The sequence below is a fragment of the Paroedura picta genome, chromosome 8 (genome assembly GCF_049243985.1).
Source record: "Paroedura picta isolate Pp20150507F chromosome 8, Ppicta_v3.0, whole genome shotgun sequence".
Classification (NCBI taxonomy): domain Eukaryota; kingdom Metazoa; phylum Chordata; class Lepidosauria; order Squamata; family Gekkonidae; genus Paroedura; species Paroedura picta.
The window spans coordinates 27,032,482-27,104,570 of record NC_135376.1 but is presented as its reverse complement, the minus strand read 5'-3'; the positions used below and the strand labels follow the sequence as shown (position 1 = coordinate 27,104,570).

The 72,089-nt window shown below is 40.8% G+C and overlaps 2 protein-coding genes across 5 annotated transcripts; one reads left to right on the top strand and one right to left on the bottom strand.

The window, feature by feature from the left end:
• Window positions 1-9,943: 9,943 nt before the first annotated feature.
• PAQR9 (progestin and adipoQ receptor family member 9) lies at window positions 9,944-16,117 on the bottom strand. Its single transcript, XM_077348763.1, has one exon. The coding sequence runs from the start codon at window positions 15,612-15,614 to the stop codon at window positions 14,493-14,495; it is 1,122 nt and encodes a 373-aa protein (XP_077204878.1). The 5' UTR covers window positions 15,615-16,117; the 3' UTR covers window positions 9,944-14,492.
• Window positions 16,118-27,940: 11,823 nt separating this feature from the next.
• U2SURP (U2 snRNP associated SURP domain containing) lies at window positions 27,941-68,283 on the top strand. 4 transcript variants are annotated; one of them, XM_077348757.1, is made up of 27 exons: window positions 27,941-28,096; window positions 33,629-33,676; window positions 35,383-35,481; window positions 36,283-36,397; window positions 36,942-37,078; window positions 39,196-39,263; window positions 41,042-41,136; window positions 41,220-41,255; window positions 41,348-41,430; window positions 42,356-42,521; window positions 43,706-43,917; window positions 45,409-45,452; window positions 49,429-49,533; window positions 50,110-50,176; window positions 50,270-50,433; window positions 50,782-50,944; window positions 51,367-51,446; window positions 52,432-52,519; window positions 53,612-53,734; window positions 55,067-55,223; window positions 56,030-56,125; window positions 56,408-56,474; window positions 57,833-57,995; window positions 61,444-61,554; window positions 65,280-65,398; window positions 65,806-65,982; window positions 66,453-68,283. In XM_077348757.1, exons 1-27 carry the CDS (start codon window positions 28,052-28,054, stop codon window positions 66,589-66,591), a joined length of 2,967 nt encoding a protein of 988 aa, XP_077204872.1. In that variant the 5' UTR covers window positions 27,941-28,051; the 3' UTR covers window positions 66,592-68,283. The 4 variants fall into 4 exon arrangements, with proteins under 4 accessions (XP_077204872.1, XP_077204874.1, XP_077204873.1 ...); XM_077348759.1 differs by having other exon boundaries at window positions 27,942-28,096; window positions 36,945-37,078; XM_077348758.1 differs by having other exon boundaries at window positions 27,942-28,096; window positions 41,220-41,252.
• Window positions 68,284-72,089: the final 3,806 nt, after the last annotated feature.

The following is a 72,089-nucleotide window of genomic DNA, read 5'->3' as shown; positions in this document are numbered from 1 at the left end:
AGGACACACCCCTTTAAAAATAGACTCTAATATACAATATTGTTGTTTTTGCATAGGATATTGTAAGTCAAGTAGATGCTTAGTGACTACCAGTCCAGACTTCCATTCTCATACCACTCCCAAAGGCCTAAAATGCTTTAATGAACAGAATACTCACTAAAATTGCTTGCAGGCACAGCAATACTTAAACCTTCTGATTCATTTGATTACATTTTAAAGGGTGAGGATGGTGGGATATAGTAAAGGAAAGTAAGCAGTCAGATGTACTGTTTTGAACCACTAATTTCACAGAGAACACAAATAGGCTTCGATGTACTTTGTAACACAATACATCTTTCAGTGAGTCATTGCAACACATCGATACATATTTGAACAAGTCATTCTTGATGCACATAATGGGAAATTCAGTTCTCCAGAGGAAAACACTGCTCTCCTTCACGGTAGAAGCGGGTAAATTAGTTTGGAAATTAGGGTCTGTTTTCTTTCCCTTGGTAAATCACCCCTATGACAAATATGGAAAGGATTCCTGTAAGAGGCATTGATGTGTTGGCAATTTAGAAGTGAATTTGGCATGCGCAGGTATGAATTCTTCCCATGTGTACCAAGTTTGCCAGGACTGCAAGAATAAGCCTCTGAATGATAATACAAGTGCTAGGGTCACAAGAGTGTTATTTAAGACTAGCCGTGAAGCCTGCTGCAGCTTTAAATGCAATGGGCTCTAGCAGTGTGTGTGTGTGTGTGTGTGTGTAGCACTGGAGGTGTGTAGAGTCCTGAAGGGCTGTCGGCCTTGTCAGAGGAATGGAGAGTGTGGGGCGGAGGCAGGTAGGCGCTGGAGGGCATGGGAGGTGACGTGGTGGGAGTGGACAGTACCCTGTAGGCCGCTGTGGTGGCGTGTTGTAGTGCAGGGGCGGAAGCAGCTGAGGTGCATGGCATGTCGCGTCGGCAGCAAGGCCCTGCAGGCAGCCTTAGCTAGCATAGGAGGCTTGGCATTGTCACCACCTCCTGGAGCATGCAAGCTGGGGTCAGAGCCACGCAGTCCTGTGGGGGAGTGGCAGAAGTTGCATCAGGTCCTCGTGGCTGGAGCTGGCTGCATCAGGCCGTCTTTGCTCGGAGTCCCACAGGGCTGGGTGGGCATCTTAGTTGGCAGGAGGCGGAGGCAGAGGTGGAGGCAGTGCTCAGCCTTGACGGCGGGGCATTAGTGCAAGCATGTTCAGCCTGCAGGTCAGCGGCTGGAGCCCTGTGGGTACCAGGCTGTCTGGGTAGTTCTATCCGGGGGCAGGGGTGCAGTTGGTGGCTTGGTTGCAGCATAGCCGGTGGCTGTGTTCCTGCCCCTGCCTGGTGACCGTGGCAGATGTGACCTGGAAGAAGGTGTGTGTGTGGGCAGAATGGCAAGCATCTGTCCAGGAGGTTAGGAGCTGTAGGGGCTGGGCCTGGCTGCCCCGATTGGCCCTATTTCAACTCGAACATTCTGGACATGCTCCACCCCCCGGGCACTTTCACAGATATTAAGAGGAACCATGGATAAAATTATTTATACAAAAATAATGAAATAGGATATTTCCCAATTCTATAAATTGTTATAATATTTCACATTTCAGATGGATTTTTTTTACTTAAAAAAATTGTCTGTATGAATAAACAAGATAATCCCCCTATTGATAGATGTACAATGTCAAACAGTTCTTATTTATTTATTTATTTATTTATTTATTTATTTATTTAGATTTATATACCGCCCGAAGATTTATATATCCCCGAAGGCTCATTATATTCCCCATAGGCATTCCTAACCATGTCCTCACGCTCCCACAAACCTACAAAATCCACATCCGGTTCCATGACTAAGCTAACCCTAACCAGGGAATTTATCATACATATAAAAATAGAGGGATTTATATGTAGATTTTGAGACAGATTTAGGGTTGGGAAAGATGTGTAATGCTTAGGAAAGGCCATGGGATGTTTAAATATTTTTTGACATTATAGTCCTTGAAAAAATAGAGTGAATCATATGAGGGTAAATTCTCCGGTTAGGGTAAGGGGTAGTTTAGTCATGGGTCCGGATGGGGAGTTTGTCAGTTTTGTGGGAGCGTTAGGGATGGGGAAGACGTTGAGACATGGTTAAGAATGGCTATGGGGTGTACAAGAATTCTTTAACCTTATTGTAAATGTAAAAATAGGGGGATTCATATTAGCGTAAATTCTCTGGATAGGGTTAGCTTAGTCATGGGTCCAGATGCGGAGTTTGCAGGTTTTGTGGTAGTGTTAGGGGTGGGAATATGTTGTGACATGGTTAGGAAAGGCTATGGGATCTTTAAGTATTCCTTGACCTTGTTGTACATGTAATAAAAGGGGACTTATATTAGTGTAAATTCTCCAGTTAGGGTTAGCTTAGTCACAGGTCCAGATGGCAATTTTGTAGGTTTTGTGGGAGCATTAGGGACAGGGAAGATGTTGTAATGTGGTTAGAAATGGTTATGGGGTGTATAAGAATTCTTTGACCTTACTGTACATTTAAAAATAGGTGGATTTATATTAGTGTAAATTCTCAGGTTGAAATAAATTACAATGGGTGCTATCACATATACCTGCACTGTGACCTTCGTGGATTCTAGCCCTCCATTCTCCACCCCCACCCCCACCCCCATTCGATCTTGAGATCCAGTGTGAAGTAGTGAAAGAATAGAAGACTCTAATCTCACGAGCTGGGTTTGATTCCTGACTCCACCTCCAGGGTTGTGAGTTTCCAGGTAGGGAAGATGAATGAGATAAAGAAAGGATGAAAGAGAAAGAGAGGGGGAGAAAGGAGGGGAGGGAAAGAAAACATCAGTTCTCCTGGAGTAAATAGCTGCCTTGGAGGGGCACTGGCTCTCTCCCCCCCCCCCATACAACAGTGTCTTCACAGGTCACTTCTCCCACCTTCCCATCAAATCTCAAATCTTCCAAAGGCCAGGCTGGGCAGGCTCTGGAGGAGTGAACTGCCATCTTTTTGCACCCTCCCCATTCCCCAAAGGCTGGGCCAGGCAGGGAAGGCTGCAGGAAGTCTGCCTTCTTCCAACCCCTTCCTCCACATCTCCCAAAGGCCAGGCTGCGTAGGAAAGACCACAGGGGGGACTGCTTCTTTCCCATCCACACCCACATCTCCCACCGGGCTCATCTGTGCAAATTAAGCAATGCCAGCAATGTTTTTGAAGACAGCTCCAGTCTAAAAGGCATCATGTTAGCAAGACAGTTGCTGACTGCAGAAGACTGAATCATCACAGAGTGAGGACTGAGAGGTTGCTGACAGACAATATTAACTTGAGGCTGCAGGCCTGGGTTGTGGACACAACCTGTGACCTGCTCTTTCTGCTGATGCCCTTGGACTGGCTGAAGGAACCCTTGCCTCAATGAACTGAGTTAAGACATTCATTGCTTTCTGTATCTCCCTAGGCATTCTGTTTTTGAAATACTGATTCGCTCTGCCTCCCTGGCACCTTGTCTGTGCTTTCTTCCAGCAGAGAGCTATAACCTGGGATCAACCGTGAGGCAAAGGAAGCAGCAGCTGGCTTCCCTCCCTTACCTGGGGTAGGGGGAGGGAGGAAAGAGGCTGACCTTTCAGAGACCAGCACCTCATCCACCCAACAAGCAGCATGGAGAGGAAGAAGAGGACAGGTAAGCCCCACAATTGTCCCTCATTGGCAGAGTACTCTCTCCCTTTTGGCGGCACATCTCCAGGGAGGGCCAATCAGGTAGGGAGTGAATTGGCTGCATGCAACTTCAACTTTAAAATTTTTAGTGATTGGGGTTTAGTTGTGGTTTTCTTTGGTTCAGTTTTGTCACTTTGTACCATCTTGCTGGGGTCACAATAAAGAGCTCAAATGAAATCCAGTATCCTGGTCTCTGAACTCATGAATCTAACAGCAGCCCCAAAATCGTGTTGGTCTTTAAGGTACTACTGGACTCAGCTGCATAGGTTGGTGTGTTGGGTGCAAACTGGGGACACCTTGATTCAAATTCCCACTCTGCCATAAAACTCAATGAGTGACCTTGGGTCAGTCGCACTTTCTCAACCTGTCTTGCCACAGGAAGGGTGGATCAGTGGCAGTTCTTCAATACAATACTTTGCAGCAAAAATAGAAATCCCCAAACAAAGTCCTTGTACATATTCCTTCCACACTTCCAGTGTTATGTGAAGGTGGAATTTCTGGAGCTATTCTGTACCCGATAAAAAAGTGAAATTCTTACCTTTTGTAAACGCCATATTTTTGGTGTTTTGCACAACGCTGTGAACATCCAGCATTCCAGCAGGAGGAGAGCTGCCAGCAAGCCACTCGCAAAAGACATGTGTGTTACCAAAGTGGCTGAAGTAGCAAGATCTCCAGCTCCAGTGCCCACCCTCGAGCCTGCCTCCCTCTCTCTTCACCTGGAACAGGGCTTTCTTTCTTTCTTTTTTTTTAGTTAAAAGAACTGCCTGGAGCAATGAATAGGTGCACAGTCACCCAGGCAGAGTACAAAATAAACTTTTCTCCACCAGTTTGTCCATAAAGCATGCATCTTCCCCCCAAAAAAATCACAAATTGCCCCCCAATTTTTTTTAAAGCTTCAAGGCTCCGGATGGCAAGAGGGATTGCAGTAAAAGGAGCCCTATGCATCTATGAATAGTAAAAAGAGCCCTATGCATCTATGAATAGTAAAAGGAGCCCTATGCATCTATGAATAGATGCATATGTGTTTAAATGCATAAGTCTCATTTAAAAAATTAGCTTGCATTACGGTCCCCTTAAAAGAGGGGAAAAGGTGATTGGCCGCCTAGCTTGATTAACAGGTGGAAGAGAGGATCATGTATAGCGCGTTCCCCTCTTCCGCCATTTTAAACAGACATGCGAAATGACCGGAAGCGCGAGACGGCAGCAAAGGAGCCAGCTGGTAAGGAATTCCTGGAGGCACAGGTTTTTTAGCATTATGCATAACGCTAAAAAATGGCATGACACTATTTTTTTACTGTGTGGCTGCATCTCTTTCCCTAAGAGATATAAAGACTGTACGTTGTACGATTAAGTAGATGCAACTCCCCAGAGATACATTTCTCTCCCTTTTCATAGCAAACAGAACAAGATGAACAAGGAACAGTTTAAGCCAGTCCCTGGAGATAAAAACATGCTGCTGTAGCTAAGTGTTCTGCTTCGAACTCAGGGAACCCTAGCCTTAAAGAATGAGTGCATGTGTCCATGTTTGACTCTCTCTCTATTTAACATGTTGCAACCTGTGCAGGTCCCACTGGGCAACTCTCATTCATTGTATTAGGGCTTAAAGAAAAGAAATCCCATGTGGACTGTGTTATATACAAGCGTATAGAAAAAATGTCTGCAACTTTTCTTTAAACAAAAACAACCAGGCAACTGCAGGCTCATTACTGGTGTTTTAGAAATAACAGACAGAAATATTTATAGAACACTTTAGTATAAAATTTCTTAATATTCCTTAAAATGCAGACTTTGCTATATAGCTGATCTACTAGATTGATCCTTGACATTTTATCTTCTAAACAATGTCACGTCTCAAGAGGCCTTGGTTGTGATGGAAAATGCTGTCAAGTCACAACTGGGTTTTCAAGGCAAGAGACATTGCAAAGTGATTTGCCGTTACCGACCTCTGCTTCATAACCCTGGTATTCACTGGTGGTCTCCCATTCAAATATTGGCTAGGGTATCTCTGCTCAGCTTCTGAGATCTGACAAGATTGGGCTAGCCTGAGCTATTCACATCAGGGCCAAAAGCCCTTGCAACCTGAAAAGCAATTAGAATCAGCTAGCTTAAATTCACATTATTTGGTTTCCTTCAGTTCTCATGCAGGATACCCTTCAGATATCTGCAGATCTTATTAAAACCACTGTTAAAATACTCCGAAACAAAACCATTTTTTTACCTCCCCCCACAGCCGGACCCTTTGCTTATACCATTCAGAGAAAAAACCCCCACACACTTTAAAAAGACCACATGGGTTGGAAAAGAGGGCATTTCCGCACCCTTCACATGTAGTGAAATGCTTACTTTATGTAGTCGTTATAGTCTGGCCCCTCCATATGACGTTGCCAACATCCAGTGTCAGGAACGAGATTAATTTTTTAAAGTATCAATACTTGTGATTCCATAAGGGGTGGTGTTAAAAAAGCATATGCATAGATGCATAGGTGTTTAAACAGAGAAGTATGTTTTTTAAAAAAATTAGTGGGCATCGTGGGACCTTTAAAACATGGAGAAAGGGGACTGGCTGCCCGGATTGATTGACAGGTGGAAGAGAGTTAGTGTAAAGAACATTGCTCTCTTCCGCCATTTACAGCAGCAATTGTGGGGGGTGAGAAGTGCGATAAGGCAGCAGACAAGAGTGAGACAGCAAAAAGGTGAGGAGGGCCCGGGAGGCATGATAATATTTAGTGCTATGCCATTCAACTGGCGTAACGCTATTTTTAGTGATGTGCGTAAATGCCCAAAGTATTTCCCTGATATACTTGATATACTTTGAAATGAGGTGACAATCATAGGCATCGTGCTAAATCAGTTTCCTTTCAAATTATGAAATCAGAATTAGTTATGTCTCCAAATGCTACTAATTATACTATCACTCTGAAATGGATAAATTGTGATTAAGGCCAGAAGTACAATAAGTCTATTACAAATAATGATGTTTACCCATCACTTTTACATCTGGGGAAAAGGCTCATAGCTTGTTTGCATGTAGGTGCTGATTCTATGTTATACTATTTTACATTGCTTTCCTTTCCTCTTCACTGCACGCCTGTGAGGCCTATGGAGAAGCCAATGACAATTTGCGATTTCAAAAGGATTATTTTTGTAACAGGAACAAAAAGACCCAGAAAAAGGAGCAGAGGCTTATTATCAAGTTACACAACATGATGGACTAAATATCTTGCAGCAGGAGCAGAACCAAAGATCATTAATTGTCTTTATTCTTTATTTTATTTTTATAACATCTCCATCCCATAGGGCTTGATGTTGTTCTAATTGTGCTGATGTTTAATTAGTTAGCAGTTCATTCTGCATAATTTCATAGTTCTTTTACTATTTTATAAAACTTTCCAGTGAGGTATGTAAGCAAACAATCCCCACTTGACAGACGAGAAAGCTGAGATAAGAGAACTAAATACAAGCCTGGTGTAATTCTGTTAAACTCAGAACTATGAAGAGTTAATGATAACTTTTGTTCTTATTTATTTCAAAAAAAGTAAATTAAGCATGTCCTTGAAATTAGCTGGACTTAAATGTGCCTAATATTTGCTGGACTGGATCATAATCACAATGTTTAGTCCTACTACGTGGGCAGTGCCTGAAGAATTCACACAAGTGCCCCTTGCCCAGAATACTTGAATAACCTGTCTGACTTCAGCAACTTCTAAATGCCAAATCACAATTAGAATTCAGTGACTTCTTACTTTAAATCTGAGCTTCACCCATACAGGCAGCATTACAATGGGCATATATTGGAAATTAGTCTCTGTATGTAATAAAATGGGTTGTAAGGCATGTGAGCACTGGGCAGCAATCACATTTTGTTAGCTAGTTTCAACATGAAATTTTCCTCTAGCAGAGATAATGAGATGGACTTTATTTATTCAAATATAGAGAATGGTCAGCACATTTTTTATTGGCATATTAGTCTAGAACCTGAAAACACATTGATCACAAAAGTAGATCAATATAACAGTCTACTTCTACACATTCTTGCATTCACATTTTTTCTATCCCTAGATTTTGTAATATTAGCTTTTCAGCAATTCTGAAAATGTTGATGAAGTTGGCAACCCTAGTCAGGCCTGGCCCCAGCCTGGGCTCAAAGGCCAAATGAGGCCTGACAAAGATCCTGTCCCTCTCCCCAAAGCCTGGAATGCTATGGGTGCCTAAGCAACAGCCACAATGGGAATCTGTTTTTTTTAAACCTACAGGCACTCCTTTTATAATTTTCTGGGTTTTTAAAGTGTCCCAATTTATTGATTTTAGATTTCATGTTTTTCTGCAAACCTGGGGCCATTTTCAGGTTGTAGAAAGTTCCTTGTCTGGTTATAGCACTAGTCTCGGAATTTAAGTGATTAGTGGGATTTAAGATTTGGCCAACTTCATTATTAGTATAAAGACAAGTGGGGCTCCACAAAACTCACAGAAGGGAATACCATATCCCCCCCCCCCTCAATGAACCCAGGATGGACCCCAGGTTCTCTTGCAGTTACTGCTGGGACTCTTCAGCAGCCATTGCCAGACCCAGAACAGCTCCTGGGCTCTCCCCATGGTCTCTGGTAGCTACTGAACAGCCTGGTGCAGCCTCCATACTCTCTGGCACCTGCTGCTAGGTCCAGTCAGCTTCAAGGATCTCTGGCAGCCAATGCTTGGCCCGGCAAGGTACCCAGGCTCTCATGCTTTCCATGGGCTTCACTGCTGCTGCGCCCTCAGTCTGCGTGGCCACTGGATCCAGGCCCACCCCAGAGCCCAGGCTGTGCTGTCACTTCTACTAAAACCAGCACAGTTCCCAGGTTCCTCCAACTCCTAGTGTTAGGTGTGTTCTTGGCACTTGCAAAGATAATGCCATTTTACTTTGGGGGAATTAAACCCTCTCCATACATAAAAAAAAAATTCCACATCTTTCTGCTAACTTGAGATCTCTGAAGTTTTCTTAAAATCCTAGTTAGCATCTCATAACTCAGATTGATGAAGATCCAAATCCCTACCAATCAGCCAGCAGCAACTGCCAGTGTCCTTCACATCTGGGCCCAACATCTGCTTCCACTCAGGTCCACAGCAGTGGTCAGTAGCCACCACTACACCCAGTGTCCTTCTCTACAACTGGGCCTGTAATAGCTGCCAGCAACAGTGACCATCAGCTGCTGCAACCCCGCCATAGCAGAGAAGGATGCTGGTTGCTGCCCCAGACCAGCAGCTAGCATCTTCATCCTCCTCTGTGTCCAGGCCCACAGTGGTTGCCGGCATGGAATGGGTCCCTGTGTTGTTCTGCACATGGGCAGACAATACAATTCAATTTGTTGGGGATTTGTAAAAAAAATTAAACAATGTTTTGATTTCACAGTTTTTTTGCCAAGTTGGGGAATCTTCCAAGTTTGAAGAAAGATCTGTATAGTGTCCACATGTCCCCCATCTGCAGATTTAGATATCCACAGATAGGAGCCATGGATTACTAATAGTATATAGATAAGGTGACATACATAAATGACCAATGCCCTCCTACTCCTCATGTCCTTCATGGAAGTCTTGCCACTGCCAGACACATCATGGAAAGTTTGCAGAATATCTCACGATATTTATATTCAAAGCTCTGTAAGAATTTGTTCCCTAAAAAGTTGCTCAAGGGCAGGGTGGCTATCTGGATCTTCCATATGCCAGTAGATAAACTTAATGTTATCCTGCAGGCTTCAAATCCAGAGGCTGACTCAGACTGAAAAAGAATTCAGCAAGGTTTTGCCACTGGCTGAAATAAAAGCATGATTGAGTCTCTGTATTATAGATGTTTTGCCCTTCCCTAGAAATATCTTTTTGTTTGTATTTATAGATGTGGCCATCAAAATAGCAAACTGTACTGGTGCAATACACGTGTGCCCTTGAATACACTATAAATAAACACTCAAATAGTCACTACAAAAAAATCATGCAGAGAAATGTGACAGTTGTCATTACAGGCGGGTTGCCATTACAGGCAAGTATCAAATGTTTTGTTTTCCCTAAAAATTTCTATTAGATTCTGCTCATCCAGTAATAAACTATAAAGCAGGAAGCAATTTTAACTCATTTCCTACATGGGCTCAAGACTCTTAGCATGCTTCACACTGTAAGGACCATGCATAGCAAGATGCAATGCCTTGATACAACTTGACTGAGCAAATAATCAATAAGGCTGGAGATGAAAGAGCAATACAGGGCAAAAATGGCTATAAGGACTGTTAGCACCAAATCAGCACCAGAAGCTTTTATTTGTAACTGAGATAAAAATAGAAAACATCACATGATCCAAATATCAAATGTACTTTCACAGTTTGCCATGACCTAATGTTGCTTCATTAGATACCTCTTACATTGTAACTGCTAAGCAGAAGAAAATAAAAACCCCAGTCATAAATAATCTTCTTTACAGGTTCTCTTTACATTTAGCTTGGAGTCTTACCCTATTTCCTACCACTGAGAGCAATAATTCCTTCCCTTTTCAGATTTCTCATGCAGTTCTTAATTGATGATAGGATGGTCTAATGGCATCTCCCGAAGAAATCTTTTAAATAAATCATTTATTCTGAAGGCCTGGTGAGTCATCTTGGGTACATCATTAAAACAATTATGTTGATATGTCTGCATTACATCCAAACAACTATATTTTTAGAAAACCTACAATGCTATCCTATGTGGACTTACTCCTATGTATTTCGGTCATTGAAATAAATGAGCTTAAACTGAATAACTCTACATAGCATCACTGTGTGCATACCTAGAATATGGCCACCGCCAAACAGGTGATTTGCCTCGGTTTAATGATGTTTGTTAGCAGGGTTTCCCCCCTCTGCTTACCTACAACATTGTAATGCATCTATACACCTCCCAGGATTACCCCGGCTTTTCTCTGATCTTTGCTGAGAAATTTTGAAAAAGGCAGCAGTCAGTTCTGGGTGGGAAAGTTTGGATTTTCATGCCAATTTCCCCAGATTCAGCAGTTTCTATCCCTCACCTCTGGAGGCCTTTTAAAAAAAATTAGCAACTGAATACTGTTTCTTCGGTTCTCTGAAATCCCAGCTTTCACGTTTCATTTGGAAACAAGCATGCCTTTTCCCTTATATCTCTGCAATAAAACTTGCTGGAGGCTTATTTTAAAAAATGAAACCTGGGAATTCAGAGAACATGAGTCAGTGATAGTTATAATGTTATATCACTATAATGACATTAAACTGCTGATTTTTTAAAAAAATCTAAAAAGCCCTGGCAGATTGAGGGTAGGTGGCTGGCTGCTACCAGAGAACTGGGAAAGGGAAGCTAGGAGGAAACCTGCCATGTGGAAGCCCCACTGGTTTTGCACTGTATCAACAGCTGCAATGTCAGCAAGGAAACCACATGTGCCTGTCTGTGTGGAAGGCAGGTTAGATCTTGCATCTGTTCTACATTTGGAAATCCTTTTACAGTCAAGGAAAGCTTCATCTCAGTTCTTCAAAGTACAACGAATAGTGGCTCACGGTAGCACAACTTTCTAAAATCAGAGCCTCGGTAACACTAGACACCAGCAAACTCGCTATGCCCAGACCTGGCCTAAGGTAATCACTGCATTCTATCCGTATTCGTAAGAAGGAAAAAAGGTAGTTTTTCTCCTGTCCCAAATAACTAAATAAGACCCCTAAGGTGAAAGGCAAAAGTCAATGTGAATATACCAACTTTAATATAATATATCACAGGCAACATTTCACTGGAAATACTCAGGATTTGTTCAGGTATCGATCAACATTATAGTTTCTGTTTCTGACATTATAGTTTCTGTTTCAGAATGGAAGTTGTATTTGATATCCTGAACCTTCAGGCAGCGGTTCCTATGACAACTCCAGTCCCCAACTGCTGCCTGAGCAAACCTGAGGCAGGGCTGCAGGACAAGCCTCTAAATATTCTTGTTGCATTTCAGGGGCATGCCCTGGTTTGCCACTTCTCTTCCATTTGAAAATCTCCTAGGCTGCAAACTTCTGTAAGGGCATTTGGTAATGTTAGCCCTGAAAAACAAAAACTGAAAATGTGGTCGGATTGTATATGATGTGTTTGATATAGGTATAATACTTAATGATTAATGCAAGCCACAATTTGTAAACCCACGTCAAAGCATACTTTCACATCCTAGTTTGCGGCAAATCCTGTAGGTAGAATATTCAGACATAAATTAAACATGGTTAATGAAACAAAACCATGGCTAAACATTATGTCTGCATAGAGCGTCATTGTGCTGGTGTTTAAGTATGTTATTTGGTCCAAGAGAAGGAGACTTATTTTTCCAATTCAAAACTCAAGGAATCCAATTACAGAATTTAAGGAATGACTCCATGTATTTCCAATACAGAAAAAGTACCATGGTTTGCTACCAGAATTTCCAGTGTTTGATTGAATGACAGCATTGAATGACAGCAAATATGGCATCACGGGTACCTGTCCTACCTACTTACTCTCCCGCACACAATAAAGCACCTTTAGAACTCTTATGAATACTGACAGAATGTTTGGTCAAGAATCAATGCAGCTTTTCATCAAAAGGAACTTTAAAAAATGTGATGTCCTAAACTGCTCTATGGTGACTTCACAAAATGCTCCTTTACCTATTGACCTGATATGGAATTGTAAATAATACACCCAAAGAAAACACCTGGACTATACATATCCTGAGATAAAGTGACCCATCCACTACTGCAGAATTAGGAAACAGCAGAAGAAAATGAGAAAATACAAAAGCAGTACTGAATGCCTTCATAAAAGGAATCGACAAATCTGCCCCCACACAACTGATGATGATGTTGCCATCAGTACATTAATAAATCCTGTTCTCTCTGCCAGGGAAACAGAACTGAAATCAGCAGTGACAGGATTGTGTGACTAGAATTCTTTTTTGGAAGAGGAGCTGTGGGTCAAACATTATTCTAATTCAACAAATCTCTTGCTACAGTACAGTTCTGGCTTTTGTCTTTGTACACTTACATCTCAGCTACAAAAGTTCTACACAAGCAAAATTCATAGGTTATATCCTAAGATCAAAGTCCATGTAAATATGAAGACCAAATCTCAGTACTTTTCATAGTCATTCCTTTGTTGACTAATTTGGATCATTCAGGGTCACTGTATTTCTCTGTGAAATAGTGAACTTGTTTATTTACATTCCAGGATAAAAGAGTTGTCAAGACTTGGCCACTGGTGATGGGCAAGTCCCCAAACATGCTCCCCTCACCTTTCCCTATAAGCTTTTCCTGGAAATTGTAGAGGCAGACCCCCTGCTCCCTGCCAAGAAATGCTTAGGAGCATCATTTCCAATTATGAAATGATATAAGACCCTCCCTTCATAGCTTCTCTGTGCTCCAAGTTTCTTCATCTCTCTTAAGGATTTTTTTTAAGGGGGAGGGGTAACTGGTGGCATAGACTCGAGAGAATGGTAGAACACCACTTCTAACAAGCCAGTCCTGAGTTCTGGACCTGGCATATACTTAAGAAAATGTTACTTGGGCAAACCTTTCTTAACCGGGTAGTTCATATTCTAAACTTACTCAGCTCCTAATTTGCCAGACTATTTGCCATGGTGTGCTGGCAACTCCTAGCGTAAAGTGACCAAAGTACCACAGTGTAGTCATTTTTGCTTCTCACAAGACTTCGGGCTTGTAGATTTCCACTCAGTCCCAACTCACCCCCAAAATGTGTAAACATTTCAGGAGGTGAAGTAAAGTCAGTGGCTGCTCTATCAGGGTACCTGAATTTATAAACTAGCTGTAGCTATTGATTTTGGTCCTTCAGCATTACTTTAGAGCAGGGGTAGTCAAACTGCGGCCCTCCAGATGTCCATGGACTACAATTCCAGTCCATGGACATCTGGAGGGCCGCAGTTTGACTAACCCTGCTTTAGAGGATGTTGTGTACTGACTGTAACCTTCTGTGAGTTCAGGAGATGTGTATGAATTGCAAATTATACACATAAGAACCCTTCATAAATAATGAGACCCATGTATATTTTGCAATTAAGTATTAGAGCTAATATCCCAAGAAAGAGGCCTTATAGTTTGGGGTAAGGAAAGTGCATCATTATCTGCTTAAACTTTGTTCTCTTAGTTTGACTGGCAATCCCTGATACAATTCACAGTTGCTATAAACCAAAAACCTTATATAGAAGCATCAAACAAGGTTAATTCGAAAAGAAAAAAAATCAGTTTGTGCTGAAATTCAGTGCACACGACTTCAAAATGCTTTAACAGTGAATGAACATAAAGTACATCTTTTAGTGCATAATATGATAAGACATTGCACATGGGATCGGCTTTAAAATCGGCATCCTTCATCAGTGGAGGTCTAGTATATATTGCTAATTGAAACAACATCTCTTAAAATCTGAAATCAGTAGCTAGCATTTGCATGATCCATGCATATTGTTCCCCTGTAACCCTAACCATTAGTGCATTAGTTGGAAGCAAGTCAACGAGGCTTACTTTCAAATAATGAAAAGCAGGATTACAGTGCAGGAAATTTCAGGCAGTAGTCCTAAATGGCTTCTATTTGTATCCTAAGCAGCAATAATAGAATAAGTCATATATACTATTGTGGTTTGGTTGCCTTTCCTTAAAACCTTAGGGCATTTCGAGGCAAACAGCAGTTTTGTAGAAGTTCAGTGCGCGGGTGAACGGCTTCATTCCTGGTAGCACCTTCCCTGGAAAGGTACTTGTCGGCCTTTACAGCAGCCTGTAAAACTAAAATTCTCAAAGGAAACCGTAATGGAAGGATACCTCAATCTTGCTTGCAGAACTCCGGAACGTTTAAAAACCTCTTGATAACTAAGGCCAGGCACAATACCAAAACCAGCATGTAGCCGACAGTGCCCAAAAAAGTGGGCGAGGCAGGCGGCGGTTCTTGCAGGAAGTGCCGCAGGCCCTCCTCGACGTAGAACATTTGGTCGTAGATGCTGAGGAAGGTGAAGATGTGGAAGAGCTGGTGGCTGTGGCCGATGATGTCGAAGAGGCCCGGCTGGATTCGCTCGGGGATCTTGCTGACGTTGAAAAAGGCGGCCACGAGGAGCCAGAAGTAGCGGCGGTAGAAGTAGACGAAGAGGGTGGGGTTGTGGCCCTTGAGGTCGAAGAGGAGGCTCTCCAGCATGATGGGGCAGGCCATGCTGAGTGGCATGGCGAAGACGAAGGTGCGGATGGCGAAGGGGTAGGCGCACCACTCGGAGCGGCTCTTGCAGCACGCCACGGTGCAGGCCACGGCCAGCAGGAAGGCCACGGGCAGCAGGAGCGCGCTGTACAAGGCGATGGGCGCGCTGCAGTCCACGTGCCAGCCCAGGCGCTGCTGCAGGTAGCGGCTGAGCGCGCGCGGCTCCAGCAGGTTCAGCCCGGGCAGCAGGTAGTAGTAATAAGCCACCGTGCTGCCGAAGCCGTAGTAACTGATGGAGGCGTAGTCCAGGTAGAAGAAGGCGGCGCGCAGGCGCAGCGAGAGGCAACTGAACACATGGGCCGTGCAGCTCATGGCAAAGGTGAGCAGCACGCCCGACGCGTAGCACCACAGCGGGAACAAGGAGGGGTGGTGGAAGGGCAGGTCGCCGGCGCCGCGCAGCAGCAGCAGGCGGCAGAACTTGCTGGCGAAGAGCAGCAAGGGGATGAAGTGCGTCCAGAAGTTGAGCGTCTCATTGGTGGGCTGCAGCACCGACGCCAGGCACTCCTGCGCCGTGCAGTGCAGCCGCCGGTAGCCCGACAGGATGAAGCACTCCACGAAATCGTCGGGCACTTCGTCCCAGCGCAAGAGGGGGCCGGCCCGGCGCGGGGGGAGGCGGTGCGGGCGGTGCGGGCGCGGCGGCGGCGGCGGCGAGGTGGCGTGGAGGGACGACCGGCCCCGGTCTGCGTCGCCAGCGGGCATGATCCTTCCCTATTGCGGCTGCCGTCCCCCAGTCCGGCTTGCGGACCGGCGAGCCGCCTGGGTGGTGCTCGGCAGAAGCGGCGGCGGCGGCGGCGGCGGCAACAGCCACATAAACCCAAGCCGGGATTGTGATGTAAGCTCACAAAGGCAAAGCTGCTTTCCCTGCCGCTGGTGCTGCCGGAGGAGTTGCAGTGGATTTGTGCTTCGCCACCGCCTCCTCGCCTCCTCCTCCTCCTCCTCCTGCATCACTCATTGCAGCAAGGGCAGCTCTACCGGCGGCGGCAGCAGCAGCAGCAGCATCGCGGTAATTCAAACCTTGCCAGCCGCGCCTGGGTCAAGGATTTCTATGGCCCAGCAAGACTCCCCTCGCGGCTTCGGTTTCTTCAATACTCTGCGGAGAAAGTGTCTCCTTTCCCATCTGTGCCGCCGCCGCCGAGACACCTAAGCCGCCGGTTAATGATTGATGCCCCCACCGAGAGCAAAGGCTGCAGTGCCTTTCAACTCTCCGGGAGCACCGCTTAATTCTGAAGCCAGGGACATCCCACCGCCCCCTCCCGCCCCGCCCCTTTCCCATCTGTTCCTTTCTTTAAACACCAGGCGAAGTCCCAGCCAAAGAAATGGAGACCTCCGGGGCTGCCCTCTGTTTGTAACTCTATCCGTCACACTGTTTACCTTGGAGGGCCACTCCGTGTCGCTCGCTTCTAGAAAAGTGACACATAATTGACGTGGGGGGAAGGGGGCAGGGACCCACTGGCCTTAAAGAGAAATGAGCAGCTCCTCCTCCGAGGTTTTCAAAAGGGGAATTCTGATTTGATTTTTTAAATGTATATATAAAAACAACCTTTGAAATGCATCCAATAAATACAGAATATCCAATTGGATCTGTAGTTCTGGCAACAATAAACAAAAGGGACCAATGGGGACAACAGCTTGCAACTGTGGTGCCAAAGCATGGAGACACTGGAACAAACAAACAAGGACCAAGGCAAATCCTTAAAGGCACAACAATTGAAACTTAAGTCCCATATGTCGGAAATCTCTTACAGCCCAGGCTTGCTGATGTGCAGACCACCTGGTATGCACTTCTTGCTGTTGCCCTCATGGCCATACTTCTCTCCCCCCAACATTTTCAAGCTGATAAATATGGTAGGTACAGCCCACAATTTCCAGCAGTTGTGTGCAGTTTCCAGCAGGTGTGCAGAGAGAGGTGGTGCGTGTCCCTGGCCCTTTGACATATATGCAACTGATTCTTTGGAAGGAGAAGTCAACCTAACTATCTGGCTGCTTACAGAGTCAGCTGGCACATTAGAGTTCATACATGGCTGTCTTCCTGGGGCATGATGTGGCTTTCAAACTCCTTGGTATGCTAAGCTAAAGTAAAATATATATTACCAATTATTATAGTTGCAATGGTTTGGTAAACTTTGAGAGAGGGAGTACCTTTTACTACTAGAGGGCAGTCACCAATAATAGTCATATATTTGACTGATATACGAGAGTTGGCAACACGAACGATTTTCCTTTAATCAGACGAAAATAAAAACCTAGGTAAGTCCTTGGAGAAGAAAGGAGGGAATTAAAGAGCAGTGAACCATACGCCAATTTCACTTCAAACAAAGAGATTGTGGGAGTCGGAGGAGAACCGGGTAGACATTAAGAATATAGATAATATGATAAGGTACCATTAATGTAGTATTATTATTTCAGAACTAAATATAGAACTTAATATCAGAAATCTTTTGCCTTTCCAGAGTCAGCATAACTAAGGCTGCATGGTTGAGTAGGACTGCATTCATGAACATGTATAAGAATGAGCTCCATGGGCACAGAGACTAGAGTCCCTTAGTTAGAGATGAAATATTGTCCGGTGCTTACATTTCAACAGTGTTGACAAGCAACTGACATCAAGTTGGATGTCTCACAGTTCACACCCTGGATGTGGTGTTCTGGGCAAGTCTGGATAATAATGATCTGGAGGTGGGAGGATTCTCTCTGATTCCATTGTCATAGCTAGATCACTATCTAGTCCAGTTTCAAGTAAGCAAAGAATTGAATCTACATGGTTTCCTGACAGTTCTGGGGCATTTGTTTCTGTTATGACTGACAGGTCTCTGAAGCTGGGACATTGTGGACATAATTACTCCTAAATGCCCTGTCCAACATGCTCTGGATCATCAAATGTCCTGGGTGTCAGCAGAACTAGCCACTACAATGCTGTTGGAAGACTCAGTGAGCCCATTTTAAGTTTCCTTTGTGGTGGTTATGGCAATGAAGAAAAATACTTGTGGCACTTATGCAGCGTTGATCCCAGCAATGTTGTTCTGATTTGTAGGAGGCTTGTTGAATCTAGGTCTTTTGGAGAAAATGGTGGATATCTCCAAAACTGGCAATGATCCGTTTGCTGAACACTTAAAAAAAGGCACGTCCCACCCAACTTGGATATTCAGAATATTCCCAAGACTTGTTCATCATGTTTCTATGAATTCATTTCAACCAGAGGATGTGGCCAGAATACTCGAAGCATTAAAATCTACTATATGGTAATTGTAGCTTGTGGTTAAATAAATCTGCAAGAGGAAGTCTGTCTTCGTGGACAACAAATATCAATGCATCTTTCACAGCAGTGTGGGTTCTGGCATCTCTTAAAGAGTCAGTTGTTAGACCTCTACTGAAAAAGCCAACAACTCTGGATCCGGCTGACTTAAATCTGCATTTCACAAGTTAGTGTTGTAGAAGGTGGTAGCCATGTAGCTCCAGGCATTTTTGAATGGAACTCCTTTGCAGTTTGCCTAACTGGTGTTGTGCTAGGCTGGTTTTGGTCCATCTTGGAAGGTAAGTTTCAGAAAATGGTGTTGAGAGACTTCTGCTTGGCCACAGGTCTCCTGGCATAAGAGATTCTGCAAGGTTCTGTCTTGTCTCTTAGGTTTTCAGAAGTGCATGAAAGTGCTCAAAGAGATCATCCAGGAACTTAGTAAGAGTTTTTGTAGTCTTAATTTGGGGAAATAAGTTAACAACAAAAGCGTCCTTGGATTGCATCTTTTGTTGGGAATCTGCTGGTTTAAAGAGACTAGCTTATCTGTAGAATTCTGCTTCCTTCTATATATGTAGATAAATATATACCAGTAGTCACTTTCCTTTCTCATCCAAAGGAAAAATCTATGTAACAATGTTCTTAGATGTCTAACCATTCAAGGAAGCCTGGGAAATGTAATTAAACTGCATGCTAATGCATGGAAAAATTGTCAAAACATACAAGCTCTTTTGTACCCCCTGAAGATCTTTAAAATGTATTCTCAGACACCCCTCCCCCCCATTCTTTGTACATATATAGCTCGTCTAGCTTCCAGGGAACTCAGGGCACCTACACATCATTTCTATCCCCTTGTTTTTTATTATCAGAACAAGCTTACAAGAGGCTTGAAAGTGACTGGTCCAAAGTTACACAATGAGGATCATGGCTGATTGTCTCAAAGATCAACACTATGCACTATACCTCATTATCATATGAGAAATGGGAGGCAGCTGATGAGGCTATACTTCAGTCAAGGAGAAAGATAATACTTCTAGTAAACATGAAACTTTCTATTGTTTGTCTAAAATCACTCTAGTAATTGAGTCTCTTCTCTTTTCTGGAGTTACATTTAGTTTTTCTTAAAAGGGTGGTAACGAAGTATGAAAGACAAACCTTACTTAATTTGGATATTATGACACAGTTTACTAATTTGCCACAATTTATTTTGCCTTATATCTCTACATTTCTGAGGGTTGTTCATTTAGTCTGAGCAAGAGTGCTTGCACTTGAAAGCTCACGCCTTGAATAAATCTTTGTTGGTCTTAAAGGTGCCGTTGGACTCAAGTTTTGTTGTGCTACTTCAGACCAGCATGGCTACCCACTTGAATCAAACTTTACTGTACCTATATTTGCCTTTCACAACGGCATCCATCTGTCATCTTTGCTCTAGTTTCATTCAAAGTCTTGCTCTTCTTCAGCCATTAATTGTCACTGCTCAGGCCATCAACACCTGTTTTCAGCCATGCATTTTCCACTGTGCAAAAGAGGACAGTTTACCGGTCCTTTTCCAATTTGATTTAGGAATGCATACTATAGCATCTTGAATGAAGAATTTCATCAGCTGAACAAATTGTAACAAGAACTCATGTTTCAGCACAATTTACAGTTGTTTGAGAGCTGTTAGTATGGAAGGACCCCAAGGGACAATGATGTATGTGTGTGTGTATGTGTGTGTTGCACTTCTAGAGAGGGTATGGAGCATTATTACTGGATTAATTTTATGAGTCTTGCCAAGCTTCCACAACAGGGAACAGTTGAATTGCTCTTGAATTTCCAGCTTGAGTTTGTTTGTGGACATTCCATAGATCATTATCTATCACTTCTAACTTGACAAGGGAAAAAAGATTGGCTCAATTAAGAAGGGATAAACCTTTCTAGGGCAGGCCAAGTCACAGAGCTTAAATGAACTGTGAGAGATAAAAATCTGGTGTCTCAACTCAGCCTTCATATCAGGCAGCCTCCTCTTCCTTGTTTATCTATTTATGCTTCATCCTGTTTTCTTCTTTAATATATACTGTAGTGAATGCACCAAAATGTGACAAATTATGGATAAATCCCCCAAACAGATAAACAGTAAAAGGAATGTGGATTATTATTATTCCCCAAGGAACTTGTTTTCCGGAGGAATGTGGAGAGCTGTTTGAGGATAAAGGGTAGAAATTACAGTGTCAGTTATGGTAGGTTGAAGCCTAGTAGCCTTTCTGCACAAGAGAGGAGGAGCAGTCTTTCCCAATTCTTCCCCCCACATACACATGTCTACATGGGTTCCACAATCTGCTACGTATCGTTTGATGCGATATTTCCTGCATCCAGTATCCGTATATCATTAAGAAAATGAGCTCTGGTCCAGAAAACAGCATAATTTCTGTGTTTTTACTTTGCATGTAAAAGTGACTATCCAGTGCTACTTAACTGTTCAAATCCTAAACAGAGTTATACCCTTTCATTGGCTTCAATTGACTTAGAAACATGTAACTTTTTTGAGTTGCACTGTAAGAGAACAATTTAATATATTTCTGCATTTTCTATGAGTTTTCTTTCTGAGAAAACACTAAGATTACTTAATTATGCCATCATAAATCCTTGGTCATGACCCTACAGCCCTTTTGGGAAGTTTTTATTTAGACTTTTTGTGATAATTACAGTTACTTCGAAAATCTTAATTACTTCCAAATATACATCATATTTGATCCATTATGCATGGGCCAGAATGTCCGACGTGGCAGGTACAGGGCTTCAGGGAAAATCCCCGATTATGCCAGACGTCACGGCCATCCAGGGCCCAGCCTGGCCCAGGGCCACAGAAGGCCCGCGCTATGGAAACACGGGAACTTCCACAGCTTCCTGATACTGCGGGCACCTGCAGGGGCTGGGGTGGGTCGGCACTGTGCATAGTTGCCAGCGCGGGACTTTTGGCCCGCCCAGCCCCGACCTACGGTGTCCCTGTAGGGATACTGCACACTCCTGCTGGCTCCGCGGAGCCACGGAGCCGGCTGGGGCATCCCCCTGCCCCCACCAAAGCGTGTGGAGGGGGCCCGGCCCCCCCACTCCCCCTGGCCCCTACCCACTTCATCCCCTGGTTGCTGCCGCTTACCCCGCTGGCCCTGGTGTAAAGCGTGTGTGCGCACACTACACCGGGGCAGCCCTGCATGCCCCACCCCCATGCGTTCACGGGTAACGGCACGGCGGCAGCGCAGAGTAGCTGCCGCCGTACATAAAGGGTAAATTGAGTTGTCAGATTGGAGGAGAGGGAATATTTGGGAATATTTGCATGATTTGTAGCTTTAAGAACTTAGTCCCCTAATCAGAACATTGCTTATATAAATGCAGATCTGTTTAGAATGAAAATCATCTTAAAATTCTTGGGACTGCTTATATGTTTAAGCCAGTATTAATATGTTCTAGATGAGATGGGTGTGATCCAGAACTGCCTGAGCTGTTGCTCTCTACAGTGCTATCACTGTGCTGGTATTCACCATCTATTGCTGTTGTTGTCAGCCATTCAGATGTCTGACTCTCGGTGATCCCATGGCACAGCTGTCGCCACGATCCCCGATCCCATACCGCGTCTCTCAGTCGTGCAGTGTTCTGGTCCATCTTGATCGTGTCTAACCACTAACCACTGATCGTGTCTAACCACTGTGCCCTTTGTCAGCCTGGTTTCCTTTTTCCACTGACCAGTCCTAGCATAATTGCTTTCTCGGTTGAGTTGGATTGCATGATATGGTCAAAGTAAGTGCGCCCGAATTTTGTGATTTTGCCTACCAATGATATATCAGAGTTTATTACATTCAGAGAAACACAAGGCTTCTTTATACTGAATCAGAGCATTATTGTCTGCTTCAGCTGGTAACAGCTTTCTGAACACAGGTGTTATCTAGTTGTGTTACTTTACATTCTTAACAGGAAAAGGTAGGGACTGAAGTTCTTACATATTAAAAGTGTGGCTGTACCATACAAAGGCTGCACACCTATGTAAGGATTACATTCCATTCTGTATATAGTTAAGATGTTTAAATCTCAGTGAATCAATGGTATTTAAGCACCAAAATAGTGCAACATTCTCCCCCAACTGTGTTTATGTTCAGTGTGAAAAACACTGATTGCGGACTCAGGCAAGGAGTTAACATGTCATGATGGGCAGGCCTGGTTTCTGTCACAATATCCATGACTGTTGTGAAAAACAAACAAACTAGGCTATCACTTTCTTATGTCCTCCTACCGGTAACCACAAGTCTAACCTTCAGCAACATAAGAGATATTAAAGGCCCTCCCCTAAGAACATTTTTATAAAAAGTCATCTAGACAATAATCTCACATTGAACTGTCTGAGGCCCTGCATCGGGTGCCCCTGTCTTTTGAAAGATGGCAGGTGGCAACTAGGGAGAGGGCCTTCTTGGCTGTGGCACCAAAACTCTGGAATATATCTCCAGATCTGTCAAGACAGTCAAGATCAGTTTCCCTTTAAAAAAAATTGCAGCTTTGGAAGCTGGACTGTATGACATTATATCCTGTTGAGGTCTCTCCCCTTCCCAAACCCCACCCTCCTCAGGAACCACCCCCAAATCTCCAGATATTTTCCAACCCAGACCTTTATATAGTATACTGTGAAATTACAGAGTGCTTTCAGGACTTAGATCCAGCCCAGCTTGTTAGATTGTATTAAAACATAAAATGTAATGCAGAAATAGTGGCCGTATTTATTTTTTATTACCTCATGTCTCATTGTGATATCTCCATCAGTCTCAGGACCAAAGACCTGCCACTGCAGCATTATCATACACTCGGTGTGCCCTGGCTTCTGATATACCAAAAAGGCAGCTGCATGAATTGGCAGGAATTCAAGGATATACTGCCATATAAAATCAATTGTTACAGAGGAGTAACCTTTCAAATTACAGCTAGAGCTCCATTACACTTTTCCTTTTCATACAGCATGTGTTAGTAGAACCCCCCTACTAATTTGGCAGAATTTATTCATTATGAGAATGCACAGAAGCTAGGGGGGGAAATCACAGTTGGTAGATAATTAAAAGGATTAATGAAGTTGGGTAAAATGAATGGAATATCGCCAAAGTGGACAGCTGGAAGCTCCATAGGTTGGTCGTGCTCTCACATGGGCATTTATCATCTCTTGATCTCTCTAAACCAAGCATCCTATCTTGGATTCCACCTGCTGTTCAGCCAAATCCTATATTTTCTCTGGGTGTTTGGCCTTGTGCTGCTCTACATGCATCCTCCCTGCCCTGAATTAGCTCGTGCTAGGGTAGCCAATCTCCAAGTGGGGCCTGGAGATCTCTCACTTTTACAACTCAAGGATCAGTTCCCTTGGAAGAAATGGCTGCTGGAAGGTGGAGTTCATGACTTTGTACCACACCGAGGTCCTTCCCATTCCCAAGCCCCATGATCTCCAGGCTCTACTCACCAAATATCCAGGTTTTTCTCCTTTTAATCAATGTACTGCACTATTTTTACCATTCAAAAACTCTATGCCTAAATATGTACATAAGGCCAGTCAAGGCAGAACTGTCATTTTTCTACCTCTCTGTAGATGCAGTCTGGAGACATACTACTTCTTAAAACTTGTAGGTAGGTTTCCAGCCTCTAGGTTTGGCAATATATAGGGTTGGTGAATCTGGAGATCTCAGGATCAGTTCCTGTGGAGAAAATGGCTACTATGGAGGGTGGACTCTATGGCATTATACCCTGCTGAGGCCCCTCTCCTCCCCAAAGCCTACCCTCCTGTATTCTCATGCAGCATCTCTTTTCTTAAGAAGGTTGGTTCTTATATGCCGCTTTTCTCTACCCAAAGGAGGCTCAAAGCGGCTTACAGTCGCCTTCCCTTTCCTCTCCCCACAACAGACACCCTGTGAGGTAGCTGAAGCTGAGAGAGCCCTGATATCACTGCTCGGTCAGAACAGCTTTCTCAGTGTTGTGGTGAGCTCAAGATCACCCAGCTGGCTTTTTTTTTTGGGGGGGGGGAGCGCAGAATCAAACCCGACTTACCAGACGTCCGCACTCCTAACCACTACACCAAGCTGGCTCCCCTTTCCTCTCCTGTCATTTCACTCTGTATGAAGTTATCAATTTGCCAGTTCTGGATCAGTACCATAATGGTAGTCCCATTATTCCTGCCTTAGCAATCTAATATTAGTAGTAAATTCTTAGGGCTGTGATAATGACCTTTCATTCATTATAATCTGTGATCTTGATGTATTGTTCTGTTTTGTTCTATATGAACCGCCATGAGCCTTAGGGGAGGGTGGTGTACAAATTTAATAAACAAATTAAAATAATAATGTCTTTCCTTTATTCAGCATGGCACTTTCAATGCAGTTACTCTATACAAAGCCCACTGAAACCAATGTATTGATCAATATAGGAGCAAACCAGTAGTGGTGACAAAGAAAAATATAGTGAGATTGACATATTTATCTACTATATACTGTATCTCATATTTTTCCATTGGGAACACCATATGTTGCATACACCCTCTAGTGGTGAGGAGAATTACAGCTTCCCTTTAAAAAATATCTTTCAGGAATAGCCCTATCAGTCTGTTGCAGCAAAAATACGCAGGAATTCTCTGGCACAACAAAGTCCATCATGGATTTGTTTGCCTTTTAGTGCCACAAGACCTCCCCGCCCCCCAAGTATCCATCTGGGGTTCATCTGACTTGCTTGTACCCCAGCTGTGATACATTAATTTAAATATACATACATTTAAAACATGACAATGCCCTTCTGCATGCTACATAGGATAAACAGACCAGACAGGCACTGTGCAAAAGAATTAATGGACATAAATCTACATACATCTGACATTATTAAAATAGCAATATTCAGAAAATTGATCACACTTTAATATGCGACAAGATTCCTGTTTATTAGTGTTGTAAAGCCTTGTTTGATTTCCCACTCCCCCATGTGCAGCGAGCTGGGTAATTTTGAGGCTAGTCACAGGCCCGTCCTGTCAGAGCTGTGCCCATTCTTCCCACCTAAGGTCCCTGCTAACAGACTGATATGGGCCTGACAGTATCTATGTCATTATCACTCCTAGCATCATACCCAGCCCTGCTAGGTACACTTTCCTGGAAGTATGCCCCATCTCATGATCTGGGGCATAGTGCTGGGTCCAGGTGCCTCACATGCTGATGGCCTTAGTTGTATGGGCTTGCATTGTTGAAGGTGCATATGAGGGGAAAGGGGGAGGTCTGTTAAGATGTAGTTGCTTCTTTGGTGTACATCTTTGGATATGGGATACCTATAAGGGTTCTGAAAAGGGACATGTTAATCACACAACAAGATTTGCTCTCTCCCTTTGGTATAAATGCTAAGTGACCCCACTGTGCATTTCTTACACCAGGGTGAGTGCTGTGTGCTCTAAGTGTGCATACAACAGAATCAGAGTTCCATGATCCATACCCTGTCATCTGAGCTATGGGGCATGTTGGCTCAGGTTCATGTGGTGCTGGGTTGCCAACTTTGAGCTAGGATATTCCTGGATCATTGTTGATGGAGGCTGGGGGAAGTGGGCTGTGGGGAGGGGTTGAAGCAGATTATAATGCCACAGAATCCAACTCTCAAAGAGCCATTTCCCCCAGGGTAACAGATCTCTATGGTCTGGAGATGATCTGCAATTCCAGGACATCGCCAAGCCCCACTTGGAAGTTGAGGGTGTGATTTGGTTTGGGGTGGGGGTTTGGCTGGAGAGTCATGTTATTTGCTGTGGTTGTGGTTGTCATGCTGTGCCATACTGGGGCTTGTGGGCTGTCACGTGAATGCTTATAGGATATGCTGCACATTTTGCTGGCATAACTTCATGCTGGTTCTTGGGGAGTACTCCCTAGCTTGGGGTAGTTTGGGTAGCTGACTAACTCCTGCTACATTCCCAGACCCACTCACTCACTTACAGGTGCAGAGGTTGCACCAGTGGTGCTCTAGTGGAGCTCTGTAACATTGCCTGGTCAGCACCTGGCCACAGTGCAACAACAGTGTACAGGAGTGGAAGGGCCATGGCTCAGTGGCAGTGCATCTGCTTTGCATGCAGCAGGTCCCAGGTTCTATCGCCAGCATCTCCAGTGCAGGGATCAGTAGTAGGTGATGTGAAAGACCTCTGCTTGAGACCCTGGAGAGTTACTGACTTTGATGGACCAATGGTCTGATTCAATAGAAGGCAACTTCACGCATGTTCATGGATACATCAGCATGTCTCAGAGATTCACGGGTGAAGCACCTTGTCAGCTGAGTCCCCTGAGCACTTTTGCCTGCCCCTCAGGACTGTGCTGTAAAAATCTCTTTACCTTTTACCTAGTCTATCATTACATTAGGATATATCTATAGAATATGTGAGATCATAATACCCCTCATATGTTTTTGGTTCATCTGGACCTGAGTGTTTTTAGCATATATGAGGGACCGCCTTTTGCTGTATATTCCCCGCAGGGCTTTACGCTCTGCTAACCTATTGGTCATTCCCGGCCCCAAGGAAGCCCGCCTGGCCTCGACCAGGGCCAGGGCCTTCTTAGTCCTGGCCTCAACCTGGTGGAATGAGCTCCCGGAAGAGCTGAGGGCCCTGTGGGAATTACCAGCATTCTGCAGGGCCTGTAAGACAGAGCTCTTCCGCCAGGCATATAGTTGAGGCCGGGCGGTAAGAAGATCAGCCCCTCTTCACAAACTGGCGGTCGAGAGTGTCACCCCCCCCCCTCCTGAAGTTGAGGATGCGGAGAGTAAATGAGTAAGATTAAGCCATCATTGTTGGCACTACTGTAAATTTATTGGAACTTATTGTTATTTTATGGTTTTTAGGGGATGGGTTATGTAAGCCGCCTCGAGCCTTCGAGGGGAGGTGGGGTATAAATACAACAACAACAATAAGATGTCATTTTTTCCCTTTAGATTAGAAGTTATTTTTTCTACTCCACTTTTCACTGCCAGGAGTCTCAAAGCAGCTTACAATCACCTTCTGTTCCTCTCTCCACAACAGATACCCTGTGAGGTAGATGAGGCTGAGAGAGCTCTGACAGAACAGCTCTGTAAAAACAGCTCTAACTGAACTGTGATTTGCCCAAGGTCACTCAGCTGGCTGCATGTGGAGGAGCGGGTAATCAAACCTGGCTTTTCAGATTAGAAGCCACTGTTATTAACCCCTACACCAAGCTGATGTTACATAATAGAAAAGGAAATGCATGCACTGTGTCTATGGCTAGGAAGTGCTTAACATTTTTTTAAAAATATGCATTTTAGGCAGGGATGAAGAAATGGCAACTTTTCAGATACTGCATGGCGATTCAGATTATGACGAACCTTCTGTGTGTGCTTTGTGAGTTTTATGAAGATTGTTATAAATAACTATCAATGCAGGAAAGGTTTCGAGGATTATAGTAGGATAGCCTCTTTGTGGGTTAGGGCCTATTTCCTCAGGTGCATGAATTCAATGTATATATACAGACAGGTATACCTACACACAAACCACCTCTGATCCACCATGTGAGCGACAGGGTTAAAAGGCCATAAAGTGCGAAAGACGAACAGTTCGATCCCCACAGAAGCTTTCCGAGCCCTAGAGCTTCCTTCCTTTGATCTTCTACGTGCATCCTCGGCTGACGCAGCCAGCCCCTCCGACCCAGCAGCCCTTCTGACAGCCGCCGAAGGAGAGAGGCGCTTCCGCCGCGTCCATCAAACTCTGCAGCCAACCTAGTGCGGGAGGCGGGGCTAAGCTTCTCGAACCAACCGTTTCTATCTTCCGGGAGGAAATCGACTTGTTGCGCCTTGCCCCTCCTTCCGCCCTCGATTCGTCTCTTCAATCGGGGGACTCGGCGCTCGATTCTCTGGCGCCGAAAGTTGAGCGGGGGAGAGAGTCAAGATGGCGGACAAGACGCCTGGCGGTTCGCAGAAGGCCAGTGGGAAGGTGAGCTGGCCTCGGGGGCCGCCTCAGCCGCGTCGCTTCTCCGGGGAAACTGGGAGGCGGGAAAAACAGCTGCGGGCCCTGAGCTGGCGCGGGAGCTGGGGTGGAGGCACGCGCGGCGTCGTGGGGCGGCGATGCGCAGGCGAGCGAGAATGCTAGCTTGCAGGCTGCTTCGCGGCCTAGCCCCTCTCCGCTTTCGCCCTGTCCCCAGGTGGGCATGGAGTGAAGCGGATCCCTGGGGAAGGTGGGAGGGCTCTGCTTGAATTTAGGAGATCGAAGCTTCCAAACTGCGATCCCGCTTTTCTGCTGAAGCGTCGGGATGTTTGTTTTCCCCTTCCCCCCGCGCGGTCAGTCTTCCCTTAACAAGCGTCTGAGGATGGGGCTGCTTGGGGGGAAGGATGAAGGAGCGTAGGTAGCAAGATGCTTTCTTCTGTTACGTCCGCGACATCGTTCTCCCTTTTGCCGCTCCTTGTCTCAGCCTTTTTATTCATTATTGTAATAGTTAGCACCTCTCGACTTCTCTTTGGCCTGTTTGTCGGCGCTGTTCCGTTTGTGCTTCCTGGTGTAACGGATGCAAGCTTATTATTTTCTGCAAGCCAAAAGAGCGTGTGACGTTTTCCATAATATAATATAATAGTAATACATATATTAAAAAGGCCTCTTCTTGTGTGTCCGTTCTGTGGGAGGTTATGATGGCCCCTGGCCTTGCATTGCCACAAAGTTTTCGTGTATGTGTATTCATAATGTATTATTAATGGGAAATATTTTCCTATTAAGTAAGTATCCTATTAAGTATTATAAATAAGACTACTTATGATAAAATAGTTCCAGAGCTGGAAGGCTGAAAGTAGTCTTAAAACTGCTTAATTGTGTACTTATTTGTGTGTACAGAGATATAAGGGTTAGATGGCATGTGCACTCAGTGCTTGTGCTGTGATCTTGATTATGAAAACATAAGACCACAATGTATGTTTTTATAGAGTCCATGGGGGTATTTTTTGAATAGGCTATGCAGTGTTACCAATTGATTTGGGAGAAGTTTTGGATCCTTAGCTCTGTGCTCTGGTCTTTGTCTGTTTCCTTTCCTATCTAAACATGTTTAATGCCTAGGTATTTGTAGTCAGCATATGCATGTATTTTGACTAGAATTTTCAAATGACCTAGATTATTGTACTTCTGACTCACATATTCAATCTTGGAGGTCAGTGACCTTTTGAAGCATGTAAAAGCCAGCATGGTGTATCTATTAAAATGTAAGACCCAAAGAACACTTACCTAGAAGGATTTTCGTAGATCTACTTAGGATAGTGCTGCTAGGTTTGAATCCAACTCTACTATGAAAGCTTGCTGGATGACCATTGGTCAGTCATTCTGTAAGCCTGATCTACTGCACAAAGTTGTTCGGATAAAATGAAGGGGGTGGGAATGAAAACAGTTTTGGTATCCATTGGGTAGAAAATAGGGCTTAAATATATTAAAATGACTCTAAGCACAAGTTGATTGACAAGGTACTATCTTATCATGTGACCATAAGAACTTAAGACTGTTATATTTTCATCTTAAAAGCTTATTGTAAAAAAAACTCACTTTGCATGTTAAGGTTGGCATGAAAATTCAAGACATGTAACACTGAACTTCTTTAACAGCATTAAATACATACATAATTTATAGTTTAGTACATCAGAGGGCCCCTCTGTAGTCCCCAGAGGCACCATGGCACATGCCAGGACGTTACTGATTCCTGCCAGCCTATTCAGCAAGTGAGCAGGGCCATTGTAAGGCAGGACTTGTTATTTGCTGCCTTCATTCAAGTGAATTGATGGCTGCAGTGCAGCCCCTGACGGATCAGGAGGACCGGTAAGCACCTGTGCTTTCCTTAATCAGTGGTGTGTTCCATTCCCCTACTCTTGGCTTTCCTCCTCTTTCAGGTTTTCTGTTTTTCCGTTGTGTGGTAATTATCGAATTAATTCATGCACATTCAGTTTAATGAGGGAAACTTCTTAACAGGAGTGTACCAATTTCCAACAGTCCTGGTTAAAAGCACTTGCTTCAGCAATGCCTCCAGGCTCAAAACTTTGACATATTTCTGAAATGTAGAAGTATAAATGGCTCCGTTTTCTATAAAAATTGCAAATGTACTCAGTACTAAAGAGAACAAGAGCAGTAAACCGCACACCATGCTACCTTAGCACACATGTCTTCGTTTTTGTGAACTGAAGATAAAAATTGAAAATAGATAGCAAACATCTTATAATAAAGACAGTTAATGTGTTTGGATAGAAATAAGTCTTTAGAGTTTCCATAGGGCATATTTGAATATTTAATTAAATTTTGTAACATTAATACATTAGGATAGATTCAGGTGCATAGCCATGTTAGTCTGAAGCAGCAGAACAAAGTTTGAGTCCAGTGGCACCTTTAAGATGAACAAAGTTTTATTCCAGGTATATAGATATATGATGAAGCGTGTATGCACACGAAAACGTGTACCTTGAATAAATCTTTCTTGGTCTTTTATGTGCCACTGGACTCAAACGTTATTCTATTAAAGCATTAAGTTAATAGCATATTATATACATTATATTATGGAACGAACTGCAGCCACCTCTAAACAATATGCTTGTATGTATGTTGTATTGTCAATAAGAGCAGTCAGGTAACGGCTTGAATGAGTGTTGACAGTGGTGTAGCAGAGTGCTTTTCTTGTTATCCAAGGCGACATCTCTGTCCAGGCAACTGAGGTACAGGCAGCCTTTCTGGGGCCAGAAATGTAACCCTGGATCCCTTGGTGGTCTCCCATCCCAGTGCTGACAGGGCCAACCCTGCTTATATCCTGAAGAAGGTGGGCTGGATGGGATCATATTCCTTCTGAGCCTCTGTCCTTCCCATACTTCACCCAAGATCTCCAGACATTTTTTAACCCAGAGTTGGCAGCCCTTCTCTAAAAGTCTGCGTCTTTGGAAGGCTGGAAAAACCTTCTCCTGCTTGTTCCTGGCCATGGGGTTTTCCATTGCTTGCTTTTCTCTCTCCTTTCTTTCGGCCCTGTCTTTCTCTCCAATGAGAACCCAAAGTGGCCTTTACAAATGACTTTTGTGAAGAACTTATGTATTTTTCCCCAGACTAAAATATGGCTGCTGCGCAACAACCCAAAAAGAAGTGTAGGCATTATAGCATGTTTTGAATTTTGCAATAAACAATACCAAGAAAGAGGTGTGTGTTCACATGGGGGAGGGGGCACTAGGGATGTGGCCTGGGAGCCAAGGGAGTGGCAGTCCAAAAGAGTTTGGGAACCGCTGATCTAGTGTCATAGCATTAATATTGATTTGAATCTGCCCTGAGTAAATTTTTGTTGGCCTTAACGGTGCCATTGAACTCAAATTTATTCTGCCTTGAGAAAGTTATGGTTAGTTTGGTAGGCTGGTTTTAAGTGTTTGTTCTATGGGAGAGTACATTGTTCAGGTAAGTTGCATAAACCTAGTTTTCTGTTGCATTTATTTTGGGTTGCTGAAATACTGGAGAAAATAAAGGGGAATTAGTAAATATGTTGAATTTTGGTTTCACTTGAAAGCATGGCCCAGTGATGACAAATAATTGTATTTGGCAGTTGTCATAAGGACAAATGTAAGGTAAAGGTATCCCCTGTGTAAGCACCAAGTCATGTCTGACCCTTGGGGTGATGCTCTCTAGCGTTTTCTTGGGAGACTCAATACATAGTAGTTTGCCATTTCCTTCCCCAGTTATTACCGTTTTATCCCCCAGCAAGCTGGGTACTCATTTTACTGACCTTGGAAGGATGGAAGGCTGAGTCAACCTTGAGCCAGCTGCTGGGATCAAACTCCCAGCCTCATGGTCAGAACTTCAGACAGCATGCCGCTGCCTTACCACCCTGTGCCACAAGAGGCTCTAAGGACAAATGTAGGCATGCTTATTTTCATAAGAGTCTGATGAATCAGATGTCTTTTGTAACATATATTAATTGCAACCAATAATACAAAATATTTATTTAGAAAATGTTTATGTTACCCTCGTTAATGTGCCTGGCAAATTATAAAAACAAGATAATGACACTTGTCACACACAGACCAATAAAACTGTTTAAAATAAGAGTAGTTAGATTTATAGGTTGCGTCTTTATATTTATGGGAATCCTTCTGCCTTTTGTACCTTCTCTCTTCACCACTGGAGAAAGTTCAGCAAGGACGGAAATGAATGAAGACATGAAAATGTAACAAGTTGTACAGGGAGCTTGCTTTGCATTGGTGGGCTTGTTATCGATGGAAATTGGAGCCATGGAAATTATGAAGCATATAACTTCCAGACTAAGTTGACAGTTTCCACCAATTTCCTCCTTATTGCTATAGATCCAACACATATCATTCCTTGGGGTCTGCTAACCCCTAAGGAGCAACATTTTGTGTAGATCAGTGGATGGCAGTGTAGAGGGTAGAGATGCAGGCATCTTCTAAACTGCCAAATTATGTCTGGCTCCAGCCCTATGACATCCCCTCACCAAAGTCTGCCTTCCCTCTTTGGTACTAATTGGAGACGGAATTATTTATTTTTTTAAAGGAAACTTCCATGTTGCTCTGCGGGCCTGCAACAATAATAAAACATTTTTCTTGATTTCTTTTTGGGATTCATAAACATGTCTTGTGTGTTCACAATACAAAATAAGAATACAGAACATGGACACCATGATAATGGGGAGAGGTGTCATTCATGACATGCCCCTCCCCTTCCCCATTCATGCTCTACTACCAGAAAACAAAAACATGAATGGGTTGCTGACTGCTGCCAATATATTATTGTGCACTTTGAAAAGATTATGACAGTACATTTTATTTCCATTGATACATGGGCATGTCGGTTTGTGTTCCCATTACAACTTGGACTGCACCATTAAAAAAAAAAAAGTTTCGCAATCCGGAAAAGAAGAGGGGAGGGCGGGCAAAATGCTAGTGAGGCTGTTGCACGTTTCTTCTTTCAGACAGGCTTTCCCCAGTTTTCGCCTTGTTGTAAGAGGAAGCAGATTCCACTACTTTCCCTCATCGTGAAGGCAAAGAGGACAAACTTGCGCTAACTCCTGCACAGCCGCGGGTTGCTGCCAACATCATGAGGACAGGGGCAGGGGTAAATTCCTTGTATGTAAATGGCCTGGAATAAGGCTTAGTCATTATCCTACACCCTTTAGCAGCAGGCTTAGGCCCCCTACACTGTCATCTTAAACAGAATTATACCCTTCTGACTCTGTTAACTTTTGCAAATCTGCAGTTGTTTCTAGATCCTTCAGTTGTATAAGGAAGATTGAGGATGTTCAAATTAAACAATCTAAATAACTGAAGCAATGACTTGTTAGAGCTAATTCTGTGCCACAATTGGTTTTGGTCTTCTAAGGTGCTACTTTTCTACTGCTACAGACAGACTGACATGTCTACCCATGTAGATCAAGCTAGATAACTGCATATAAAGTGGCTTGTGTTCTGAAAACCATATGTCTCCTGTTATATATGATTTTTGTATTTTTTTCTACTTTAGACCAGGATGCCAGAAACAACACGTGCCCCTGGGTCTCCAGAGAATCATGTAAGTCTTAAGATGCATGTGGAAATAAGTTTTGGTTTTGTGGTTGGATCCCATTGATGGGTGTATGTGGACTAGGAAACGCGTTAAGAGATCTATATTGATTTTTAAAATTTGCTTGCTCTTTTTTGCATGTGCATATTGGCTAGACCCTATGGAGTCCACCCAAAGAAGTAGAAACCCTGATCGTTATGTTTGACATATTGTCTGATTTCTGCTTCTTTATAGCCTTATGTCCATGGCATAAATTGTGAATGGTTAAACAAGCCTATGTTAACTTGCTCAGCTGATTATTTCTTTTTCTTTATTTGAAATATAAATAACTACTCATTCTGTAAAATAGGCTTTCAGGATTAAGTTTTTATTCTGAGCAAGTGGCTGTTTAGTAACCCTTGTTCAAGGAATGGAGCTGGAAAATTTCCACTTGAATAGTTGTTTTAGCTTAATTAAATATGAAGTTGTACTGTTTCATCTATTTACTTAATTGCCTTGGTTTTCTACAAGCAAAACTACAGTATTTGCTGGCATATAAGACTACTTTCCCCCCCTGAAAAACATGCCTCCAAGTGCGGGGGTCGTCCTATACACCGGGTGCACTTCAGTTGGGATAGACATAGCTGCCCATAGTGGCCCCTAGTACTGTAATGTAATGTAAAAAACTATATTTTGAGTGGAAATGTTGGGGGGTCATCTTATACGCCCAGTCGTCTTATACGCCGGCAAATACGGTATATTTATATAATATATGCATAATAAAAGGGATAGGAAGTTGAAAACTACTATGCCCCATGCTACTTGGTCAGCCCATCTTAATTTTTGCAGAGCAGTGGGGAAAAGGACATGTTGAAATTAAATAGGAAAACATTCTGTAGTAAACAAAAGGAAGCGTGTTATTTGTACAGAAATAGTTGCTTCCAGTCATAGTAGCATTACCAGTTTATTAGGGTATTGAGTTAAGCTTTAATACTAAAGTAGTTCCACAGTATAGTGCCATATATATTATAGCATTTTATTTATGAACAAAATTGGATACTTGTAATCAGTAGCATCTGTGAAACTATTTTGTGTATTTGTATGGTATGCAGGGTTTTATTATTGTCTACTTCTTACATAGATTCTAAGACAATTGCATAGTTTTACATAGAATCATATTGCCCTAAATCAGTCATTCCAAGGAAGAGAACTATTTCCCACCATTTTTAATACCTCTTCTGGGCTTTCACATTTCTACCAGCAAGGCAATTTTGAGTTGGAATTTATTTAGGCCGTTTATACATGGCAGACAGTTACTTCCTTTTATTTTTATTTTATATGTATTTTAGTTCTTAAACTTCTAATAATGTATCAGCGAATAGCCAATACAACATTGAGTTAATAAAGAATACAGATATATAAACTAGTATGGCAGTGATTGGCATGTTTATATAATACTGTTATTTTTGTACTCAATTTATACTTTTTATATGCCTCAGTTTATATTCCCTTACCAGTTCTCTTGGGGAAAACTGTCCTATGTGACTTGGCTTGATCAGAACACTAAGATATAAATTCCTTTTAATGTATATATAGCTATCATTTCAAGTTGCTTATGTATTGGAAATAAAACTAAGTTCTACACATAATACCTCCCATATATACATGACAAATGTTTCAGATAGAACTGTGTTTTTGTGAACCTGTTCTTTTGGTACTTTCCCCCTCTCTTTTAGCCGCTTCTAGAAAGCAAACTTAAAGCTTTCAGTATTGGCAAAATGAGTGCTGCCAAGAGAACCTTAAGCAAGAAGGAGCAGGAAGAACTGAAAAAGAAGGTAACACTATAGCAAACTAATTTATTTAAGTGGCTGGAGGTGTTCTGCTTACCGGGCTTCTTTGCCAAAACATTGCCATTAAATTGGAGGTTCTGACTTGAATAATAGCCCTTCCTTATGCAGTCTCTATAGTATATCGTTTGCTACTGTATGCCCACCTTTAGATAGAAGTCTGTTGAGATATTTGAGTGCTTAGGCAGAATTGTTCTTCTCTATGTCCGCTGGATGTTAATGTCCTATCAGTTCCAACAGGGAAGATGTGTGTCTGTTTATTGATGGCAATAATTAACCATGGCTCTTTCCTAATTATTTTATTAGGCTAGAAGAGCAAGCCATAAATTTTTCAGAAGAGTAGAGTCTGTATACAATAGGGTTATAATTTGATTCTGAACACATAATATAGTATGCATGCCTCCTTCTAGTACCCTGAAAATGCATGGTGTGTGATGTGCTAGGTGCACAATATAATTTGTCTCTTCCTAAAAAAAAAAACAAATGTTAAATACAAACTAGAGGTTGCAGCGGTACACCATTTCAACCCTGTTAAACACAAACTGGAAGCCACCGTTGTGCACCCTTTCAAACCCGGGCAATGTCCTATATTTCTGATTGTGCTATTCTAGTCTGCATTTCACATTTCTCCTTTACCCTTTGAGTCTGGAACTTTTAGTACAAAAAGGGAAATCACATGCTTTTAGTTGAGTATAGTCTAGGCTAGCACAAATATTAGAAAATGAAGCCATGTGTGGACCTGTAGTTCATTAATACTAATAACTAACTTAATATTTGATGTATATACAGGAAGATGAAAAGGCAGCTGCAGAAATTTATGAAGAATTTCTTGCTGCCTTTGAAGGAAGTGATGGGAATAAAGTAAAGACATTTGTCAGAGGTGGTATTGTTAATGCATCTAAAGGTAAGGCTGATTATTATGCAGTTGATTAAAGGGTTTTTTATTTTAAAGTTTTAAAAAAGGAAATCCTACTTTGGCTCCATTTAAAAATTGTACTTTTATACAGATGCAGTAATAGCCTTTGTTAAAATGGAAGAAATCATATTTTCTGTTTCAAGAATAGTCTTAATGTTGTGCTTTACTTTAGAATGGTACATTACCTGACATCTGACCTGTGCGTTCATATTAAAGAATGTTTGACAAACATTCTGTATCTGTAGTAGCCACATCAAGGTAATTGCCAGTATCCAAAAGAATCACATAAATAATTATGTGTGCCAAAAAAGGTTTTGGGTTTGTGATGCTTGAACAGTAGACCCTTCTGCATGTTTTCCAACTGAAACATTTTCAGTTTCTTTCAAACTGAAAAGACATTGAAGACAATTCCTTTCATTGCATTAGGTTATCCCTATTTAAGGGATATATTGGCTTGCTTGAAGTAGTTCTTTTGGATCCTGGCAAGTTTGTTCATTTAGACATTTTCAGTAACTACTGGCCTGTGTTTCAGAAGAACATGAAACTGATGAAAAACGAGGAAAAATCTACAAGCCTTCATCACGATTTGCAGATCAAAAACCCCAGCAAAGTCAGTCATCCTCTAATGAGAGACCTCCCTCCCTTCTAGTGATAGAAACCAAAAAGCCAGTAAGTTTAAATGTTGTGAATAAATTTGCTGAGAACGTTTGACTGGTGATTGTAAATGCTTTGAAACACCCGAGCAATCATGGATAAGTATTCTTTACTTTTGTTATGAAATATTGTCGTAGTTACAGGGACACTTAAAATGACAGCTTTTTGCTATCCGGCAACACACCGAAGTCTTGTTCCTGTATGTATTTGTTGTCAATTCAAAAGTCTTTTCCTCCTTCTTACCTCACAGCTAATGCTAAGTTTACTTGATTCTGGTGGACAGAATACTATGTTAAATAGCTATAATTGAATTACATTGTATTAAAGGTAAAGGTATCCCCTGTGCAAGCACCGAGTCATGTCTGACCCTTGGGGTGACGCCCTCTAGCGTTTTCATGGCAGACTCAATACGGGGTGGTTTGCCAGTGCCTTCCCCAGTCATTACCATTTACCCCCCAGCAGGCTGGGTACTCATTTTACCGACCTCGGAAGGATGGAAGGCTGAGTCAACCTTGAGCCGGCTGCTGGGATTGAACTCCCAGCCTTATGGGCAAAGCTTTCAGACGGCTGCCTTACCACTCTGCGCCACAAGAGGCTCTTTTACATTGTATTACATTGTGTTAAATTGGTGTAATTGAATGTTTAACTCATGGACTTGGAAAACTGAACACTTTGCTCTGATCAAACATAGTACCTGTTACGAAGAGTAACAGGTGTTGAGTAACAGTTGCTCTTTCTCTACCTTTGTATTGTGTGTCTTCTTCAAGAATGTAACACTTGAAGTAGAAGTGCCTGCATATACCAGTACACCAAATTACAGTATTTGCTGGCGTATAAGACTACTTTCCCCCCCTGAAAAACATGCCTCCAAGTGGGGGGGGTCGTCCTATACACTGGGTGCACTTCAGTTGGGATAGACATAGCTGCCCATAGTGGCCCATATTACTGTAATGTAACAAACTATATTTTGAGTGGAAATGTTGGGGGGTTGTCTTATACGGCCAGTCATCTTATACGCCGCCAAATACAGTATATTAATTTTGGAATCTTGTCCCTGGATTGAAAATATTCTGGAATGAAAATCTTGAGTGGTAATTGAATAAAATGAAGTCAGTGAAAGTAGTTTTTACTGGTCTAGGATCCGGGGGCCCAGTTCAAAACCCCACTATTAAGCTAAACCTGGGACAATTGCACACATGCTTAGGTTATTCTATCAGAGTTGTTGTGAGGATAAAATGGGGGAAGAGAGAACAATGTACCACTGGTTTGAGCTTCTTGGAGCAGGGCAAGATTTTCAGGTTCTTGATTAGCCTTCTCCCTGAATTGTTAATTTTATGAGTGCAAGGCATTTTTAAAAAATGAGTGGAGAAATGATAAATCATTCCTCACCCTGTAGCCTGAAGTGGCATAGTCATATGATGTTTGTGAAAACTGGACTTTAGGATTGGCCAAAATTTGATCTAAGCTTGCTCCATTAGAAATAATGGAATTTCAAAAAGATGTGTAAATAGAATTATAAGCTTGCTGGTAAATCTTTGTAAAGCATCTGTCTGTAACATGAATCTTATGAAATTTTAAAAAGTTAATCTTGGTCAGCATCATGTGATGTGTATTTTGTATTTGTTTTTGTAAACCTAACTGTATGGCATCAAGTTCTTTGGGCTCTCCCTGACCCGTATTGAGAACTGAAAAAGGTTCACATTCCTGACATCATATTATTTTTTCTTTAAGTAGACAGAATAAAGAATTTAGATGTCAGTCCTGCAGAGGGTTACAGATTTCCAATTTCCCAGTATCAGCCTCATAGTTTTTTAGCATTACTTATGTCCTTAGTTGAAAGACAAAGACCATCTCTTCCATTTCTGTGATTGTATCAGTATAGTTTTGGAGGACTCAGTTGTGTATTTGTACTGCTGCTAGTGTGTTTAAATCTGGTTATAGAAAGAACTGCTCTTCTGTTCAGTGGCGTAAAGGATCAGGTCTTTTAGTTGCATTTCTCAATGAATAATTTATTATCATGATAATAGCATTCAGGGGAAAATATATAACATAATGATGAATCAAAATGCAGCTGGTACTGCCTGTTATAAAAAATTGCATATTCTGAAGTTTTTTGCAATTTGTATATTTAGCCTTTGAAGAAGGGGGAAAAAGAAAAGAAAAAGAGTAATTTGGAGCTATTTAAAGAAGAATTAAAACAGTAAGTATTTGACTCCTTGTAGGATTTACGAGGTAACTGCTGGGGATTCAAATTGCTAACCGTCTTAAACTTACCTTAAGTGTAATTAAAGAAGCCAGCCTAAGTTGGTCTTCTTGGAAATAGGTCTTATTTAATCATTGTGGGTTGCTCCAAGGGAAATGTTCTTAGGACAGCATTCTAAATTAATGATGAAAGAAAACCTCCCATTGAATCCCAATGGTAAATTGTTTGGGTCTTTGATTTAGTTAAAATACAATTTTAATGTAGCCTCTTCTAACATCATCAGAGATATCAGTGACCAATAAATACTTTAAGCCTACAGTTCCTTTTCTAAAGAATTTATGTGCACTATTTTAACATTTGCAGAAAATATAAGATAAATCCAACACATATTAATTACAGTGGATAATAAGTAAAAATAAATAACACGTGGTCTGGATCCAAAGGTCATCATAGGAAGTTAGCACACTTTTGCTAATCCTTCCCACTGTAGACCCCTATATGCTGTACTTGAAGGTCTCTTGTTCCCCAAAAGCAACATTCCTTGGCTAGGTGTCTGTAGGTTTGTGGTGGATTGGCTAAAGCAAAGTTGGCTGAAGTTAAATCCAGCCAAGATGGAGGTCCTCTGTCTGAATCAACATGCCCCACATGGAACAGTACAGCTCCTAACTCTTAAGAAACTGAAAAATGCGATTAGAGATCTTGGTCATATTCTATAGCAAATATGTAGCAGATAATAGAACTGGCTTATCATGAAGTAACCTTTTCCTTGTTTTAATAACAAGACTCCTAGTACCACCCTGTTTGGCCCACTATCACCAAACCCCTCTCAAGCTTCTCAGGGGCCTATTAACCTGCAGGAGGGGTGGGGGAGAGAATAAGTCTCGTTACTTTATGGGCATAGAAGTGATCCAGGAAAAATATACCTACCTTGAAGCCAGAACTAGCAGTCTTTTGATCCTCTGTGTTAAACAATGTAGGTAAGATTTGTTGATGTGCAGCACTGAATTACATGATGCTACATGCTACTATAGATGATTTCCCCCCTAAAATTATGGAACTGAGATCTTTGAGAATCCTGATCAAGCTTTTACAATTTCCTTGTTTCATCAGGTACACATGTGCACACTAACTTTTGTGCACACTAGACTAGCAGCTTTGATTTTGTGGTATCACCCTTTTGTCATTTCATTTCCTTGAGTCCCAGTGAGAAGAGCTCAGTATAAGTGAATTTAAAAAAAAGTTGACTAAAGGGTTACAATCCTAAATATGCTTATCAGAAGGTACATCCAATTGAACCCATTTATTCATGAGTAAACATGTTCAAGACTATGTAATCAGGCAAAATAATAGGAATATAAAAATTATATGCTGGTATTATACTTTCAATGGTCAGAATGTTAGTTGTCATTTTGTGTTTTATTTAAAGAAATGGATGGATAACGATATATTTTCCTACATTAGGTTTAACCTGATAACCTGGTGGCTTGCACTAAATGTAGATTTTAAAACATCTTTAATAGTAAAATATATGTTTAAGGTGAATTGTTAAAAGAACTTTTAATGTATGACCATTAGAATTGTAGCCAGCCACCATCTGCCATCTGTTGGATTGTTATGTTGTATTTATTGGGGTTTAATCGAAGGGGTTTTTATGGAAATTGTATTGTAATATTTTATTGTTTTTATCAGATTGTAAGCCGCCGAGGGCTGACTGTGTTGGAAGTATAAATTAAATTATAAATAAATAAATAAAATCTTCAATGTTTCTTTTGTAGGATTCAAGAAGAACGGGATGAAAGGCATAAAACCAAAGGCAGATTAAGTCGTTTTGAACCACCTCAGTCAGATTCAGATGGACAGCGTCGTTCTAGTAAGTGGTTTTCATGGTATTATATTTTGATTCAGTTAAAACATTGAACTAAATAGGTACTCTTTTTTTTTTTTTTTCTTTAGTGGATACCCCTTCAAGAAGAAACAGATCTTCGGGTGGTAATATAGTTTCATAACTATTTAATAAATACTTTTGTTACTTGGAAATTTATGCTTTGAGTTACATCTGGTTCTCTCTTTTTTGTTTTTAGTCCTGGATGACTATGCTCCAGGTTCACATGACGTAGGAGATCCAAGCACAACAAATTTGTACCTTGGAAATATTAATCCCCAGGTAATCATTGCAGCCATTGATGTTTTAATAACATTTTAAAGCCAGCTTTTCCTGTACAAATTGTTTCCATGCCTGTAATATGTAATTAGTATATTGTATATAGTTAGCAGAATGCATAAATGTGTTTACAGTTATTTTATTCAACAGTCATATGAGGTGGTCTCTTTCTCTCATTTTACAGCCAGGAGACTACATTTAAGATAGAGGCTTACACAGAATCATCCTGTGAATTTGTGGCTAGGATGAGCAGGGATTGGATCGTAGCTCCATTCCTGTTTACTGAAGGAGCTAATTACCATTCATTTGTTGAACTTAGCCTATTTTTTTCTCTCCAGAGGGTTTTTACAGAAAAGCTTCCCAGGTGTTAGGTATTTACTTATATACCCTTCAGTCCCGATGCTTTGTGAAGTGTGGTATAAATTGTACCAACTTGTTATTCTGAAGACAGCTGCACAAGAAGTTCTCCACAGGCCTTTAACACTTCAGTATAACTGGATGTGCCATTTCCTTAATTCCTACACAAAAACCATTGGTGTAGAAGGCTTCAGTCATCCCTATCTCCCCACACTACAGTGGCCTTTCATTATTGGTGCCAGATGAATATTGGCCCAGCAGCCAGACCCATATGGGGAGAGGCAGACTTGTTGCATTGTATGGGCCTGAAAAAAAGAAAAGCACAGTGGATTTTTTTTGTCTTCTGTAGACTTTTTTTGTCTCAGCAGTTGCAAGTTTCCCAAACAGAAGTGTGAAAGTAGGATTTGCTTCCTGTTACATATTGGCTTTTACAGTGTAATAAAAAAACTGCGGGATACTTTTTAGCTATAGCTTCCTTATCGTAATGTCTCTCAGTTGCTTTTCTTTTATAACCACAGTTCTGTGACAATACATAAACATGAGAAATGCATCCTTTGGCTTGTTCCAACAGATGAATGAAGAGATGTTATGCCAAGAATTTGGACGCTTTGGACCTCTAGCGAGTGTCAAAATTATGTGGCCAAGAACTGATGAAGAAAGAGCAAGAGAAAGAAATTGTGGATTTGTGGCCTTCATGAACAGAAGAGATGCTGAACGTGCATTGAAGAATTTAAATGGTAATAGTTAACATTGTCAGTGTAAGTCACTTTGGGAAGAGCACTAAACTTTTGGGGAGAAAATTGCACTTATCAGACTTCCTATATTCCTAAATTAAGGGAAAAAAATGTTTGAACCAACTCAAATGTAACCTTTTCTTAAAATGTCATCACTATTGGCAGCTAGGGTTGTAAGCAAGTCAAAGGAGAAGGCTGGAAACTGGCATTATATATTTCAAGGGGCTACAGAAAAAAATCAGCTTGTGAATGTCAGAAAAACAGAACAAAGAGATTTCCCTGGCAACTGCACTGTCTACCAGTATGAAAGAGTGGGCACACACAGCTGTCTTACTGATAGCAAAGTGGTTACAGATGAATGTTCTGCTACTTAGGCCAGTTTTGATTTGTACAGATTAGATTGGGTAGAGCTTCTGTACCTTGTAGATCCTGCCTCTATCTTCTTTTGTAAGTCCACCACACTGGTAAACTGAAATCCAAAGGTATTTATCCCAGTTGCCTTTTTCTTGCTACGGCCCTGCTCCCCCTTTCTCTTTAAGATCAGGAGACCCTCATGAATAATGTCAAATGCAGCTCAGGAGGCAGCAGCTAAAAAATTAGAAACTCCATACACTTCCGGTTCAAGTGGAAGGGTAAATTGTGGATGAACAGGCTGGATCATACCCCATATATAATTACATAACCCAGATGCCTTTTAAATTCTCTAAGATGTTCTTAACATCTGTGTTTTTCTTCAGATGAAGCTCTTCATCTTTTATTCAGTCAGTTATCTAATAGTTAAACTGCTCTACACATTGTTGTGTGAATTATCTGGATTTTAGCAGTTCCAGTTAAAAATTGCAAGGTCATATAATCACCTACAAAACAGTACTTTGTCTCTTTCAGTGTAGTAAAATACTGTGATGTGGACTGGACTTTAGAACATGCCATGCTTAGGTTTTATTAGGGTATACATAGTCTATCCAGATTCATTTGTTCTTCAAGTTTTAGAAGCTCATCTGATCTGTTTGGGTGGTCTCACTTGGAGACAAATATGCTATTTGGGAAAAGGCAGCATTATTTATGTGAAACTGTTTTACTGTAAATGACAATACATAAGGGTAAACAAAGACCCACACTTCTACTGAAACATTGATATTGCTGCTCATTCACATATTTCTAAAGCAATGTTATATTTTATTTACCAGGCAAAATGATCATGTCTTTTGAGATGAAACTCGGCTGGGGCAAAGCTGTTCCTATTCCTCCACATCCTATATACATTCCTCCTTCTATGATGGAGCACACTCTCCCACCACCTCCATCAGGACTGCCATTTAATGCTCAGCCCAGAGAGAGATTGAAGAACCCTAATGCGCCAATGTTGCCACCACCAAAAAACAAGGAGGATTTTGAGAAGGTAAAAAGTTAACCAGGGCCATACCTCATATTGTAAAAATGCTAAATCTATGGTAGTCTTTGCAATTATTTTATAGAATTGCAATATTCAACTTTTAGATCAACTGACTTGTACCCTGCCTTAGTTTAAGAAGCCTCATTCCTGAGGAATCACCTGGTTTATTAGGCCACAGAATTGGGCCATTTTTTTAATCACTATTTTAAGTCTGTCCACCACGTTTTTCCCCCTCCAAACTCCCTGGGTTTTTTTTCTCCTATGTCCCCCTGTTATTAGCTGCCAGATTTGCAGTATCAAAATTATGTACACTTTTTAAAGGCTAAATTTAAATTCATGCAGATAAATTAACACTAGGATGAACTCACAAATAACTTCTTTGTTGAAAGTTAACTCGAGCCAATCACTGAGGATAGTTTTGAGATCAATACTGTCAGATTTTTTTTAGAAGAATATTAGCTTTTAGCATAACAGTAAATGGTAAGTATCTCTTAAACACAAGTCACATTGATTTGAAAGTTTTATAGGATTTCTTAGGACTGGGAGGCTTGGGAATTAGAGGTTGGTGCAAACCTAACACTCCTGACTGAATTAGGACTAGATTGTGGGATTGCATCTTCCCCCCCCCCTCCCCTGGTCACTTCCCCAATATTACTGCTGCTGATTTTATTCATCCATGGTTAACTGTTAAATCAGAGATGTTAACTAACCTTAAAAGCTGATTTTCAGTCTTGCCTAAGCAGGATTTGAAGTCACATTTATAAGTTGGATTCAAATCTTGGGTAAGCAGGAACTCAGCATTGATGTAGGTGCCATACCTTATTGCAGTTAAAGCCAGTGGGATATGTTGGAATTGATTCCCAAGGAGAGACGGCGGGTAGGGGCAACCCCTCATGCTGTAGTCCTGATCACAAATGTTAGTTACACAGTCAGGAGTATTAGTCTGCTAAGGGCTAAAGTAGTACATGGAAGAATGGATAGATGTAATACAATTTCTTTAATTGGCCCTCATCCAGCAAGCCCTTTCATATGCTTCTTGTGCACAGAGGAGTCTTGACTGCATTTCTTTATAAAAGCAGTTTCATTGTACTTTCCTAGAAGCTGTTTTTGAAACTTAGGACGGGTTTAGAAACAGCTTCTAAAACAGTATAGAGTTACTGCTGTTTGGGGGAAAAATGTAAAAGCTTTGTGGCACAAAGTGATCTTATTGCATTTCTGTCTGGATTGGGGCCATTATCAGTATAGTACCTATTCAGTGCATTGATGCACATTCTGTCAGGAATGTTCTCATTCTTTAAATTAGTGAACCGGTTATGGTTCACCTGTACACATTTGCTCTTTATGTAATTGCGTAGTGTATAACTTCGCAGCAGTGATTGCCTGCAGAACTTGTGATAGATGTGTAGTATTTTCAATGCATATGTATTTTTTTGCTTGTTACTTGTTAACAATACTCACATATTCTATGTTTATTATCTGATGTGACTTCATATACAGACTCTGTCGCAAGCCATAGTCAAAGTGGTTATCCCAACAGAAAGGTACATGTTTTTCTTTATTATTACTGATCTAAATATAGACAATATCCCCTTTGGAATTTTACAGAAAACGTGCAATGTTGAAGAAAAAGTTTAGGCTTGACTGAGCAATGGTAGATTTTATAGCTACCTAGGTTTTAAGTTGAAGTTGGGGGTTTGCTATCTGTATTAAAGCTATTTGATTATCTGGTAGTGTCTTGGCTCACAAGAGGAGTTAAATGGATGAAGCATGGAATTATTTTGCCAGGCAAAGATGATGACTAGGTTTGAGTGAAATTTGCGGGGGGGGGGGGGTTGTTTAGTCTGTGACGCTATAGTGTTATGCCCACTATCACCCAAACGATCTGGGGAATCCAAAAAGGATTTAATTAACCAGAAGATCAAGGAAGGCAGAAATGCTTATTTATATTGTCAGTGGGTTTTGTGTCAGGGTGTCAGATTTGGATCACTAGGAGGTTTGGATTATTGATGCTGGGATAAAAGACATTATTTTCTGTAATAGTCATGTGAAGGTTGTTGCATAGTCAGTGCTTTGATGGCATCTTTTCTAGGTATCTTGTTGACATAGTATCAGTAAATGTCCTAGAGCAGTTTTCATCTTTCACATAAGAAACGATTTATGGTTAGGCTGTGTTAGTACTAGGCATACCCTTGCTCAGTTAAGTACAGAACCTTTCTCAAACATGGCAACACAAACATTTGTTTAAAATAATTGAGCAGCAAAGAATTCCAAATTCTCTTTGACATTGGCCTTGGTGAGCAACACCAGCTGAACTGTCTGCGGCAGCGGGGGACCAGGAAAACATCATGGGATGGATTGGGAAAGTATACAGTTTTTGACCAGACATTGGTACGATCAGCTCCAATTACTGTGGTTTTATTATACTTGGAAAGACTTTTTTGTTGGCCACCTTAATGTTTCAGATTTTTAAACTTAATCCTTTGTACTACACTTTTTTGTCACAAACATTCACTCTACTTTTGTAGCAAGGCTGTAAGTTTTAAGAGAGCAGTATAAACATCTTTTCTATAATCTATGCAGTATTAACATAAATTAGAAGTGTTACAGCTCATTGGTTAGTGTGGATCAGGGATAGTCAAACTGCGGCCCTTCAGATGTCCATGGACTACAATTCCCATGAGCCCCTGCCAGCATTTGCTGGTAGGGGCTCATGGGAATTGTAGTCCATGGACATCTGGAGGGCTGCAGTTTGACTACCCCTGTGTGGATAGTGGTGTACTGTGTTTACTTCTTGGAGCCAGCAGTGCTCTCATTTTGGTTATTACAACACTTTTGCGAGTCCATGAAGTAGAATGTATTTCTTCAAGTGTCGATAACTGTATTTGAAATTACTGCTTAATTAAGCATTTTAAACCTTCTTGGGAAGCTCCAGTGGAATGTATTTGAATAGAGGCATTTATCAGCAAATCCATTTCTTAGCTTTACCCCAGAAAGCTGGAGTTGGTAAAACAATTGCTTATCTTAAGAAATTTGGTATCCTAGCCTGTTTTGCTCTGTGATGCAGTACATTCTCCAGCCTTGATGCAATTTATGACTCAGTTATAATCTATTCTACTTTCTCTGTCAGAAGTCTTTAAAAATCAGCATTAAAACTTATTTGGAACATAAGAGGCATGCATGCTAGACAATACGTTTAATATAAAAATACAATTTCGGCATATTTCAAAAAAGTGTAAGGAACTAATCCAGTTTGTTCATCTATAAGCATCACATTTCTGCTGTACATGAAGCCTAATTTCAACTGCCTGAAGGCTGAGCCCAAATAGAAATTGCATTGCAAGGTGTGATTACTGACCAAACTGTTTGGTCATTGAAAACAGGGTGTGTATATTTCGATGTATGCCACATCTGCTTGAGTTAAATTTTGTAAGGCAATTGACTGCCAAGGGATATAGATGCTCCAAGCAGTCCATAATTCCTATGCTATAGCATAGCAGCTACGAAACACTGACTGTATCATAAAATTTGCTGCCTTGATTGAGTAAGCAAAATCAGATGCTTTCTTTTAGATGCTTACTTTTGTTCTGCTTGTGATTAGTAGACTTCAGAAAAGAAAGAAATGTACCCTGAAATCTGTTAATCTATTCATTAGGAGGCTTAAAATGACTTATTTGTGTTGGTATCTTCAAATACAGTTTTTTCCTCAATATTTATTCCATTTAGAAATCCATAAAGCTGCATCGAATAATATAGAATTATTTGGAATATTTGAGCTCTGGGATTATTTAGAGACAGGAACTGAGCTATAGGTAAAATTTGTAGGTATCTCGAAATGTGATCAGGAGTATCAGATGCTTTACTTAGTAAAAGTAGTTAGAGCAAACATCGTGTATTCCCTTAGTACATGTTAGTTTGGTAAGAAAAACCTGTGTTTTTTGTAAATCATAAGGATGGTGAAAAAAAAATTCCTTGACTGTGATTGAAGAAGATACATGAATGTACAGTAATCTTATATAGTAGCTGTAGAGCAATTATAGTTTTTAAAGTGTCTCTATCTCAGTAATCAGAAACGAAAACTTCCTTGTATGTGGCAGAGTCAATTTACAGTAGGATGAAATGGGGGAGGTTCTGCTATTATTGTCCTAGTCCCTCTTAAATATTTTGACGTCTCTCAAAAAAGAACCAATCCAGCCCCAATCCAGCAAGGCCCTCTGCTTGGCATAAGGAATTGTGTGTATGCCATGGGCTTACATTTATTTTTAGTAATTTTCTCACAGAGACTATGGGCTGCTGATTTAAAGAGCCTGGAAAGAATAAACTGTAGCTTTTAATGCAAAATGGAATATTCCTGTTCAGCAAAGTTTTTTTAAAAAGTACTTTTTCTGTATGGATCTCTATTAATGCCTGTCTGGACTGAGGTCAATGTGAGACGTTCCAAAATAAGAATAATTGTTGCTTTATTGGAATACTTATTTTACAGTTATGACTAGACTTGGGACTTTGAATACAATTTGAAATGTTAATTTTAAGTGGTTATGTTGATGAAAATATATCTGTATATAGGCTTAAAGAACTTGTGGCTCATTAATCATGGAACATTGTCATTAATGACAATTTCCTTTTCTTATCATTCCTTTTCTTATCATTTTAAATATTCAGCAGCTTGTTTTTAAATCTATTCATACTTATTTATAGTTGTAAAGTATTTGTATACCCACCTTCCAAACATCTCAGGATCCAAGGCAGGTGACAACAGTATAAAAGCAGTTTGATAAAACGAACATAAAAATAGATATAATAAGCAAAAACACATCTGAAGGCTCTTTAGCCCTTACTGTCAGGGTATTTTCCCCTTTGCCAAAGCTCTGGCTGTCCCAGAATTTCTGTGGAATACCATCCTTACCAGTGGGCCAAGAAGACAGAAACCCTGGCCACTTTCTTCTGAGAGGCTGTTTCACAGGCATCAGGCAATTATACTTTCCTTGTATATACCACTTTTACTTTCCTTGTGGGTTGCCCAGCCATGGACATAACCATTTCCTTGGCCTGTGCTGCGGAAAACCACCATTACACATCCCATATTATTTTAATGGCCTTTGTTATCTGTGATTGCACAATCGCTTCAGCTATATTTAACCATTAACTATTTTTTTTACTGACTATATAGTCCAAACTTAAGCACAATATTGAATGGTTTCTCTAGAAACTTGTAATACAGTTTCAGTAGCATTTATTAATTTTGGAGAAAAATTAAAAAGCTTTTTTTTTGTGTTGCAAATACATTATGAGCCACAAGGTGTTTTAATAGTTGTGTTTATATTTGACCCATTGGAAAGAGTTCTTATTTTAACCCATCACTGAAGATTAGATTATTGCTCCAAATTACTTTAAATATATATGTGACGTTTAATTCTATAGAAACACAATCTTTCCATTTATAATACCTTAGGTGGGAGTATAGCTTGAATAGTGTTAGGTCTGAATCAATGTTTTTCTTTAACTGTGTTGTTGTTCTAGGAATTTGCTTGCGCTGATACATCGAATGATAGAGTTTGTGGTGCGTGAAGGACCTATGTTTGAAGCCATGATTATGAACCGAGAAATCAATAATCCAATGTTCAGGTGCTTACTTTTTTCTTCTTCTTACGCTGTTGAGTATAGCATGTTTTTTCTGTTAACTTTTAATTGTAAACTTAGATCTGCTGGCTCTAGCAGAAACTTATCTTTCTGCAACTGAGTTCTCAGAAATAGTGGAGGTGGCTTTGTTGTACCTTTTCAGATTACAAGGTAGGGGGGATATAATTGAATGATTCTCATTCCTTGAATGCAAAAAAACTAGATTGGTGAGAAAAAGATCTGCCTTGCCACATTACTTGAGATTTTAATCTTCATGGAGAAACTGTAGATCTGTTCAATCATATGAGCCCTCATTTGTACTCCAGAATGGCACATTCATTTAATCTACAGGTTATGAAAACTAGGGCTTGTTGAATTTTTCTCTGCTGAGTATGTTGTGCTATTCTATTTATTTCTTTATTTATATTTGGATTTATTTTCTGCCCTTCCTACGTGGACTATGATTGGAATATGATTAGTAGCAGGAACTATGTTTCGATTTTTAAAAAAAACTTCAGAATGCTACATTGTCTTATCCTGAACGTGGTAATATACTTTGTTTCCGCTCTGTACTTTGCTTAGGTTTTTATTTGAGAATCAGACTCCAGCACATGTCTACTACAGGTGGAAGCTTTACTCAATCCTACAGGTAAACAATGTTTCAATATATACTTTTAGTATGTTACCATTATTACACAAGGGAACCACATTTGTTGCCTTGACATTCTATTGTTGTCACTAGGGTGATGCTCCAACCAAATGGAGAACTGAAGACTTCCGCATGTTTAAAAATGGGTCCTTCTGGAGGCCACCCCCTTTAAATCCCTATCTTCATGGGATGTCAGAAGAACAAGAGCCTGAAGCATTTGTGGAGGAGCCTAGCAAAAAGGGTGCACTTAAGGAAGAGTAAGCATCTTTAAAGAGCCTAACATATCACAATTGTATCTGTTCATAATACCCCATCTGAGATTTCCCTGCCTCAGATGCTGTGTTTAAAACAAAACCAAAATTCTACTTGACGTTTTCATAGAGGTGTCATCAGTATATACTGGTGGATAACTTAAGGTGTGAGTAACTGATTTCCAAACAGTCCTTCTTTTTCATAATCAATAAGAAAATTTCTTGTTCATAGAAATCTATATTTAAAATGTATTGTAGATTATATGAATATTCTAAGTTCAATGTATCACAAAGCTAACATAAATATACAGAATAGATGTAAAATTTCATGAAAATGTGAAACTGAAATTTCAGACAGAGGGACAAGTTAGAGGAAATCCTGCGTGGCCTAACACCGCGTAAGAGTGATATTGGAGATGCAATGGTTTTCTGTCTTAATAATGCTGAAGCTGCTGAAGAAATTGTAGATTGCGTCACAGAGTCACTGTCCATCTTGAAGACTCCACTTCCTAAAAAGGTAATGGGAAATTAATCTTTAAATGAATTCTGCATAAAACTTCTCTGCAACTTGTACATCACATGGATTGGCTATCTTTCAAATTTCAACTTTTTCAAATTCTTTTAGGTGTATCAGTTGTTAAACAGGACATCCAGTCCTGTCTGTAACCATTGTATTAGCCAAATTTAGCAAAGGTGTTTGTCTTTCATTATAATTTTTTAAATGCTTATGGAAAATATATTTCTACAGAAATCAAATATTTTGAAGTTTGGCATTTGTTAAAATGTCGTTTGTAGCAAGAGCCTCTGATATCCTTTATAAACAATATGTTTGGTGGTGTGCTAGGTTTCTGCTGAACTTGCTTGGCTTTGCCTGCCAGGGTTCTAAGAAGATTTCTCACAAATAATTTTTTTGTGACCTTTATTCTCTGTTCCTTGTAGATTGCAAGATTATATTTAGTTTCTGATGTGTTATACAATTCTTCTGCTAAAGTTGCGAATGCGTCATATTACAGAAAGTTGTAAGTATCAAGTTTTTGAAATGTTATGCAAGAATTAACAAATGTAAATGGTACAGCCTATGATAACTAGTTATTAAGTAGAGTGTTGAATTAAGCAGTAACATTGTTACCAAAATATCCTGCATTTGGACATTGTACAAGTTTATATTTGACTACTACATTTTCATACTGGGTTTGGGGTTCTGTGAGGATACTTCTGGTGCTCTGTAAATGTAAGAATACAGAACTTTTCTTGTGCTGTCCAGCATGAAAATGGATCTCTCTCTCTCTCTCTCTCTCTCTCTCTCTCTCTCTCTCTCTCTCTCTCTCTCTCTCCCCCCTCTCTCTCTCCCTCTCTCTCCCTCTCTCCCCCCTTCAAGGGCTGGTTTTTATAGAATTGCTGTTACTTAGCTTCCAGATCATTTCAGAACTAGCCAGAAAATGTATTGTTACGGAGAAATATCCCAGCCTCAGAAAACCTGATTGGTTGTGCCAAGGAAGTAGAGCCCTAAAATAGTTATCATAGCAAGTTTTGATTTAAAAGAATTTGTTTTCACTATGTGCAGTTGATATATATCTAGAAGTCGTAAGCCAATAGGGAAGGTTTTATTTTCTTTGTCTCTTGGGGAAAGTCTTTTCCAATTAAAGGATGAGACTGTCTTAAAAGACCCTCTGAATAGTGGCCCTATAAAATCAGCTGCTCTGTGAGATGTCATAAGCAAAGTACAGACAATAAAAACTCCCCCTCCCCCCAAGCCTGGCTTTCAAATCTATACTACATTATAAAAGGTTATATAGAAATTCAGAACAAAAGGTTCATAGTAATTATTTTTGTGGTCCTCATGGTTTGTTTCTGATATACCCTACAACCAGGTTGATATAGGATTAAGCCTTCTTGCTTTTTAGCCTTTTTCATAGAATTGCAAATCGGTGGGTTTGAGTTGGGTGTTTTTAGTTGTGACACACTTTGTTCTGCAAAGTGTAAAATGTGGAAATATCTTTTCAGTTTTGAAACAAAGCTTTGTCAGATATTTTCTGATTTGAATGCCACCTACCGAACAATCCAAGGCCATTTACAGTCTGAAAACTTTAAGGTATGTGCTTAATTGTTGATGCAGAATTATTTAACAGAACCCTTTCGTACTGTGAACAAATGCCATGTAACTACAATATGTAGCAAATCACAGCACAAAGACTAAATTTTACTTTGTGCAAATTTTAACAGCGAATTATAATTAAAACTGATGATGAGTCTATTGGGACTGATGTTTCACAACTGTAACACCAGCTTGAGACAGAACATCTGAAGAAGTTTGTCCACAAATATAAGAATCTTCAAACACTTAATCAGAGTCCAGAATTGGGAACCAGGCACCTGATAGAATAGTAGAAGAGTGATCTAAAAAAGTGGGGAAGCCTCCACTAGAAGATACATATTTGAAGAAATAAAAATGATTAACTTTCAATATGTAATAGTAATAGCCTTGAAAAGGCCATCATTGGCTGAAGTAGAACAGCAGCTGCTACTGCCATTGGACTTGTTTTTTATGCTGAAGATCTATTGTGCATCAGGTGCTCTCAGACTTCCAGGAGTTGGCTTGGAGACTGAATTTCTCATTTCAAGAAATAATCTGAATATAGGAGTTATTCTGTTCAGATGGTCCATAATGTTGTTTGCAGATTGGATCATACAAGTTGCCATTTACATTGAGCAGAATTCAGATGCCTCTAAAAATAACCTTAAAAATAAAACATAACATCTACATATATTTTGAGTCTAACAAAGTTAGACTATTTTAAGACTAACAAAGTTTTATTCAAGGCATGAGATTTTGTGTTCATGAAAGCTCATACCTTGAATAAAACATTTCTTAAAAGTGCTGCTGGACATGAAATTTGTTCTTCTGTTTCCAGCCAACACAGCAACCCACTTGAACCTCCTTTTATATATATATATATATATATATATATATATATATATATATATATATATATATATATATATATATATATATATATATATATATATATATATTACTGTGAAAATTGAATGGTTTGCAGTCAGAGTTAGCAAACCCTGAATCCTGTGTATGAATATTCTATCAATGTCATTCATAGTGTGGGCTTTGTATTTTACTTTTAAGTACTTCTCAATACAAATGACTAGCATTGTTTACTACTTTTAGCAACGGGTAATGACATGCTTCAGAGCATGGGAAGACTGGGCGATTTATCCAGAACCATTTTTGATCAAACTGCAGAATATTTTCTTGGGGCTTGTAAATATTATAGAAGAAAAAGAAGTAGAGGTAAGTGCAAGATCAGACCATGATTATAACTACTGGTGTAGAAGCAGTCAAGAGCATGAAGAACTACACGTAAGGAAAATGTTTGTGGTGGAGGTTTGTAGGGAACTCGGGGCATGGAGGTTGCTTTGATTTCCTAAACCCAGAATTATACTTCATTGTGATTATGATAAGCTGCATACACATGGTTAGGTGATTGTGGAACCTCCCCCCCCCCCCCCGGTGTAAATGTTAACATTGCACAATACTATCTTTGGACTAGCACATTTACCAGTTGCTTACTGGAAATTTGTTGGAGCCTGAAGCATGTACATTGTCCCATTATAAGTTTTCAGACAGGGGAATGTGTGTGAGAGAGAAGCTTTAAGCCTCTCACCTTGTCCATGTTGTGTGATTACAGCTGGAATTTGTGTAATAAGAGGAGCTGTACAACTTCATTTCAAGTAAGCTGGAGTTCCTGTGAGAGCAATTTTTGATTTCTACAGTTTTGGATCCAAGACTTTCTGTGTGCCTCAATCTGAAGTCTCTCACAGGCACTTTTGAGTAATGTACGTTTCCAGGAATTTTTTGATTCTGTAATTACAGAAGAGTACTGTAATTTACTTGGCCATGTCCTTTGCTGGGGCTGCCTAGAACCATAAGTAAATGCTAGTTGGCATTTATTGATATTTATATTGTTTGGGTAAGAACCCAAAGTTATAGAAAACAGGAATTTTTACTATAAGAAGTATGAGGGGGACTATTTATCTAGCTTCTGAAACATGCTAAACTAAATTAAACTTGATAAAAAATAGTGGAAAATGCAAACATTTCTTGCTTAAATAAAAAACTAGAAATCCTGTGTTTACGGAGTATAAAGACCCGAGACAACAGAAACATATTGATGTTTACACTGCAGATTTGGTAGAACTTTTTTTGGTTTGTGGCAAAAACTGCTTTTAGCATCTGACTTCAAATCTTATGTTAATATCTGTTGATCTGCATAGTCAGTAGACTGTTGGGAAAGGCACCCACTACTACCATGTACAGTGTAAGAATGAAGCTAGTGTATTTGTGTTACATCTGTTGTACTGTGCCAGATTTCCCAAGTTGTTCTTGAGGCTGGAATTGTCCAGATGCTCACAGCTGCATCTTGCAGAACATGTGAAGAAGAACTTGTTTGCGTACTCCTCATGGGGAGTTGATGGCTATGGGAAGTAGCCCAGATTAGTAGTTATTCATGCATGTATTTACAAGTTAAACACAAGTTGAAAAAGTAAAACTGAAATGAAGTAAATCAGTTGAGAAAATAACCAGGTGGCTGTATAAATCTTAAAACTTTTAATTTGTTTACAGGAAGTGCCAGATGATCTTGACGGAGCTCCCATTGAGGAAGAACTGGATGGTGCTCCACTAGAGGATGTGGATGGGATTCCTATTGATGTTGCTCCAATAGATGACATTGATGGAGTGCCCATCAAGACACTTGATGATGACCTCGATGGTGTACCTTGTAAGAGACCTCTAAACTTACTGTGTGCTTGAAAGTTGATATTTTCTTACTGTAATACTATTGAGATGGGAATGCTATTTTCAGCTGCTGGTGTTATATAAATCTCAGTACAGCTGAACTTCTGAAAATGTAAGAATGTGTGATTAGAAAATGGACTTCTATGAGGAAAACTTAAAGTACAAAGTATGTTAATTGTGTGTAAGCAATAACTATTTTCACAATTTTATGAGGTCCTAAGTTCCTTGAGGATTCTTGCATGAGCTGAACTGGTTCAGAAATATAATCCTAAAATGAAAGGAGCCCTTATCTAATGACCACTATGTGCAGAATAATTCCAGTGTGCAGACATATCTGGAAAAGCTTTGAATTGTGCCCGTTCTGCTTTTCCCTGTCCTGGCTGTTAAAGCTGTTTCATAAATTCAGAAAAAGCACATGGTAGTCCACCACAATTATTCTCTTTGTATGTGAAATGCTGTCAGGAACTAGTTCCTCTTCTCCTTGATGTGCAAGTTTGTATGTAGGGGTGGGAGAATACTTAAATGCATGTGCTTCATGTCTTCTTGAATTCTTTCATCCCAGGAGGGCTGTACCACATGCTCCTTCTGAATATTCATGTTGGAAGATTGCAATTTTACATGATTTATTTGTTGAGGTGCCATAAGATAAATAGTCCTCAACTAAGGATCCTAAACAGGTTTACAAGGGACTATGTCCCGTTGGATTCAGTGGGGCTTGCTTTCAGGTATATGTGTTTAGTACTGTAGCATAATACTTTGTAACTTCAATAACTATGTCAATGTTTATAGTGGATACAACTGAAGAATCTAAAAAGAATGAACCAATATTCAAAGTGGCCCCTTCAAAATGGGAAGCAGTGGATGAATCTGCCCTTGAAGCTCAAGGTCAGTGCTGTCTATGATGTTAAACACTTTGTGTGTGTTAAATGTTTCATGTCAGGTATTAAAGATGCTGTACTTTGATCTTACAAACAAGTTCAGAATGTATTGAATATTAAAGTACATATTCTTAAATAGTACCATTAAACAATCTGCTTAATTTCTAAATTAACACATATCTTTACTAATTCATCATTTTTACAAATGTTCCTTCTAAATACTATTTTTACTATTTCATTGGGTATTTGGCTTTTATGCATAATTATGAAATGAATTTTTTAACTCTAGCGGTAACAACATCTAAATGGGAACTGTTTGACCAGCATGAAGAATCAGAAGAGGAAGAAAATCATAAGTAAGGATCTATTTGTTCTGTATTTTCCTCTCTTTCTACCATTACATTACATGGGCATAGTGGTGATTAAGGGTGTGCATTGGGATACAAGCAAAAATATACCTGAAAAAAGATCTCAATGACATTTTAGGATTGTATTTTACATTGGGGAATAATTAAAAAATGCTTCCTAAAAGTTCTGGAAATCCTGGAATTTACTGGGAAGATTGGGAACCAGAGTTTGTAGGTTCCTGGGAACTGTTATTCCCCCCCCCCCTCCAGTAGCGAGAATGTTCTCTGAGCTTGCCAGGCTGCATGTGTCAATTTTGTGTTTGTTGAAGAGTTGAAGAAGAAGAATTGGTTCTTATATGCCGCTTTTCTCTACCCGAAGGAGGCTCAAAGCGACTTAGAGTCGCCTTCCCATTCCTCTCCCCACAACAGACACCCTGTGAGGTGGGTGAGGCAGAGAGAGCCCTGATATCACTGCTCGGTCAGAACAGTTTTATCACTGCCGTGGCGAGCCCAAAGTCACCCAGCTGGTTGCATGTGGGGAAGCGCAGAATCAAACCTGGCTCGCCAGATTAGAAGTCCGCACTCCTAACCACTACACCAAACTGGCTCTCTTTGTCAGTTTTAAGAGGCTTCTCCCCCCTTATTTTGTGGAGTTGTTCTGTGTCCCCTGCAGGGGTTTTACAGTATTGTGCAGTGTTTGCAGAATCCCTCCCCCCATCACCCCGCCACGGCTTGAATGTGTAAGAATGGACAGAAACCAGAAAAAGGTGATTCAGCCTCTCTGCCAAACTGAACCTGTTGGGGAAGTTAAGGATGAGATGGGGCAGTCCTTGGGGTCCTAGAGACTTCAAAATTGGGGAGCATCTCCAGCTGGCTCTCCTCTACCTGCCCACTAGGTTTGGTGAAGATTGGACTTTGGGAGTTCACATTACATAAGCACAAACAAGGTGCCCCAGGAAAGTGCTTTTTGGGGAAGTTTTGGGCTTGGGTGCAGGAGTGCATAGAAAATGGAGCATGTACAAACAAGAAGAATCAAACTCATGGTGGACCTCCCTGGGATGCCCCCCTACATGTCCTACAAGTTATGTGTGGATTACACTAAGGAGACCCCCAAGCACAGTAAAGAGTGGGAGGGCTGACCCTGCCCTGAAGTCAAGTTATTTGTAATGGGTGGTTTCAAAAAAAATTTAAGTATTAAGATTGTTACATTTTTTGTTAAAGGGAGGGGGGTATGTATAACAATTAAAGGAGGGAAATACACCAAACCACTCTCCCATTGGGCTGCATTTATTCCTATGTAATATTGTATTGCTTTATATATTGGAAATCTTCTCTTAGAGTAAATGTCTGTGCTTCGGCCTTTACAGCCAAGAAGAAGAAAGTGAAGATGAGGAGGACACTCAGAGTTCGAAATCAGAGGAGCATCACATGTACTCCAATCCTATCAGAGAAGAAATGCCTGATTCAAAGACTTCAATCAAGTACTCAGAAATGAGTGAGGAAAAGCGTGCCAAACTCAGAGAGATTGAAGTATGTGTGCAGTGTTTAAGATAAAAACATGTTAAAATGTATAGATCAGGGGTAGTCAAACTGCGGCCCTCCAGATCTGGAGGGCCACAGTTTGACTACCCCTGGTATAGATGGAAGCTTTATCTAGCATGTTTACCATTGGAAAAACCTGATACAGTTGCAAGAAAAAGGAATGTTGGCAAGTTATGGGAGGTATGAAAGGGAAGAAAAGCCAAATAATAAAGCAGGGCCTCAAACTCCAGGAACCTAAAAGGTTTAGACTGTGAACCCCAAAGTGAACTGCAGAGGAGTTGCTGCTTACATTTTCTTCTGCCTTCATAAACAAAAATTGATGAAGACAATGGAAGGCAGTTTTTGAATAGTTGAAATCACTTATGCCCCTGGTGTAGTCTTATCACTGCATAATGCACGTTTTGACTGTCTTCTTATAACTGACTAATTTGTTATATTTGTTAAATGACTTCTTGCCATTTTAAATTAATTTGTTGATTTGCTATTATCACTGTGTTGCGTGGGAAGGTGAATATGTTTTCTGAATACATTAATTTTCTCAATATAGTACAAAGCCATAATTTTTTTAAAGTGCAGATTGGTAATACAAGACAAATACTCTTATGTTTGAGCCCAGGATGCCCTCTGCTGGCAATAGGAGGTTACACAGAATGTAAAATAAAACTGATAAAACAGGATGCCACCAAGAACAAGTGCCCATTTCTAAATGTATACTTAAATATTATAGGAATTGATGCACATTGTATTTAGTTTTATTAGACTATTAAAATACTTTGAAATGGCACTCCAAAATTAGTTGAATTAAGGTTCTTTTTCAGTGAAGTGTAAACGTGTTAATGCATAATATGATAGGTCTGTCAACACAAAACCATTGTTGAGATAATATTTACATATTATCATTATCTAATTTGGAAGCAGAATTTCCTTGAACTTCTAATGGCTTTAAAAAGGCATAATGTAACAATAATATTGTATGTTTTAAAAATGTTCTAAAACATTTATAAGCCGATTTTAAGTTAAAACTTTAAAAGGTGATTATATGCTGCTTTGAGACTCCTTCGGGTAGAGAAAAGCGGCTTATAAGAACCAACTCTTCTTCTTCTTCTAAAACTGTTTTACAAAATGAAAGCCAGAATACAAACAGCTTAAAATGCCAATCAATGATGTAATTGGCAGAAGCCTTATAAAAAGATGAAAATAATTTTTTGGTCAAAAGTAGAGTTGATAAGGCAAGTTTTTATTCCCTTCAGAAGGATAACAGGGATGAGAAGCAAGCAGATGTTTTAAGAGGAGCATTCTATAGTCTCACAACAGAAAAGGCCCATCTCAAGCCTTATTTGAAGCAGATCTGTACTGGTGGATCTTACTCTTAAAACGTTGGGGCTCATATAAAAGAAGAGGCTTGCTTGACCTTTTTTAGAAGGTGGACTTTAAAGCTAAGCATGTTAAGCTTGCAAAGTTATGCTCAAAATCCTACAAGCTAGGCTCCAGCAATATGTGGACCGAGAACTTCCAGAAGTACAGGCAGGATTTCGAAGAGGCAGAGGAACTAGAGACCAAATTGCCAACGTACGCTGGATCATGGAGAAAGCTAGGGAGTTCCAGAAGAACATCTACTTCTGCTTCATTGACTATGCTAAAGCCTTTGATTGTGAGGAGCACAACAAACTGTGACAAATTCTTAAAGAGATGGGAATACCAGAGCATCTTATTTGTCTCTTGAGAAACTTATATGCAGTTCAAGAAGCAACAGTGAGAACTGAACATGGAATCACTGATTGGTTCAAAATTGAGAAAGGAGTTTGGCAAGGCTGTATACTGTCGCCTTGCCTATTGTATGCGGAGCACATCATGAGAAAGGCGGGATTAGAGGAGTCACACATTGGGATCAAGATTGCCGGGAGAAATATCAACAACCTCAGATATGCAGATGATACCACTCTAATGGCAGAAAGTGAAGAGGAACTAAAGAGCCTGTTGATGCGGGTGAAGGAGGAGAGTGCAAAAGTTGGCTTGAAACTCAACATCAAGAAAACAAAGATCATGGCATCCGGCCCTCTCAATTCCTGGCAAATAGATGGGGAAGAAATGGAGATAGTGACAGATTTTATTTTCCTGGGCTCCAAAATCACTGCAGATGGGGACTGCAGCAAAGAAATTAAAAGACGCTTGCTCCTGGGGAGGAAAGCTATGGCAAATCTAGACAGCATCCTAAAAAGCAGAGACATCACCCTGCCAACAAAAGTGCGTTTAGTTAAGGCTATGGTCTTCCCAGTTGCAATGTATGGCTGCGAAATTGGACCATAAGGAAGGCAGAGTCTCAAAGAATTGAGGCTTTTGAACTCTGGTGCTGGAGAAGACTCTTGCGAGTCCCTTGGACTGCAAGGCGAACAAACTGGTCAGTCCTAGAGGAGATCAGTCCTGACTGCTCCTTAGAAGGCCAGATCCTGAAGATGAAACTCAAATACTTTGGCCACCTCATGAGAAGGAAGGACTCCCTGGAGAAGAGCCTAATGCTGGGAGCGATTGAAGGCAAAAAAAGAAGAGCATGACAGAGAATGAGGTGGCTGGATGGAGTCACTGAAGCAGTTGGTGCAAACTTAAATGGACTCCGGGGAATGGTAGAGGACAGGAAGGCCTGGAGGATCATTGTCCATGGGGTCGCGATGGGTCGGACACGACTTCGCACCTAACAACAACAATGTTAAGCTTGGCTTGACTTTGCCTCAGAAACAAATTGGAGACAAATTCAGTTGTTTCAGAAAGCAAACACAGTTTGAGGTTGCTGGCTCTTGTGTGCTCTGCCTGAATTTTCTGTACTATCTTGAAAGCCAGCCTGACAGAGAGTCACAGTAACAACCTGTTAGTCCCCAATGCCTAGATTACATGACTTGAGCTCTCTTTTTCATGGCTCTCATAACTGACATAACCCTGCTCAATGTAGGTATCTCCCCCAACAGACCAGACCTTTAAGATCTCCATTATTAACAGTCCTAACTTGAGTATCTTTTACACTTGATATTTTTCCTTCGGTTGCCTAAGCTCCCTATAGTTGCAAGGAAAATTAAAGTAGATTTGCTGTGGAATGCAAGTAATTCTCACTTTCAGATGGGGATGAAGCCATTTCCTTTCCTTACTTGCTGGAAGAAGGAGGGTGCAGCATAGAGCAGGAGATCCTTTCTTTTTGGTTCTAAAGGCTTTGCACATTGTCAGTCTCACCAATAATTTGAAAAAAAAAAAGGTACTTCAGTAGTAGTTGATTTATAGATTCATTGTATGAGTGAATTGTTCAGAGTGTTGTTGAAGAGAATTTTACTAAATATCTGCTTTGACCTTTAAGGTCTTATGGTTCCACGTTAATAAACATTCCAACCTGCAGCTCATCATTTTAGCAGGTAACTCTTCTTAAATGTATTAAATGTTTGTGTTTCCACAGCTGAAGGTCATGAAGTTTCAGGATGAATTGGAATCTGGGAAAAGACCCAAGAAGCTAGGACAGAGTTTTCAGGAACAGGTTGAACACTACAGAGATAAGCTGCTCCAGAGAGTAAGCAATTCTATTCATACTGCTATGTTTTTTTTCTTATAGCCAGCTTGGTGTAGTGGTTAAAGAGCAGTGGACTGTAATCTGGAGAACCAGATTTGATTCCCTACTCCCTTGACCTGCAGACCTTGGGGTAGTCACAATTCTCTTAGAACTCACAGAGCCACCTGGGTGATCATTCTCAATCCCACCTACCTCACAGGGTGTCTGTCATGGGGAGAGGAATGGAAAGGTTTTTGTAAACCACTTCGTGACTCTTGGATAGTGAAAAGCGGGGTATAAAATGCCAGCCATTCTATACCCAGTGGCTTTCATATACCTGTACTGAGGGCAATTTTATACATTGTGCAGCAGGAAACAGGCCTTCTTCTACTTGAATATATATGCAGCAGGTATTTGCATCCTGTGCTGGTTCCCTGTCAGGATTTCTTTCAAGCAGTGATACTTAGTAGTGATGGCAGAGAACCAGATGTGCTGCATGCATATGTTACTGTTTTATTTGAAATAGATTTTCTGTGAACTTTAGGCCTTCACGAATTTGAACACATAACCACCTCATTCTCAGGTGCTCTTGTATCTTCCAGGAATTTCAGTTAGTTAATTGTTGACTCTTTATATTTAAAAAAAATATACAGGGGAAAACTTTGGTGCAAATACCCGAAAGCCTAAGAGAAACTTTGGACTATGAATCTGTAAAATATAAATTCATCTGGCAGCTCTGTAATATTTGATGTATCCTCTAGTGTTTGGTGCTCAAAAGTTATTTGTATAGAAAATATCAGTTGCTTGTAAGAGGTCTATCATGTACCTCAGCTTGTGTTACGAGTTTAGTCTGGTGTTCACATTGCAGCATGACTCATTTTACAGTTGTCTCCACCAAATCCTGTGATGCTGGATCAATAAGATCCTTATAAGTTATACGCTTGTATGATGAGGTGAGATTTTCAGTTTGTGCCATGCAAGCAAAACAACGCTTGTTCCCTGGGCCTCTGCTGTCTGAGAACTGACCTTGTTTGTTTAGGAGTTATTATAGTGCTACTATAGACCTAGAGCTTTTTCCAGTGTTTTCCTAGCATGTATTCAAGCAGTGCAGAAATGAAGTCATCCTATGCTGCATGTGGCATTTAACTATTGTGAAGGTAATACAGCCTTTCTCAACTTTTTTACCATTGAGAACCCCCTGAAACATTCTTCAGACTTCAAGAAACCCCACGATCATGCAGAATATGGTTAGGGAGCATAGCTGTGTACATGCCCCTCCTTTTCCCACCCTCTCCAGGCCTATCAGAGACCATTCTGGGAGAGGATGAGTGGGCTGACTTAACCATATATGATCATATCACCTGATAAATGTTTAACGAATTTTAAAAATATATTAAAAATTAACTTCTTAATTTTTCCCGTTTGGGAAACCCTTCCAGGGTTGTTAAGAAACCTGAAGGTTTTATGAAACACTGTTTGAGAAAGCCAGAGGTAATACTATGGGAGAAAGCATATTGAGCCATAGGTGCTTTTGTAAATCGTGACTATAGATTTGATGTATTTGGTGTGTTCAGGTAGAGGATCTTGTGTATAATTGACACGTAAGGCTTCTTCCTATTTTATGATAAATTCTGTGGTGTAATATTATTGTGGACCTCTTAAAAATAAAATGAACTATAGCAGATACTTTATTCTTTATATTATTCAGCTATAAACACTTTATTTCTATGATGAGTAGATGGGATCTTCCCTTTATTTATTATATTTATATATACCGCACTTCCCTGAGGCTCAGGGCGGTGCACATAAAACGTAGTGGAACATGGAACAGTGTAGGTAACTCAATAGTTATAAACAGTAACAATACAGTGATGACTGTAAAACAGTATGATAGAGCAGTAGAACCGTGCTGAGAACAGTAACTACAGCATACTGATGGCCCAGTAGGCTGGACAAATTGGCGGTGGTTTTCATGGGAGGGAGGTTCGGGGGCCAGTGGAAGATGATTTGTTCAGGTCAATCTCAACCAAATGCCTGACAGCGGAGCTCCCTTTTGCACTCCCTACGGAATTATAATGGTGATGCTAATTCCTAAAGAGGCCTCTGAAACAGAACGTCACATACATGTCGAGGGCGTATATAGTAAGTATTGATATAATGCTACACTGGGCAAACTTTTCAAGGATAGGTGGCTACAGAACTTAAATACCAGCTTGACTGTTTAGTGTTCTGGCCTCATTCAGATAACTGGACTCCTCTGTTCCTGCACGCCTGTGAAATTGCTTAAATTTGTACTCCCCAAGGGAGAAGGTATTTGCTTTACGGTAGGACTGAAAGTTTACTGTGAGTGTATATAGAATATGACACAAGATTTTATTACGCTATAAATATGTCCAAATCTTAAATTATATATGATACATATCACAGAGTTTGAGATTTACTACTGTGTCTTTGGGGAATATTTTAGTTTTTGCAGTGGAAATGCTTTTAAGGGGGTGCTTGCAGTCTGCCTGTAAAGTGCTGGCAGTTTTAACAGTTACAGTAAGATAGAGCCAAAGAAGATGAGAATAGCTGGTTTTTATACCCTGCTGTTCACTGCCTGAAGGGGTCTCAAATTGGCTTACAATTGCCTTCCCTTCCTCTCCCCACAACAGACACACTGTGAGGTAGGTGGGGCTGAGAGAGCCTTGATGTTACTGCTCTGTGAGAACAGCACTATCAGGGCTGTGATGCACCCAAGCTCATCCAGCTGACTGCATGTCAAGGAGTGGTTCGCCAGATTAGAAGCTGCTGCTGTTAACCACTATCCCACGTTAGTTCTCTGAATGGAATCTCCACAAGGAAACTCCAGTTCTGCAGTGGATCTTTCCTACCTCCCTGTTCCCACTCTGAGTTCTTCAGGGGACCCCTCGGGGACAATGTGAGATACAATGTGTGTGGGATGCATCTGGAGTGGCAATAGGAGGTAAAGATTGTGTTTCCCTTCAATGAGTAGACATGCATTTCTGGTCGCAGAAAAAGGAACTTGGATCTAATTCCCTCCCTTAAAAATGGGTTTCTGCCTGGTAGTTCTCAGTGGCCCTGCTTCAGGTGTCTCTGTCATGTAAGGCTAGATCTATATTGGCTTCCAGTTTGCTTTTGGCTTAGGGCGGTCATATTTATTCCCAAATGAACCTACCTAGTCATTCTGGTCATCTTCAAAAATCCTGGCCACTGAGGCTAGATGGGTAACAACTTGATAAAGGGCCCACTCAGTTATGGTGCCAAAACATAGGAACTCTGTCCACAGGGTCTGTTCCCCTCATATTGCCTCCCACCAGCAGATGAAGACTTTTGTTTTGTTTGGCATTCACTGACTAACTCTGATTAGCCCTTCTCCCTGGTTGTTTGTTTTATGTTTATACATATTTTTGTGTTTTGTATTTTGAATGTGTTTTAATGTCTCATTAAAACATTTATTTTTGCCACCCTGGGGTATAAAACTGGCATAGGAATGTTTTAACATTCTGATCTAAAGATGCTGCAAACCAGAATGACCATGGGTAGTTAATAACTACAGCAGTAGTTAATAGCATATTTCAGTGTGAATGGAGACTGTTTAAGTTTTCATGTGGTAAAACTGTGTCTGTTTAATCATTATACGTTCTTGTTGGAATAATTTAAAACTGATGTAGTAGCAGGTTTAGTTGAGAATATATGTAGACTCCTAAACTAATTAAAATGCTGAATGATTTGTAATGATCTAGGAAAAGGAAAAGGAACAGGAGAGGGAGAGAGAAAGAGACAAGAAGGATAAAGAAAAATCAGAATCCAGATCTAAAGAGAAGAAGGAAAAAGAAGAAAGTACACCAACAAGAAAAGAGAGGTATAGAATTAGTAATTACTTTTGAAGTATCTTGTTTGTAATTCAAATCCTAGAAAGAAGCTGTTTTTAATAATCAAATTTAGATTTTCTGGTAAAAGAAAGCAGTATGTCTTAATTGTAGAACAACAGCCACTAGCATAATACTTCCAAGCATATCTTTTAGTGTTGCGTTGTTGTGTAAGCATGGCTGAGTATCATAAGGCTTTTTGTGAAAATCTAAGTGATAAAGCGTATTAGCTTTTAGTGCTGAATAGTCATCAGTCAACTAATTTATCTCTGGTTTGAAATACAACCACTTTACAAAATGTAATTTAAAGCAATTAATCACTGGCTGGAGAACAGTTTGTGCATAATATAGTGATGGAAATCTCTGTGATCAGTCATAACTTCTGCTGTTCTTTCAAAAGGAAAAGGCGGCATAGCACATCACCCAGTCCATCCCGCAGCAGTGGAAGTAGGCGTGCAAAATCACCATCACCGAAATCAGAACGCTCAGAGCGATCTGAAAGATCCCACAAAGAAAGCTCACGTTCCCGATCCTCTCACAAAGATTCACCCAGAGATGCCAGTAAAAAAGCCAAAAGGTAAACTGAATTGTTCTGGGGTTTCTATGCAATTATGCGTTACGGTGATTATTTTGAGAAGGACATGCCAGTCTATGTTGCTTTCCTTGTTGATTGTTCACCTTATTAATTCTAAGAAACTTGTGGGAAATGTCCATTGTTAAATAGAATACAGCTGCCAGGCATAAATGTCGGATCCCCTGATTCATTAATGAAATCAACAAGTGATATGAATCTTCTTTGCTGAACAGTTTTCTCTTTCATGGGTTGTGTGCATTATAGCGGTTTCACATCAAGTCTCTGACTGTATAAAGGGTTAATTCAGGCATTGCTCAATGGACTGTTATTCCAAAGGTCATGAATACACATATTATATTTACTCTTGCTTTATTTTAATGTACAAGTCACTTTTTGGCTTTTTTTGATTTTTGTATAAATTGGTTTATAGGAGTGCAGGTTGCATGTTGTTGACGTGCCAATTTTTATTTCAGATCACCGTCTGGCTCTAGGACACCCAAAAGATCAAGGAGGTCACGATCCAGGTCACCTAAAAAGTCAGGAAAAAAATCCAGGTCCCAGTCCCGCTCTCCACACAGATCCCACAAGAAGTCAAAGAAGAGCAAACACTGACAAACACTTAATTTTTATGCTGTCATTTACTGGAAATGCGGTTTTGTTTTTGTGCCTGAACAGTCTGTTTTAAAAACAAAACACAAAAAGCATTCCTAATTTTTTTGTGAATGCACGTGTATACTCATGAGTAACCGCGTCAGTAGACCTGTCATTGTTTTATATTGTACAAAATACCTTCATTGTGGCTACTTCCCATGATGAAAATTTGTGTTTAGAAACTTCATCAAAAATGTGTGTAACTGATCTGCTGGCAGTAGTGGTATTTTGTTTTAGAATGTTGTGACTTAGCAAAAAAAACCCCAACAACACAGCTGTTTTCCCCCTTTCCTTTTTTTTGTAGCTTTGACAACTTGAATTAGATTTCAAATAAAATCTGAAAGAAAATAGACCAAAATTGTTTTCTTTCCCTTCCTACATTGATTATTCAACCCTTAACTTGGCAGCCCTCTGTGTTTCTGATCCTTTAACAGGATTCTTCTACATGGTGGTCAGGCTGAAGATTCAGATATGATTTCTGTCTCACAAATATTGGTGTTTGACAAAGATTAATACGAAGAACACTTATAGTACACAATTATGTGCTTTAAAAGTACATTGTGGGCTATAGTATGAATCTTCATTCATAGCCTGCAAGTGCTGCAGGAAACCTTGTTCTTGGCTAGCCTGTAATAACTTTGTGATCAGGATCCATAGATGATATTCTCTCCATGCAGGGCAGTTGTGCTTCTTCCATATCCCCAGCACCACGTGACGGTGACTTATTTGCTAGAGAGCTGATGAGCATTTTAGCTTCTTCCAGTATGTTTGGTGCTACAGATTCATAGTTCAAGAAATTCATTAAGAAGGCAAAGGAGGAGTCTGTCATTAAGCCCTCCCTCTCCAAATTTAGGCTCTTTCCCCACCAGTTTGCTGTTAACCTCCTTCCTTTTCTCTTGACCCACATAAATCTTCTGAGCCATTCACAACAGCAGCAGCATATGACTAATTAGGTAATTTACACAAAATGAATAGAGCAATTTTAATACATATTTCTGTAAATAAAAATTACTATTGTATAAACTTGGCAGTAATTCTCTCTCTGCATCTGAAATAGGAAATGTGAAGTTCACATCTGAAACACACTGCGCCCTTTCATAAGAATGGTTGCAGGCATTGCTCCTCATGGGCTGAAGCCTTCTCAAACGACAGTTAAAAGATGAATCTGCAGTAGGCGTGTTAGGCTAAATGATAATTTTAGCCACAGTATTAGTTTGCACATTGTCCTCATGCAAGAAATGAAATGAAAGCATAAAGCTGTACAGAAGCATTTTCCTGAACAAATACTGCTAGAATGATCACGACTTTAATGAATTGTCTTTCTAAAGTGGATTTTATTCCGGAAGGTGACCTTGTAAATTCATTTTTGTATTGAGTTCATCTGTTGGCTGTGAAAATGGTTGAAATAGTGGAAGAAATTAGATTTTTATTAATTTGTATGTTTTTCTAATATGCTTGTATTCTCCCCACCCCCTTTTCCAGTTTTGGATGTCCTCTTGTTTTAATCCTGCTTTCCTCTTTTGGCATTGATACAACATTGCACCTCCTCTGGGTCACTTAACATTTTTTTTCCATGAAAGAAAAAGAGAAAGTTCATCGTTTGTTTCCTGGAGGAGTGGGCAGATTGTAATAAAAATGTAAAGTTTAAAGGGACCTTGATTCTAGTGAAGTCTTCTTTTTATCCATAACTATGTTCTGAAATGATATAAAAAGTTAGATGTTCTGGTATATAAGTGAAACTTCCTGAGCTACAAAAGGTACATATTAAAGGCATATGTTTTTAACAGGGATCCAGCAATCCCTATACGTGTACTGCACTTAATACGTAATGTGACTTGGAAAAGACCTCAAGTGTATTTTGGGGTGTGGGTTGTAAGGGTTGTAGTAGGAAAAAAAAAAAGATCTGAAAAGCCCCAATTTGCACATGGAAGATCCTGATCAGCCTTCTGGAATTTTAGGTTTGTTCTCAGACTTTTGCTTGTGGCAAAGGCTTTCTTGTCATGCTTTGCCCTCCCCAGGTGGTAGGACTATCACATGCTGTTCTTGTGAACTTCAACCATGACAGAGGAGTATTTAACCCCTTTTGTTCTTGGACACAGTATATATGACGTAGTGGTTAAGAGCGGCAACCTCTAATCTGGACAGCCGGGTTTGATTCCCCACTTTCCCACATGAAGCCAGCTGAGTGTCTTTGGGCCAGTCATGGTTCTCAGAGATCTCTCAGTTTCATCTACCTCACAGGGTGTCTGTTGTGGGGAGAGGAAGGGAGGTGATTGTAAGCCGCTTTGAGACTCCCTTCGGGTAGTAAAACGCAGGGTACAAAAAGCCGGCTCTTTTGCAGATGCATTTGTACCATTTCCTGAGTTTCTATCATTAATGCATTAAGCTGCTATGACTTAGCACAACAGTGAATTGTGGAAGTTATATGTGAAAATTGTAATGCAGGGTAGTGAATGAAGGGCATTAGTTCATCTTATCTTTGCAAGCTTTCTCTCTTGTGAGAAAATCATGAGTATTTTAGATAAGAGTGTGGGCTTGCAAGACGGAAGCTCAAATGACTCCCAGTAATATCTAGGGCAGAGAAGGGGGAAAATCAACATAATGACTTTGTAGAAAGCCTTTCCACCATCTTCTTCCCAGTTTCCAACTTCTCAGAATGTGAACGTGATATTCAAGAATAAATGCTGGTGAGGCAGAAAAGGGGGAAAGCATAATAAATTGAAACTAGCTTTCAAAAGAATAAATTGCAACCTTATGCAATTGACCTTTCAGAATAAAAATGCTGCATTATAAAAACACACTCTGTTCTACTTTTATAATCTGAGTTCTTCACAATATTCTGTTTCTAATTTACACTTGCATGTACATTTATTTTCAAGTTTTAGCTGCCTTTAAAGTAGCCTTATATTTTGTGCTTTAATCCCTGCTAAAGGATCTGAATGGAGTGTACGTTGCGAGTGACTGATATGACTTCTAACATGTGTGATGAGTACAAATGGGTTTCTTTTGATGTGCCACTGAAGGATTCAAGAATCCCCTTCACTGCAACCGTTATTTAAAATTGCAAATGTTTTTCTAAAATGTAGCTTCCAACTGCCTTCTGTGCATTTGTTGCTGTCTGGTTTCAAGTTGAGTTCACTTTGTATTTGCAGGTATCCTAGTTTTCTGAAATGGCAAAGTTATTTCAAGATCTTTAATATTGAAGGAAGAACTATTAGGAATTGTTTCTAGCACTTTAAGGGATGGAAAAAAGCAAATCCTCTCTAGAAGGCTTTTTTGCTGTCAGGTTACAAAACAGGGAAGGAAGGAGCTTGTTTGACCACACAAATTTGCTATTTTGGGATGCCACCTCCCCCATTACTATAATTCTGAAAAGTTTTGCCCTTCACAAGAGGCTCCCTGTTTGAGGAAAGCAAAAATTTCCGTTTGTAGTTGCCACCAGTGTGCAATACAGGGTGAAATAGTGGATAAAGGGAAAGGCACTGGATGCCCTGAATTAAACTTTGCTGCCGCCTGCCTGTTACCTTGCTTTGCTTTAGTGGTTTTACTGGATGACTTCCAGTAGCTGAACTTGACTAGGAGAAGATATGTTTCAGTCAGTGGTGAAAGACTAGGGTGGAGAGTAGGATTAGCACTTTGCCTGTGTGCTCTTGTTTTTTTTTTTTTTAAATGTCCCATGAACAGGTGACCTTAGCAATGCTTAACTAAAAGAAAGGTGTCTGGAATTGGTGGTATCCTCTCCTAGAGTTGTAATTTAATCCTTCATTATCACTGATCCCCATGTGTATTTGCTTTTTTGTCGGGCAGCCCTAAGCCTCAGTGGGAAGGGGCCATGGCTTAGTGATAGAACCAATGCTTTATATGCTGACGAATCCCAGGTTCAATCGTCTTTTTTTAAAAAAAACGTCATTAATCACTTTTCTCCCTGCTGAGGACCCAAAATGGCTTACAACCAATATTCTTCGTCACACAATAAACATGTGTGAGAGAAGTTAGGCTGAGCATGTGACTGGCCCAGGGTTAGAATCAGAATAATTAAAAAATAGAGTTGGAAGGAACCTCATGGGTAATCTAGTCCAACCCCCTGCACTATGCAGGACACTCACATCCCAATTGCTCATCTACTGTAACCTTCCACCCCTTTGCCTTCTCCATCAGATGGCTATCTAGCCTCTGTTAAAAATTTTCCAGCAACCTTTCATGGCCACAGTGGGGATTGGAACCTGGGACTCCCATATCTTTGTCTAAGCACTACACCGTATCGGCTTTTCCTGGCAACTCTGGTTAAAGGGATAAGTAGGTAATGTGTAATATCTCTGCCTAAGATCTCAGAACCAGTTCTAGCAGACTTGATAGGCCCATGATTCAACTTGGTACAAGGCAGATTCATGTCAGATTTCTCAAGCACCTGATTAGTTTCTAACCCCCAAAAGAAAGGTTAGAATTGCCCCTCTCTGACAGTTCTTCACTTAGACCCATTATGCACACCAGCAGCCATGTCGGGCTGCTGCCGGGCATTGTGCTGGGGCAGGATGCCCTGGTGCTTCCTGTGTACTCACGGGGGAGGAATCCCCCAGAGCGTGGGCGCACGCACAGCACCGGGGCTGGAAAGCCTGATGCACTGCCTGGAGGCAGCAACAGTGAGGAGGTGAGTGGGGGGGATGGGAGCCCCCACTGCTCAATGGCAAGAAGTAGCATGCTGCTCTCCCACCAAGATGGGGATGGGGGACTCCCCAGTCAGCTCTGCAGCTCCGCAGTGCTGACAGGGTTGTGCAGCGTCCCAGGGCTGGCCCGACCCAGCCCCCGCTGGCATCCACAGCATCCCAGGGAACGTGGAGGATTCTGTGTTCCCTTGTCATGGGTCTTCTGGGGTGCTGCACTGGGATGGCTGGGATGGTGGCAGCGGGGTGCATAATCGGGGCTGCCCTGCTGCCGCCCTCCCAGTTTTCCAGCCCTGTGCATAGTGGGTCTTAGAGAATTTTAAAAGAAGAAGAAGAATTATTTTAATACTAGGGGCAAAGCCCGTTGTCTCCAAGAATACAATGGGCGCTAGAGCTTGGCAGTGGAAAGAGGAAGAGGAGGAGTTGTCCAGTCTGTAAGGGCATGGGGTTGAATGTTGAGGCCTACTGCACAGGCTTGTTGTGCAGATGAAACAGGAGACAAAAAAAAACAGTTTCCTCTGCAGAATAACACTGTGCAGTGGCCTCAAATCTGCAGAGAGTTGCAAAGAAGAAAGACACATGGCTTGGCTGTGTCTAACCCCCGGCCAGAGCAGTATTTTAAGTGAAAAGCGGCTTTTCTGTGGCCTCCCTGTCAGGCAACTGTTTGGCAGAAGGGGAAAGCCCCCCCCCTCAAAAGGAAGGCCCTCAGTCTCCCCTGCGTTGCTCTTGGAAAGGCCTCCTTCCCTCAGTTAGGGCCTGTCAGAGGCTCCTTCGCAGCAGGCCTGAAGGGGGGGGGGG

Bases quoted from the DNA above. Each gene is read 5' to 3' on its own strand.
- PAQR9 (XM_077348763.1), bottom strand. From the start codon at position 15,614: ATGCCCGCTGGCGACGCAGACCGGGGCCGGTCGTCCCTCCACGCCACC.
- U2SURP (XM_077348757.1), top strand. From the start codon at position 28,052: ATGGCGGACAAGACGCCTGGCGGTTCGCAGAAGGCCAGTGGGAAG. The intron at 42,522-43,705 runs GTAATAGTTAAC...TTTATTTACCAG, and splicing joins TGCATTGAAGAATTTAAATG to GCAAAATGATCATGTCTTTT. The intron at 43,918-45,408 runs GTAAAAAGTTAA...CTTCATATACAG, and splicing joins ACAAGGAGGATTTTGAGAAG to ACTCTGTCGCAAGCCATAGT.